This window comes from Opisthocomus hoazin, chromosome 1, assembly GCF_030867145.1.
Source record: "Opisthocomus hoazin isolate bOpiHoa1 chromosome 1, bOpiHoa1.hap1, whole genome shotgun sequence".
NCBI classification, from domain to species: domain Eukaryota; kingdom Metazoa; phylum Chordata; class Aves; order Opisthocomiformes; family Opisthocomidae; genus Opisthocomus; species Opisthocomus hoazin.
The window spans coordinates 36242602-36313648 of NC_134414.1; the positions used below are offsets into that span (position 1 = coordinate 36242602).

The window sequence follows — 71047 nt, forward strand, 5'->3', positions numbered from 1 at the left end:
GCCGCAAAACTCTGCAGTTGGCTGGTTCTTAGAGCCAGGCCACCAGGAGGACCGATGGGGAGAGCTGCAGCAGCTCTTCCAGGGCTCACACAAGTTAAGATGTTATCAAAAAGTATTTGTTGATGTACATCATGTGTTCTGTAGCAGCTCGGGTACTGGCAAATGTAGGGAGCGAGGCTCCTGGAGAGAGACAGCCAGGAAAGGACAGAGAGAAGATGTAATTTGCCGTGAGGTGGGAAGTCGTCAAGCTCCTGTTCAGGTGTACACATGCAAACACAAGTGGTTACAGCCCTAAGAAGTGAAGCAAGAGATGGCAATGGTAAGCAGCTGAGAGCCTGGGCCAGCCCCTCCCTGTAAAGCCTGCTCATGAGAGTTGCTTTTGAATATTTATGTTTGGATTGCTTATTTGGAAGAAGTTACAGCTGCAGCTGCTCCTGATGAAGTGACAAACAGTCTGTGCTGCTGTCTCCTAGAGACCTTAAGTTTCCACTCTAAAAGAAAGACTTTTTTTTTTAATAAGGCTTGATTTGCCGTGCTGATTCAAAATGGATATAATTTCAGAGAGCAATGGGATTTATTACAGAATCACAGAATGTTTGGGGTTGGAAGGGACCTCTGTGGGTCATCTAGTCCAACCACCCCTGCCACAGCAGAGTCACCTAGGGCAGGCTGCACAGGACCGCGTCCAGGCGGTTCTTGAATATCTCCAGAGAAGGAGAATCCACAACCTCCCTGGGCAGCCTGTTCCAGGGCTCCGTCACCCTCAGAGGGAAGAAGTTCTTCCTCATGTTCAGACGGAACTTCCTGTGCTTCAGTTTGTGCCCATTGCCCCTTGTCCTGTCTCTGGGCACCACTGAAAAGAGTTTGGCCCCATCCTCCTGACACCCACCCTTCAGATATTTATAAGCATTTATTAGGTCCCCTCTCAGCCTTTTCTTCTTCAGGCTAAACAAGCCCAGCTCCCTCAGTCTTTCTTCACAGAAGAGAGGTTCCAGTCCCCTCACCATCTTCGTACCCCTCCATGGGACTCTCTCCACTAGTTCCTCGTCTTTCTTGAACTGGGGAGCCCAGAACTGGACGTAGTCCTCCAGATGGGGCCTCACTAGGGCAGAGTAGAGGGGGAGGAGAACCTCCCTTGACCTGCTGGCCACATTCCTCTTGATGCATCCCAGGATGCCATTGGCCTTCTTGGCAGCCAGGGCACACTGCTGGCTCATGGTCAACTTGTCACCCACCAGGACACCCAGGTGCCTCTCCACAGAGCTGCTCTCCAGCAGGTCAGCCCAAGTGTAAAGACCAGTGTAAGAAAACAGACGATCGGAACCACAAGGAACAAAGAGAGGATGATGGAGAAAGGGCTTTTGCTTGTTGTGGCCATGGCTACTGCAGCAGAACCCAGAAGCTGCTGCTGTGAAAAGATCAGCCTGCACAGGCGTTACCTCAGTCTTCACATCAAGATTGAAAAGAACAGAAAAGCCACATTGGGGTGAGTCATTGTTGAGGGTCACCACTTCTCACTCAGCTGCCGGAGCTGGAAACATCAGGAAGATGTGTTTCACAGGTATGCAACAACTGCGACGTGCACTTGAGTTCCTCACCGACTTCAGGTAAGAACACACTATCTTCATTAGTGAGCACATGAGAAACATCTGAAGCTGTTGGCTGAAAAACATCGCGTAACTGTTTTTTCTCTCAGCATATAAAATGCTGCACACAATTCATAAGGACAGAAAATCACATGCATGTCTTTTATTTGAGAATTAGGTAAGCACGCAATTAGAAACTATACACACTGTATGCAGGTGGGGCGGCTGAAGTTCAAGGTGCACATGCAGGAAGTTTTCACAGATTCTGTTTTTTAAAAGCTAAATTATTCTTAAATCAATGTACAGGTTGTAATTGGTTGGACAGAAATAACAAAGTTTACATTTCAGAAACAGAACAAGTCCCCAAGCACGAGCAGCCCCGGACTCCTGGAACCCTCTGGGGCATTTTGAAACTTCTTTTATGCACGAAAAAACCTTTCCTGCTGAACAGAAACAATTCAATGTTTCATCTCAATGTTTCTTTCAAGAAGAAAGCTATTCCGACAATGCCATTTTTGTGCTATCAACGTGACACTATCAGAGCCCTAAACAAAATGCATTTCTATTGCTGTTTGTTATTTGGGAAATGCATTTCATCCTGAAAACTAAGCAGGCACAGTGCAGCCACTGACTGCAACAGCAGAAGCAAAAAATAACTCTCCGTAATAGGTGTTTAAATCAGAAGAGCGGGAATTTTTCTCAAGAACAGAGATTTTTCTCAGGTGACTGTATTCTTAAATCACATTCTACCAAAATTTAGATCAAACCTCATAGTAGCTCAATATTTTGTGCTGAAGATACGTACAAAGAAATCAGTAGGCTTTCTTGAAATGTCTTTATTGCTTTTAATTGTTCCTTGGTAACAGCAGACTCCACAGGGTTTTTTAATCTTTTTGTTATTAACCTGTAATGTTCCTTAAAATTCCCCATAAACATCCAATTTCTCATACGCCTACCACAAAAGCCTTCTTTTTATTGACCTCACTATGAATTCCACACCTATTTGACATTTCAGAAGGAGGCGACCCTACTCTTGAGCAGAAATTTTTAACATCAGTATTCATAAAGGATGTCTATGCCAGCACAAAACAAAGGCAAGCACTTTAAAATCTAGGCTGAAAGGCTTCTCACATCCAGGAAAACCTCCCTGGCATTTTTTTACCAGAGAGTTTCCTGATGTGCCTCGAGCTGATAGGCCGCGACGCAGGTTGGCAGCGCAGAATAGCAATAGAATCCATTAAATCCGCGTCGGGAGCCGGTCGCCAGAAACATTACATAGGAATTATAGTGAGGATTTTCTGTGAAACAAATTCTGGTTTTTCAAATGAGATTATGAAAAATCACCCGCTAACATTTCTGCAGAAATGCTTTGCAGCTTGTCCAAATTGTAGAGGACAGCTCATCTTTTCCCACAAAAGCTCACGGAGCTTGTGATTTTGTGAGTTACTGCTTGTTCTAACGACTGAGGGAACAGTCTGGCATCGGTAAGAAGAGATTAGTCTGTATATTAATGCAATTTAAAAATTCACTCAATTTACACAAAGTAACGAAAAAGCTTAATTTGAACCCTCAACAATTCCACTTTCCCCCTGTCTCACGTTCGTTAGCACAGATTTCATTGAGTCTCCAAGAGGCTGCTTCAGAGACGAATAAAAGAGATGAAGCCACGAGAGAAAACACATTTCCAACTCACATCGAGGCTTTACTAATTAGAACTGCGCGCCCTGCGTACGGAGGTGCAATGCGGGGCTGCTGGCGCTGCCACTACAAGAGGTCTCTTCTCGAGCGACCCAGTGGAGCCTCCGCTCAAGCACGTCCGTGGAGAGGGCAGGAGACCGACGTGGGGCCGGGGAGGCAGCGAGCAAATGGCGGCGATGCAGCCAGCCGGCAAGATCTGGCCATCTGCGATGGCTGAACGCCGGTCCTCGGTTTGGAGGAAGAGGGGCCAAAGAACAGAAGTGAAAACGAAGCACGGAACAACACAATAATCTTAATTCCAGCGGCCCTCATTTGTGCAGATGTCGCTGCTACAGAGTTGTCCGAATGAGCAAAGACTGCACAATGCGCTCCTTGGATCAGCTCCTTCACCGTAAGGCAACACCGGATCATAAATTGGTTTCTCAAGGCAGTAGGGTTTCCAAAAGTGGGCATGAGGATCACTTTTTGTCAACGATAAAGATTTAGTTAGTCACACAATGCTCACCCTGCCATTGCTTTAGTTGCCTAAAAACCCCCAAACCTTCCCAGTACTGCCTTTCCAATAGAGAAATCCCCATTTTCTGATTTGCTGGAGACGTTATTTAACCACCAGCTGCAGAGGAGCTCCCCAAAAAGTGGAATGAGACAACTCAGAAGGTAGAAACCTAGGGGGACATTGTCTGCTGAGGCAAAAAAGCATGAGGCACTACCAGAAGTCTGTTTGAGGGGAGGAAAAATAAACAGACCTTGTTTAAACCCTCCTCCTGCCTCAAAACGAAAAGGTTCAGAAACTCAAAACTGATTGAAGAAAAACCAAATACAACACAAAACCAGTCCCTCTTCCTCCTGAAGGGATCAGATTTTTCAGATGGCAAAATAAATTGTCTATTGAAAAAAAAAAAGAGCAGTATCTAAATATATTGCATGTAAGCATTCGTGACCTTGAAAATTCTCCAAGACTTCTCCGCACGTGGAGGCTGTGCCTTGGGCTCACGCACATGTGCAATAAAATAATACCAAGTTTTTTAGCCATCCGTTGCTGTGGCTTGTCTGGTCTCTGCTCTGTTGGCACGAACCAGCCCAGACACCGTCTGTCGCGGCAGCCTTTTTTCAAACGACAGCGAACCCCACGGTATTTAACACGCAAAAGGTGCCACACTTCCAAACAAGTTGACAGGGTCTCATGTATAAAATGAAGTTCACATTTAGATGCTTTCAGTAGCTCCTCAGAAAGGATCCCAAACATTACTTGAGAAAAAAAAGGACAGAATTGTAAGTCTAATTTTAAATAGGTAACACAACTCTCCCTTCAGCTGCGCCGCACACACAGAAGAGCTAAAGAACTCCAACCATGGATGTAGATTTTTTTAAAAGTCAGACTTACTTCCTTTTTGATACCAACGAGCTGTTCTGCTCTGCAAATTAACTGACAAAATAAGCTTTATTTTAGTTTGGCTTTCACATTGTGTTTGCTTAAAAAAGATGGATTTTCTGATGAGAAGCCCTGCAAATTGAAACTCAGATTTTCTCTGCTTGTATACGACCATTTTATAATTAAATCTGCAAATCTTGAGGTTTTATTATTTCTGCTACCACTAGCTCTTCTTGCAATAGTACAGAAATTATACTGCATACATATAAAACTGTATTTATGCACAGACACAGAATCATAGAAATAAAAGCGCCGGCGGACATAAAAGCTGCCGTTTGAGTTTATACTCCCCAGCAGGAACTCCAGTCAAGCAACGTCCTGCCCACGGGCCTGAAGGGGATTTATCCATCTCCTTCAGGTCAGGCTCAGCAAGAATACCTTAAGCATGGCAGGAGAAAGGTGGAAACTGCCAACTCCATTTCAAGATCAGATCTAGAGCTCCTTAAAATAATACCGATTTTAATTATATATCAATGTTTTAAAGTAGCAAATTTACCTCCTCTTTTTTACACCAGGACTTTCCTTTACCAGTTTAGTTTTAGTACAGATGATCCTCCCTAATAGAGTATTTACAGACAAGGAAAAATAGTTAAACATCAGGAAATTTATTTTGCATACAAATATTTACAGAAAAAATACTTACAAAATTAAGCATTCAAAGTTAAATTGACTTCAAAAAAGCTTCATGGTTTTACATTATAAAAACATGTTGCCTTTACTGTGCTCAAATTTAGTATTCAGATCTCTGGATTTTCTTATAAGAGCCTTCTTCTGCGCTTCGTCAAATCGATTGACTTTGAGATCCTGGTCTCGGTCAAATGGCCTTCTTTCCTGAGGTTTGTTCTTTTCTTCAGATGCTTTGCTCTTTAGCTTTTTCTGATGTATGTCCATGAGAGATTCTGACCTCTTTGACTCCTGGAAAAATGGGAAGAAGGAAGAGGAAATAAAGCGTCACAAAATATCAACAACATACAGAAAAACCAAATGGAAACACTGGAATCAGGAAAGCTAAAAATTCCAGAAAAAGAAGACAGCTTAGTAACTGGAGAACAGCACGATAAATTTAGCATATGTAGGAGCAGAAAGCGCATGTAATCTTGTCTACGCTGAGTAAAATACTAATAATTCACTGACGTTAAAGATACCCGTAATGTTGCTGAATCTCCGCAGACAGTGGAGATAAATTATAAAAATACTGCAAAGGAAATATAAAAGTTGCTCTGCCATTATTATCAGAGACAAATGAAGACAACAGGTCAGGAGAAACATCTCAAAGTACAGGCCCAGTTTCTTCTCCATTTCCCCTGTGCATCTGGCTTTGATCACTGCCAGGGGCAGGAACAAGTGAGACACCCTTTCGGTCTTACTCTCATGCAGTACTGTGTTTTTAATGTGTGCTCTTCACTTTTCAGGATTTGAGTCCTCTGCTGCAAGGCCACGGGACAGGCACAGGTTTGAGGTAGAGCATGTGTTCTGCCAAGTCAAGGACTTCAGTCACCTTCATTAAAAAGCATGATCCAGCCCAAATACCACATAGAACTTTTGCTGATTTCACACAGGAGCAGGATTAGTTCTCACAAGACTACGTGGCCCCTCCTTTACTCAGGTAAAGTGTATTTGTGTATCCCTAAGGAGTCAATTTCTCAGACTCTCAAATCATTACAAACCAGCCAAAAGACCAGTCCAAACCAATTCTCTCATGAGAAAGAACAAAACATGAGCAGCTCTTGTTTTCTCATGTCTAGCAATACGAGGTCTTTATTCCGAGGGTTCATTTCCCTTCACTCCCTGTGCAAACACTTACTTCATCGCACATATAAATAATAATTAATACATGACACAAGAAATGATTCTCATGGAAAACAGAAAATGGACAATACTTCTTCACGGTGTTACCGTGTCAATGTTGTCAGAATTGCACCAGAGAATGTATATGGCATCAGCACTGAAAGAATTAACTGTAAGAAACTATTTTAAGAATTAAAGCTGCTGTTCTATGAAAGTATCCTTGACAAAGGTCAGCGGGGAAAGAGACAGCAAGAATATAGGAAAAGATGTTAAAAGAAAAAAAAAAAAACCCACCACCTGAAAATCAGAAAAGAGCTCATTTAAAAAACACACAAACAACAAAACAACCCCAAAAACATTGTTCTTAAACATGATGCCCTCTTGGTATCCTGCTACACTGATTTAAATTTTGTTTTTTGAGAGAGATCTCCATTAACCTCAGGAACAATAAAGGCCTATTATGTTTTATTCTGGCAACTGTACAGAGCAAAACCCATAGTTTTACATGAAAATTATTCTAATATATATATATATTATAAAGACAGTAGAAACAGACAATACAGAAGAAAATTAAGAGAGTAAGCTAATAGCTCAGGATTTGCAAGCCTCTAAATCAAGAGGGACATGTGATTTAATGAACTACAAATAAATTATTCAAAGTGCCAGATAAACTTCAATTATGTAATATAAGCCAAGACTGCGATTCCCAAGTTAATTATAGTCTCAGGAGATCAGACTGCATTCCGTAAGAGCTCAGGAGATGAAGCAGGGCAGAGCTGGAAGGAACAGCTGTAAGGCAGGCAACAGTCCATACACTCCAGTGGACAGGGCTGGCAGATGGAGAAGTGAGAGGGAGTTTGACATAGAGTTCAGATTTCTAGTAATCAACATATGTCTGTGAAAATTATCTGCTTCTGCAGAGACTGAGCAAAACTTCACGTAACAATGCTGTTGTAATGAGCAGTTAATGTAATTAATTACATAGTGTAATTAATGCATTGATTTTCTTAGCCCATCAAGCTTCCTTTGGGTTAACGCATATTTTGTCCTAAAAGTTAAACCTTTACTACTGTTTTAGTCTTGGGATGTTGGCAATTTGGTGAAGCAAGCTAAAAATTTGAATTAAGGTTGTTTACTCTCAGCGGCCACGTCCTGATGTGAGGGTGATTTAAGAAAAACGCCATCTAAAACTGAGACAATTTACGCAAACCCCAATTCTGTCACACTGTTTTCAGCAGCAGCTTGAGGACCCAGTCCTGCTCCTGTTGGAAGTCAATGGCAAATGTTCTAATGACTTGCACAGCAGTAGGTTTGGGCACTAAAAGGGAAGACTGTAGTGGCATCACCATGGAAACCAGCAGCGCTAGAAATGAGAACCAGAAGAAAAGAGTGAAGAATTCAAGGAAATGCAGGAAGAGGAAGTATTTTGCTATCACACTTACGTTGTATGAAGCCACCTGCTCAACAAGTCTCTTGTCTCTCCCAGATAATACAATTTCTTCATTATCCTTACTGGTTGACTTTTTTGCCTCTTCTCTTTCCTGATGAGTAGAAGCAAATCACATGCTATAGTAATCAGAATGTCTGAACTAAAAAGCAAGGAAACTTGTATTTACTTTAATTAAATCTGAAGGGTAGAGGCCACGACAGAGGCCACCAGATATTTTTTGCTCAGCTTGATAAAGGGAGAAACTGGACACACTGTAATTGGAATTCAATGAGCTGATACAGAGTAGCTGACTGCTGCAGAAGGGAGCGGGAATAAATGAATATCAATGTTACTTAAAATCCTTATTTCCTTGCCTTTACCTTTAAGCCTGAATTAATAAGTTTTGATAACAAAGAAAAATGTGGAAAAAAATTTTCATTGAACAGCTCAGGGTATCTTTACTTTGTTTTCACAGAATATCAACAACATACATACTGCCTGCAAGTGTATATGAATGAATAAATAAATGCTCACCTTGGCTTTTCTCTCTCTGTCAGCTGGAGTATCTGTCCAAATAGATCTATCGCCTGATTTGTCATCAGCTCTTCTTTTGAATGTTCTTGGACCAAATCCAAAGCTTTTCAATTCAGGTGGAAGCTCTGTCATCCATGATTCCCTGGTAACTTGCTTGGGTTCATCCTTTACAAAAGAAACAGCAGCGGGGGGGATAGTGAAAAAAGCACAGTCAAAAATTGCTGTCTGAATCTCTTTGCTTCCAGCAGAAATCATAGATTTTTCTTTGTCTTAACAATTGCAAATACTTAGCATCTCATGCAGAACTGCAACTGGGTTCATACATAAATAGGCAAAGAAAAACACAAACACACTCCAGCAACAAAATATCAGAAATTAAGAAATCCAACTTACACTGTCTGCTGAAGTAAGTTTTTCCTTCATTCTCTGAGCTCTGCGTTCAAATTCTTTAGTCACATCAGACTCCACTGGTCCTTTTGCAGGCATTGGGCCTATGAGATTGTCTTCTTCCTCACTGCTATCTGTTGCCTTCCAAAAACAAAACATTTCTCTCAACCATAGTGCTAAGACCATCAAGAAACACTTCACAGGATTAGAATGACTTTGTCTGGAAGAGCATATAAACCTAACACAATGCATCTGCCAGTCAGACAACAAAAACCTGGATTACAGCTCCAGATGAGACCTGTTCTAGCACTTTAACATGGATCCTTAGTCTCCGTGTTTCCAAAAGCACCATCTCTTGTCTGAGGCAGAACGCAGCGCTGCTAAACACAGCGGCAATACACCAAGTCCTGCTACTTGACACTGCTCTGCACGCAGCCACGTAGCCTCTGTGGCCATAGGTAAATATGAAACACACAAGTACATCTTTGATATTCTAGGGTTTACCATCGCTAGCAACATTTGGATGCATCTCCATAATAAGGATTGCGATTTTGCACCGCAAGGAGAACCGTCTTGAGCTCAGATTCTGTATGGATGCTAGACAGATTAACACGCAAGCTGGGGTACAGTGGTACGCATGGCACTACACCCCGGGTGTACAGTATCTGCCAGTCTGTCATTCACTGCTGCTATCCCTTTTGACATTGCATTCTAAGCAATTATTTGCAGAACAGCTCAAAAAACTAAGTTTGAAAGGGACTAGATGTTAATAAGAATCTTTGTGGGTGCCAGGGGTTGTACAGAAAGCTCATAGGTCCCTCCAAGTTCAAACAGCACAGATGTGGACAGAGGCAGAACTAGACAGAGAGCGGTGAAGACACAGTGCCCCTGACGCAAAGCGAAGATGCCCAACATCTACAAAAATGAAACGATTTAGCTACAGCCTGAACGTGGGTGATAAAGCAAAAGGGGCAGGTCAAGGGAGGTGATTCTGCCCCTCTACTCTGCTCTCGTGAGACCCCACCTGGAGTTCTGCATCCAGCTCTGGAGCCCCCAACATAAGAATGACATGGATGTGTTGGAGCGGGTCCAGAGGAGGGCCATGAAGATGATCAGAAGGCTGGAGTACCTCTCCTACGAGGTGAGGGAGCTGGGGCTGTTCAGCCTGGAGAAGAGAAGGCTCCGGGGTGACCTTAGAGCAGCCTTCCAGTACCTGAAGGGGGCCTACAGGAAGGATGGAGATGGACTTTTCACAAGGGTGTGTAGTGATAGGACAAGGGGGAATGGCTGTAAACTAAAAGAGGGCAGATTTAGATTAGATATTAGGAAGAAATTCTTCACCCTGAGGGTGGTGAAACATTGGAATAGGTTGCCCAGAGAAGCTGTGGCTGCCCCCTCCCTGACAGTGTTCAAGGCCAGGTTGGCTGGAGCTCTGAGCACCCTGGTCTGGTGAGAGATGTCCCTGCTCATGGCAGAGGGGTTGGAACCAGATGATCTTCAAGGTCCCTTCCAACCCTTACCATTCTGTGATTCTATGATTCTGTGATGATGAGGCTGTACAATCAGGAAGCAGAGAGCTTTACATGAGAATGTAAGGTGGTGGCAAAGAAGTTTCAAATGAAAAATGAAGAAGGTGGGGTAGATGGCATGTTTTTGTCATATCAAACTTTGGTTACCAGATGGACATCCTAGAACCAACATATGACACCATCGGAGAAGAAAAGGGCTCAAGAGCGATGGACAGTGGAAAAACAGTGTCAGGAACCTTCTATGTAAAGTAAGGCGCCTGAGGCAGAGGTGACCCAGTGGAGAACACAAGAACAGAGTACAGAACCTCACTAGAAGAGTCACCTAATGGCAGTATGAGGAATGGAGGGCAAGTGAAACGTATCCTGCTGCACTGAGTTCAAGCCTAATACTTCAGGCTGCTCATAGCTGGCATCCCACTGCTGTAGATGGATTTGGGCTGAGAGAGACAGCAGGTGTGAAACAAGCCACTTTCACAAAATCATAGAATCATTAAGGTTGGAAAAGACCTCTAAGATCATCAAGTCCAACTGCGACCCCAGCACCACCATGCGTACAAAACCATGTCCCGAAGTGCCATATCTACACGTTTTTTGAACACCTCCAGGGATGGGGACTGCACCACTTCCCTGGGCAGCCTGTTCCAATGTCTGACCACTCTTGCAGTAAAGAAATTTTTCCTAATACCCAATCTAAACCTCCCCTGATGCAACCTGAGGCCATTTCCTCTTGTCTTACCACTTTACTCCTATGTGTGCGATTTGCTACAGAAACTGGCGTGCTTTAATGACGCTGCTCCAAGCTAGCCAAGCCTGCTGGCCCTGTCTGCCTTTAGGAGTCAAAGGTACGAGTAGTGGGGAGTGCAAGTTTCAGGTAGCACGAGACACAGCTACACATGGCTGCGAGCCATGAGGTGTGAGAAGAGGCTTAGCAAATTTAATGGCTGTATGATCAGTCGCATGAAATGGATCTGAAATACTGAGGAGGGTGAGAAATAGCTGGTCATTTACAAACACCATCACTGCAAGGTGGTAACACGCATTTCTCTCGTCATTTTTCTCAAAAACATATACACAGTCAAGCTTTCACTAATTATCTACCACTGTGATACTCCTTCCACTTTTAGAGAGTGGGGTGACTGAATTCTCTCTCTCTCAATTTTTTTTACAGGAGCTGGTGGGGAAGAGGAATAACCATCTTGGGACACCAAGCTACTAAAACACTTTCTTGTCTCTGTATACAAACAAATAGAAAATGCGAAGATGTAAGACTTTCATAATAAATTGTATTGTAAAGTAGTTGAGGATGAAAGACAAACTCCACACTGAGTTTTAATTGAAGAAGCCTGTCTCATTTCCTTTCTCATTAGTCTTAAGTTCAATTCACTCCATTACCACCTGCCTCAAACAAGATGAAATTAAACAAACATTACAAAATACTGCCTTCAAGTTTGAAGGGGAAATCAACATAAAGTGAAGAGTCAGCATGGAATAAGCTGCCTCTAAAGATGTACTAGAATAAAAAATAATTAAACAAATTGAAGCCAAATGTACACTCCCCCCCCTTCAAAGTTAAAGAAAAAAAAAGATAGTATTATTAGGAAGAGAAAAAAAGTTAAAGTTCTGTAACAGCTGTAACAAAGCTGATGCTAGAAGATCTATTTAGGAGAAAAGAGACTTTCTTGTTTGTGAAATATGTAAGCAGACCAGTTTTGACATCCCTGCCTCAAGAGATTTGTCACTATGATAAATTGCTTAATCGTTATTTGGAATTATAAGATGATGAGTATCTTAAAAATGTCAGACAATCATTCTTCATGAAGGATTATGACAACACTCACTGTAGGAGGCTGGAGAATGATGTATTTCGCAACTACTAATCAAAAAAGTGAAGTTCCAGAGCAGCCTTTGCCTCATTCCTTCCTAGCATGTCCCATAGTGTCTGCGAGTTAAACTTCAAAACGCAAGTGTTTCAGAAACAAACAGATAGCTGTTAATTCTCACAAGGAATTCATCTTCAGCTTACCGTAGCATGAGAGAGATTCAGGTGCCTAAACAGTGGTATCCAGCACCATCTCTGATGCCTTAGGGTATCCTGCCTGGCTTAAGAGGTGCTGCTCAAGAAGGATGCAAGCTTCTCTCAGGTGCTACTCCCTACCTGCCAGCCCAGCAGACGATCCAGATCCCTCGGAATTGTACCACAGGCCCATGTCTAGGGAGCTGAATCTTCCCCATACTTCTAGCTGTATTTTATCACACATCTTATTCCCGAATGTTCTTTAGTACTGCATGCATTATTTTGCAGCTAGGGCTTAGACTACAGGACTTCTACCCCGTTTTTACCTAACATGATGAGAACAGTCAGAAAACACCAACCAAAAAATTGTCAGTGTCACTGTCCTGCTCTGCCTTGCTCCCAGCTACAGGTATCATCTTGCTATTGACAAGAACAATCAGTGCCACTGTAGTGTCATTCTTGATTGCATTCTTTTGGATAAACTTTTTTAACATATCCACTCATAAATATTTTTAAGATATGTGAAATATTAATTCATTTTGCTCCCCCATCAGCAAAGAGTAAAAGCTTGAACTATAGGTAAATATCTTCATTCTAACAGATGGCATCGCTTCTCCAATGTCTTTAAAAATTTGAACTTTGGCAAGACGTTCGCTTGTGAAGGACGCCACATCAAAAGAAAGAATGGAAAAACATTAGGAAGAGTTACTGTGACTGCAGTTTAGGATGCCTAGATCTCTTGTGTTCAGCGAGCGCATCATCTGTCTAACAGCAAAATCACAACAAACCAGACCAGCCCTTTTCTTTTTTAAGGCTTATTTATGCTTCAGTATTTGACTCAGGCAAAAATACGCCAGACACTTTCTGGTCTAAAATTAAACTGTCATTCTGAAAAGTACATCTAGTAGACTTTTTCAGGCTCCTACTTGTTTAAGCATTTCAGATAGCTTGTACTAAAACAAAAAAGGCTTCTGTTTTCACAAACCTGAGTACGGAATTCTGATGAAACAGACGGTCCTATGGAACATCTGCTATTCCCGGTGTCCTGTGAAGGTTTCCTAAAGCCAGGTGGTAATGCAGGACCTATAATGGGCCTTGATGGGTGGGGAAAAAAACACTTTGTTTTCAGTTGAGGGGAATAAAAAAAGGAAGCACCATAACCAACATGGACAGTACATTCAATGACAGCTTTCCACTGCTTGCTGCAGGAAAAATAATGTAATAGATTAATATAAAAATAGAAATAGAATATTGATGCAAAGTGTGATTCTCCTTCCTCCCCACGCCAAAAGTACTCCCTATGTGCACACAACAGAAATAGCAGACTTTCTCTGTTTTTCAGGAGGACTTCTGCAGATAGTTGCCATGCAAGAAAACCAGGAAACCTGCAGCATGTAGTCAAGGAAATCCACTTTCTTCTTCCCTAGCTTTCTTCACCAGATTCAAGAGCAATGAAGTGGGTCAAATATATGCTACTCTTTCTCTAGCAGCAAAGCAAATTTTTTTCATTCTTGCCTTGCACCATAGTTTCACTGCCTTTCAATAAATAGAATCAGTGAACTGCTCTGATTTTATTTTCACTTAGAGTGGGGACAAGAGAAGAACAGTTTTGTGATCCCAGGTAACTTCAGCTCTGCAAGCAATATAATTCAATTGTCTCCAGGAACACAGAAAGGCAAGACTCTCTTTTCAATGGTGTTCAAAGCATACTACAAACTGTGCTTGCAGTACTGAGAAGACTTTTGTACATTAGTTCCTCTTAACAATCCACCATCACATCCTTTAAAGCTAATAAAAGCTAATTAAAACCCCAAACAATTATCACCTGAAGAAATATCCAACTGACAGTATCCTCACAATGTATCAGCAGAGACTTTGTTTATTATGATCTTCAGTTTCTGAGTTTTAGGGCCATCAAATGTAACACAATATGAATTGAATTATGCTAATTATGGTCTTCTACTAAATCCCGCATAATCTAATCAGTACTGCCCTGCTGTAGTGATATTATTGTCAGGATTTGAAGAGGGGAAATAAAAAGCAGAAAGTCTTGCCAGAAAGCCAACCACAGATAGACAGACACAAGCAATAAATGTGGGCTCAGGCCAGGACAAGGACACTGGTGAGGTTTCAAACCTAGGCAAGAGGTCTGGGTTAAATCGAAGTTCCACCCCCACCTGGCTGCTGCCAAAAAGAAACAGCTTTTATTTTCCTCTGTTCCTTTCCGACTGCTTTCTTGTTAAGATCGTATTTTAAATTCCCAATGTAATTTAATGAGATTTAATTTAAACCTATACAGATACAGCCAAAATAATATTTTATTTTAGTATGCAAGTACCTTTATTTTGCATGGAGAGACAGCTAAACCAAACTAGTAAAAAAGCTTTCGACTAAAATATATAAGAACATCTATCTGTGTTGTGGGCTGTATCTGTGCAACTTGTGAAAAAAAGCAGATCTCAAATACTCTGCCTTGCTTCTGTCACACAGAATCACAGAATCACAGAATAGTAGGGGTTGGAAGGGACCTCTGTGGGTCATCTAGTCCAACCCCCCCGCCGAAGCAGGGTCACCTACAGCAGGCTGCACAGGACCTTGTCCAGGCGGGTCTTGAATATCTCCAGAGAAGGAGACTCCACAACCTCCCTGGGCAGCCTGTTCCAGTGCTCCGTCACCCTCAGAGGGAAGAAGTTCCTCCTCATGTTCAGACGGAACTTCCTGTGCCTCAGTTTGTGCCCATTGCCCCTTGTCCTGTCACTGGGCACCACTGAAAAGAGCTTGGCCCCATCCTCCTGACACCCACCCTTCAGATATTTGTAGGCATTTATAAGGTCCCCTCGCAGCCTTCTCTTCTTCAGGCTGAACAAGCCCAGTTCCCTCAACCTCTCCTCGTAGGGGAGATGCTCCAGTCCCCTCACCATCCTTGTAGCCCTCCGCTGGACTCTCTCCAGTAGCTCTTCATCCTTCTTGAACTGGGGAGCCCAGAACTGGACACAGTACTCCAGATGAGGCCTCACCAGGGCAGTGTAGAGGGGAAGGAGAACCTCCCTTGTCCTGCTGGCCACACTCTTCTTGATGCACCCCAGGATCCCATTGGCCTTCTTGGCAGCCAGGGCACACTGCTGGCTCATAGTTAACCTGTCGTCCACCAGGACACCCAGGTCCCTCTCCGCAGAGCTGCTCTCCAGCAGGTCCACCCCAAGCCTGTACTGGTGCATGAGGTTGTTCCTCCCCAGGTGCAGGACCCTGCACTTGCCCTTGTTGTCACAGCTCAAAGGCTCTTCCAAGGAATAGAAAAATGGTTCCCATATTCATCCCTCCCACGCTTTCCATTTCTATGTTGTTTTGTTGTTTTTTTTCCCACATGAGTAACCCTGTTGCTCGAGTCTTTCCTCAGCAGCACACAGCCGACATGATTGACAGTTTCCTGGAGGTCCAAAGGCTCTCTGAACAGGTGAAGTGAATCTAAATAAAACTCTGTTAAACACATTTTGCTGCTGTTGGCAACTTCAGTACTTCTCTATACACATTCAGAAAAAAAAACCCCCACACTCATAATGAATTCACTTTCATTTAAGGAATATTCGATTTCATATATGGCAACGAATGCTTTCCTGTTGTTGGACTCGGAGTCCTTGGTAATGCATGTTTCAAGATGGGTGTTTCAGCATTCTTCTGATGTATAACAAATTTTTTTAAGCTACCCTTTGCTTTTTACCTTGATGTGTGAATACTTCGGGAATATTTATGAGTGCTGCACTTCTGTCTAACATTGCTAAACAGCAACATCCTTTCCAAAGTTGAAGACAATCTGTTCATATATATATTTTATGCTGGAATGATCCGAACAGTTTTTAGAAAGCTGCAGATTGCCACATGAACTGCTCCTAATCATGAACATATTGCTTTGACAATTCTGGAAAAGATGTAACAGAAGAAAAGCTTTTCTGAAAGAACGAGTATGTCACACAGAGCTAATAAACACTATGTCCATAAATTGAAACAAACAGCCCGAATTTGTTTCAATTATTCATGGCTAGGTTGTCAGCTGGCAATCTGCTTGATGCTAGGGGCAATGCAGCGGGGAGACAGTTAACAGCGTTGTGTCTACACCCTGCACAGCTTACGCGCCTCAGTGCATCAGCACAACCAGACTGCCAGGTGTACGGGGGTGGAAGACAGACAAGGCTCTTCCCACACATCGCACCTTTCCCACCTATTCAGGGAACTGGGCTGGGCGCAGAACGGCTCTGCTCAATCTGCTTTCTCAGTGTGTGCTAGGAGCAGTCGTATAGTGAGCTAGAACACACACAAAAAAAACCCCCAAAAAACCCCCAAAACACAAAAACCCTAGAAAATGCCTTTTATTGCTTTCATCTCTCATACTCACAGACACAGGGCAGACTCCTGGCCTCCGAATGCAAATGCAAGCTATCCATCATTTTGGAACTAAACTGCTAAGCAGAAATAAGAGTTGGGCGAACACACAAAAGACTAAGATTATATGATGGGTGACCACCTGTGTTACTGCTCGTTTCTCTAACCTTCAAGCTACAAGTTGCCTCTTCTTTGTCTCTTCCTTTGTACACTTTAGCATAGCATTTTACCACAGGAGTATTTATGTCAAAAATCAAGAAAGCAGGAACGCCACCTTTGTTGATACTAAAAGCTACAAGCATTTATTTGCTTTATTAGAAATCACATTATTTTAGTGACTTCCTAAATTTTATAATTAAAATAACACATTGTGCATATGAAACGTAAGAAAAAGAAAATATATTAGTTACTTTTGGGAAAATCAAAGCACCAAATAAGCCCACTGAGCACGATACTCACAATTACAAAAGAGTTTGTCGACTACAGTGAAGTGTAACCAAACAGATGAAGAGGACACTTCCAGATAACCTTAATTACATAAATTCTTCTTTTCCTAACTGCTGCCAAGAACTATAAAAATATATCCAAACTAAAAAAAAACTCAACTTAGAAATTTCCTTCTAGATCGTATACTACATACACAGCTTGACAATAAATTCAGTCACATTCCTAGAACTCAAAACTCATACCTGACAGGCAGGTATTGAATTATTTTATCTACCAGCTCCCTATTGCTCTAGGGAAGATAATAGTGATCAAGCGACTCTACTGTACCTTTCATCACTAAGTGTTCCCTTGGAAGTACCAATTTCACTATGGATTATGATATCAATTATAGTAGGAAGTGCACAGATTGATGTGAAGACTAGAAGTCTGTGAGATATGGTTAAGTTCTGCATAGAAAAATCCATAAACAGTTTTTTTGGGAAGTATTTTATAACCACGTGGAATCAAATGGAAAGCTTCCTGATAGAGGCTACAAATAATGCTTATTTGCTTAGACATGACAGCTGGCTTTCTAGAAACCTACACTGTTCAGATTAGTTTTCTACCTGGAGACACCTAAACAGCAATCCTTGGTGCATCAGCAAATGACAATGCCAATAATCTCTGCACCACACAAAAGCTAACTGCCCTGCTCCCTCACAGCCCAGAGAGAACTACAGAACTGTGGGTCCTTGTACCCTGTAATTTGTTTTTTTCTGCACTGAAACCTATCATAAGAAATGCGAGAAATCTGACATTCAAAATTTAACTTGGACAATTCACGTTTTTAATTTTTATCTCCAACCTTCCAGCCAGGACTAGGAGGGCTATGTGTTCTGTTTCAAGCAAATACTGTTCCTGTTCTCAGAATGTGGAGGAAGCAATTCTAATCATCTGAATCTGAAGTGCACAAGTGAAGTGTTCTGTAATAGTGCCACAAAATATTTCATCTAAAATAACTGTGTTTTAAGGAAAAGAGTCTGAATACAATTCCATTTAAATTACCTCTCTGGAGAATCGTCCTGTTTTTTAAATCCAGGAGGAAGAGCAGGCCCAAAAAAGCCATCATCATCATCATCTTCCTGAATTCTTTTTGGCTTTCTGCAAATAAAAAGATTTCACTTAATAATTACCTTGACATGCGTAGCAATTATCTACATTTTAAAAAGAAAAAAAATACATAAAATTATTTCAGTCTTATGTACTAAATATCCTGCTGTTACCAAGGAGACAGTGCAAAAGGATCCAAAATAATTTGAAGCAATTAAAAAATTGGGAGCATAAGCTTCACTCCAAAAATGCTCTAACATTTAAAAAAACCACGAAGAATGCTTTTGCTGTAGAAAGAAGAGTAGTATAATGTTGAAATACCATTTTCTAGCCACAGAGTAATTTTAAATTCAGCACTCTTCTTTCTCTGTTTTCATACACTGGCTGCATTTTGACTAGTATTTTTCCCAGTTCAGTTCTACTGAACTGAAAAATTGTTGAACAAGACAACAAGAGAAAAGTGCGTAATAACTACTCTAGCACTCACTAAGATGGCATAATGCCCTTCAAGTCCCTTATACAAGGCCTAGCACAAACACACACAAGTTCTCTACACAGCAATTGTGAGTAATCAACCCCACCAAATTAGAGTATGTGCAGACTCCTGTTCTTCGCTAAACAATCTGAGTTTTTTCATTAGAGTTGACTTAATTGAATGCACAAATTCATGCCTATAAATAGTTTTTACGACCTCTTGATGAGAGGTAGTACACCAGAAACAGGACAAAACTCCAGTACCAAATACTTACATACGTGATAAGTGGTGTCTGTCCTTAGTACAAACAAGCAAAACATCAAGGATTTTATTACTTTAATTGCAGAACTAAAATAAAACATGTAAATACAGAGATCTGATTGTCCTAAGTAACTTAATTCCACCATACGGTGTCAAACACGTCAGCTGAACATTCTTGACCACAAAGAACATGCAGAACACAGCATCAAGTTATACACAGGTATAGGGTTTACCTTTTGATTTAGATAACACTCTCCCTTTCTCATAACTTATGCAGACACATTTCATTTGCAATACAATGTAAATCTACAAATAACTGAAGAACATACTCACTTTGATGCTGGATCTCCTTCTGTCTCCTCTTCAGAATCTCTGTTTGCATCCCCAGATGGATGAAGAGATTCCGAGTCGTCGTCACTGTCAGGACTTTCTGAGCTACAGCTGCTTTTATAGCCTGGAGGCAGTGCTGGTCCTGCAACTGAACATCCAGAGTTATTTGGGATACTTATTAAACATTTCAAATGAGTATGATCTATTTTGGTATCCCAAAACACATATCTACCTGGAATTAAGTTTATTCAATCACTGCACTGTCTAGCATTTAGAAAAGCTAAATACACTTCTAGAAGTTACATTTTTCAGCACCATATTTCAATGAACAACCCCCCTGAAACTATAGTACATTACCAATCCATTACTACATGAGTGTCTTCTGGAACAGCACTAGAAAGCCCTATTTTATCTAACAATTGATTTACGATGCATATGATATAAACTGGTATATTTAAAAGAAACCACCGCCTTAATAAAGCGTTTGAAGCTTACTAGTGAAGAACTGCATCATTTGCACATACACAGAATGGGAGACCATAGATTAGAGGAACTGAATTGCCAGGCTGCTGTAGGAATGGCTTAGCCATTAAGGTTATTCCCAGTTCAGCTAAGCGTGAACAGCAGGCACAGACTTGAGTACTCTGCTGGAACAGGGATGATTTAGGCATTCAGGCTTTCAAAGAACCGTTGCTGTCGGAAGGCCGGGGCAGTGGATGGGGCTCTCGTGCTCCAGTCAATCCCGTGCTCTCTGGAGTAACGAGGAGGGGAGGATATCCCAGCAAAGGAAAAATTCAGACACTAACATTGCTAACAGGCCTGAGACGTTTCTGCCACTGTCTCCACCAGCAGGCACAGCCCTTTATAGACTTTATTTGAACACAGTGCCATGTACACTGGGTTCACACGTAGCTTAGCCACTGATCCTAACAGCAAGTTCACCCCAGACAAGACACTTCCCACCGACACCCTCACAGGCTGAACCAACACAGAGCCAGCTGGACTAGCAAAGACCAGCAACGGTCCCAGGATCCGGGGCAGCGCACGCAGGGCCAGCGCCAGTTTACACACAGAGCACAAATAGCCATCTGATGCAGTGGAGATCTGATCGCACCGATGATTTAGCATCCTGAAACACAGACACCATTCCTCCTTTTCACATTTCGAACACTGAGTCCAAGATTCACAGGACAGAAAGCCCTTTTGGTGGAGAAAAGACATTGTTAGCTTTATGAATAGTCAAAGGTTAGACGAAAAGATGAGGTGCAAGAAAACCACATAAATAAAGGGTACCAGGAAATTACATTTCCAGTTAAAGAATGATGACTTTTTGATGGTGCAAAATAAAACCTGATACAGATTATGGTTCCATTGTTAGCTGACAAAGGCTAGGCAGAAATTGAGTCCTTCAAGCTTTTACTTGTCTTTCACACAAGACACAGAACAAGGACAGTCTACTAGTTACAAAGCATCCAGACAGATCTGCCACTTATTTTGTTTTCAGTTTTAATGGGAAAGACTTTAACCAGGACATGCATCACTTCATTTCAGCACTAAGAAGGAAAAAACCCACAACACCCCAGCCTATAAAGTAAAGTAAGTTCCAGATGAGAGGGAACCAACCGATGAATGCTAAATAGGAATAAAGACTGCTATCAAGAAGTCTCCCACTTTGGTATGAGAAATACCACTAAGTAAAAAGCACTTAAAAAAACAGACAAAACCCGAACAGCTTTCTCCAGCCACCTGGTGCCCTGGTATGCTGAAAGCAGAGCTTCATTTGCTCTGAATGCAGACAGGTAAGAGACAGGACTTGGAGTGAAGGAGCAAACCGAGCTGCAGTCTGAGGAGTCTCATACTGCAGAGGAAGAGAGAAACTGGGAGCAGCTTTGTGACTGGAAAGAAGACGTAAACCCAAACCAGTTAAGGGAGAAGACTGGTCCCACTGACATGCTGTCCAGCATCAGGGCTAACACATGCTTTCTATCCCAATCCCTCTCCAGTATGCCAGCACAACTGTTTGTGTGGGCTATGGAATAAATCGGATCGGGGAACTTACGAGACATAAAAATAACACTGCAAAACCCAGCACTCCCCTGAAAGAACTGTTTGTTTGTGGAACTGCAGCCTAAGCAGGACAGCCAGAAACAAAGAGAGACAGAGACTGGTTCTGGGAGGGAAAATGGCATTTAAAGCCTGGGGAAGGAAGAGTCATCTGGACATGGTGAAAGAAGTGGAGGAGAAACAGACTTGAGAGAATGGGTTTAAAAATGAATACGGTCGTGGTACTGTCGGAGACTAATAATCAGCATGGGTGAGGATACAGCTATAGATCTAGGGAAAAAAGAAAAAGAGCACAGAGGAAGGAATAGGAATGGCTAAGCATAGATTCTTGCAGAAAAGACAGCAGGAGGTAAGGAAGGAGGCCAAGATCTAATGAGAAGTCTGTGAATGAAATTCTCTGGAAGCCATGGAAAAGTGGAAAGATACACATCAAAGGAAGAACAGAGGACAGCTCAAGAGTGCCAGGAAACTAAAATCAACGAGGTGAGGAAAAGAAATAGATGTAGTAATGCTAGAGCAACAGTGAAGTGAGCAAGTAACCAGAACCCAGACCAACTCAGAGCAGGAGAGTGGGATAAGAAACCGTGAGAAGAAAACTTTGGGGATGGAGGTAAGAGAAACAGAGCCAGGGACACTTCTCAGGTCAGAGCAAAGAGAATGTTTCACAGCTGCTGGAAGTGGCCATCCTACTATCGCTGCTCCGATTTGCCCCCTCCATTGAGCTGGCTCTGGTGACCGGCTGCCTGAAAATTAAGTCAATTCAATTCAGAAACCAAATGAAGAACTACTTTTTGCTCTGGCTTGTTTTTGCTAGGTTAATTTCTGCTGTATTTGGCGATTCTGAGCAATCTGCCACGCCATCAGGCAGGCACTGGGAACCTCTCAAGGACAGACAGGAGCAGGGCCTTTCACGTTCAGCAACAGTGACAGATCAGCTCAGACATATCACATCAGCACATCTGTACTTTTACGAATGTGGCCTCACTGCTGAAACAGACAATCCCCCCCTTCTGCATCTCAGGTTATTTTTAGCCATTCCCTGGCATTTCTTTCCTGGTGGTACAAGGACAGCACAGAGGCAGGGATGAACGGGCCAAAGGAAGAATGATTGATTCGTCCAGCAGGAGCACATTTAGGCCAGCTTCAAAGAATCATCATGGGATGAAGAATCGCAAGCTGAGTGTGTTCCATGGGTTGGACAGTGACAAGCCGAAGAAGGAAAGGTAAAGGAATTACCAGGGATGAGCTTCTGAGCCTGTCCAACTACTGATTGCTCCCCTCCTGGTCCTGATGAAAACTCCCAGGGTTTTAGGAGCGTCAGTTTTCCGATGCGACCAAAGGACACTGGTAGCTCCTGGTAAAGTCCATTTTGGGTCCCCCTGTGCTGACCTCCAGGCAGAGCAGCAACTGGCACTTTATCTTAGCTACTCCCTTATCTTCCGAGGCAGCAATGCACAAGGAAATGAACAACTGAGCTTTTAACTCTGCTCGTGATTCACAGCAAAACACCAAATGTTAACATCAGTGCAATCACACAAGCTACAATTACTACATTTTCTTTAAAAAACAAAAAAGGCAAGAATTTGCATGCTAAAATTTACAACTGTTAACAGAGCTGTTATGTCCGGGGTTGGAACCAGATTATGTTTAAAGGTCCCTTCCAACCCAAACCATTCTGTGAGTCTACATTATCCATATACAGATGAAAGAAATGCAAATTTAAGAATGGATCAACAGACATTTATTGTGTTCACTACATCCAGCATGGCAACATCACATCGTACAGATGGAACACAAACGCTTATCTGGCAGCCCAGAGGGCAAACCGCGTCCTGGGGTGCATCAAACACAGCATAATCAGCTGGTCAAAAGAGGCGATCGTCCGGCTGTATTCAGCGTTGGTGCAGCCTCACCTGGAGTACTGCAGTTCTGGGCCCCACAGTTTAAGAAGGATGTGAAGGTCCTTGAATCCGTCCAGAAGACGGGACACAAAACTTGTGACAGGGCTGGAAGGCATGTCCTGTGAGGAGTAGCTGAGGACTCTGGGCTTGTCTAGGTTGGAGGAAAGAAGGCTGAGGGGCGACACGGAGAAGGAGGTGCTGAGTTCTTCTCCCTGGGATCCAGAGATACGACGTGTAGGAATGGCTCAAAGCTGTGCCAGGGGAGGTTTAGACTGGACACTGGGAAGCATTTCTTTACCGAGAGGGTGGGTCAAACACTGGAACAGGCTGCTTAGAGAGGTGGCCAATGCCCCAAGCCTGTCAGTGTTTAAGAGGCTTTGGACAACGCCCTTAACAACACGCTTTAACTTGGTCAGCCCTGCGCTGGTCAGGCAGTTGGACTAGATGATCGTTGTAGGTCTCTTCCAACTGAAATCGTCTATTCTGTTCTTTTACATTACGGTTCTGAATGAAACCTTTTTTACAGAATTCTCAGAATGGCTGCCCAAAGTCCTACTTTGTTGCTGTTGGGAGGTGGAAACAATGAAAGAAGAATAAAAAAAACGAGTGGTCTTAAACAAAAGCAAAGAGCAGCTCAAATATCATTTGAGACCACAAGGAAAGAAAACATACCGGAAAAGCTGTTCAGCTTTAAAAGGTGAAGTATCTCTTAAAATTGCTAGAACACATGAGGAAATAGTTACAGAACAACTTCCAGGTGCATTCTGTCTCCAGACCCAGCAAGTGTCACAGCATGGAAGACACCTGTGGCAGCCCCACCACATGATTTTGCCACTTAGAAGCTGCAGGTGCAGGGCTCCAGCTTGAGCTGTACTTCTGTGCAGCAAAGTGTGTTACGCCACAGCACTTGCTCTCTCTTCCTCCTCTGCACAGCAGCAGTATGCCTCGTGTGTTGAGCAAGTACACCTACTTGTTATGCCAAACTGTGGTAAGTCAGGAAAAGTTTATAAAAGTTATAAAAACAAATAAACGACCCCTCAGTAGTTGCACTTTGGTGTGGTGGGGTTTTTTTTAAAGGCAAATAAATTCCTTCATTCTTTTCACATAGAAATCCCCAAGCAGCTCTGCCAGTATAACAAGTACCATGGAGCTGACGTATGTTGTAACAACAAGTGGACAAACCAGGCTGAATAACCTAAATCACATACTGTCAAAACGCTCGGTGCTACAAAGCCACGACCTAACAACAAGTTTAACTTACTTTGTTCAGTGTATTCATATACAATATAGATACTTGCAACATTTATCAGTATGTGGATTGAAACGCGTGTGATTAAATAAGCCACCAACACAAACAGGAATAGGAAAGGCTGCATCATCTCAAACAAGGGTGTAAGTCAAGACTCCAGCGGAAAGCCAAACTGCAGCCCTGGAGCTTGGTGTTGCTATGGCATCAGCTAAGGCAGCACTCTGCTCTCTCTTCCTACTGCTCCCTCTTCTGGATTTAAAAATGAGAAGAGCAGACAAGCACAACAAACCTTTCAGAATAACTCTGATCACTGAATATATAACCTGATCACTGAATATATAACCCGCTCACTGCAACGCTGCCAGAAATTGCATATATACACACTGGCGATCTGACCCTGGCTTAAGGACAGACAGCATTAACGCTCAGGTGGCTACTTCCAGAGATATTTTCCACACAGAAGAGGTGAGAGGTTAAGTGGGGTAAGCAAGCTCCGCTGCGGAGGGGCCCGCTGGTCTCAGGGAGGCCCCACCGCTGACAGGACCGCTCTTGACACCAGCGGGCACGGAGGGCGAGGCCCCCCCGCATCCTGAGGAAAGCTGACCGAAAAAACCAAGAGTTTCGTGGAGTGTTTTTGTTCCGACACAGGAAAGCATGCTGCAAAGACCCAACCACCGCCTTTTTCCCTTGCTATCTCACACCGTGCTTGGAGCTACTACAGAAGACAGGCCTAATGCCTGGGAGGTTCCGGCTGAACACGAGGAAGAATTTCTTCCCTCTGAGGGTGACGGAGCACTGGAACAGGCTGCCCAGGGAGGTTGTGGAGTCTCCTTCTCTGGAGATATTCAAGACCCGTCTGGACAAGGTCCGGTGCAGCCTGCTGTAGGTGACCCTGCTTCGGCAGGGGGGTTGGACTGGATGACCCACAGAGGTCCCTTCCAACCCCGAACATTCTGTGGGACCCGAGTAGGAAAAATAACAAACCAACCCACGCGGTATTTTTTTCAAACCAGCTTCCGGCCGCTCCACGCCTGTCAGCACCCCGCCGCAGGAGGGTTCATTTCCCTCACTCACACACACCGCCCCCCCCCGCCCAGGCCCGGCCCGGCCCGGCCGCCGGCGCGGAGCGGGGGTGAGGCGGCCACCGGCCACGCCCCTCGCGCCTCACCCTGGCCGAAGTCCTCATCCGGGTCCGCCTCGGCGCGGCGCGGGAAGCCGGGCGGCAGCGCGGGGCCGATCAGCTCGCGGGACATGACGTGAGCCGGGGGGGAGGCCTCGCCCTCGGCTTCGGGGGCGCAGCCCGGCCCCTCTCCTCCGTCCCCCTCCGCCGCCGCACTTCCGGCACTGACGGATGACGCAACCCCTCCGCACTAGTCTGGAGGGGCTGAGCCCCGGAAGTGACGCATTTTTCAGCGGCCGCCGGTGCAGCGCCACGTGGTGGTGGTGGGAGCGCGTCGCGGAGCGGGGGCCGCCATGAACCCCTTCGCCTGGTACCCGCCGCCCCCGCCCGGGCTCCCCCCGCCCTTCTGCCCGCCACCCCCCTGGGACCCCGGCTTCTGGGCCGCCCCTGGGGCCTACCCGCCGCCCGACGGCTGCCCGCCCGGCGACAACTACCCGCAGCCCGACAGCTACCCGCCCACCGAGAGCTTCTCTCAGCCCGCCGACAGCTACCCGCCGCCCGCCGCCCGTTACCCGCAGGCCTACGGCGAGCGACGGCAGGGCCCGCACGCTGGTGAGGGGCGCGGGGCGGGGCGTCTCTCGGGCCTGGGGACTCCTTCCGATCCCTCGCCGGTGGGGACTCTGGGGCTGTCCCTGTCCCCTGGGGGGCGGAGGACTCCCCCTCGCTCCAGGCGTGTGCCCCGGTGTCCGTGCTGGTCGCGCAGCCCTGGCTCGTTTCTACCCCGGGCACTTCCCTGCCGCAGCGGGCCCACCGAGGTCGCAGGGGGGGTGTTTTATCCGCAGTATGTCTAACTGGCTCTGCTTTTTTCTTTTTTTTTTTTTTTTTGAAGGTGGAAATGGCAATTTTTCCCAGAAATGGCAAGGCAAGCAAGCGCCTGGGTTTAGTAAACGTATTCCAGAAGAGAATAGCAAGCCGAAGGTATGGACTGGGGTCCCCAGCTCAAGAAAGATATGGAGCTGTTGGAGCGGGTCCAGAGGAGGCTGCAGAAATGATCAGAGGGCTGGAGCACCTCTGCTGTGGGGAAAGGCTGAGAGAGTTGGGCTTATTCAGTCTAGAGAAGAGAAGGGTCCAGGGAGACCTTATTGTGGCCTTTCAGCTCATAAAGGGGGCTCATAAGAAAGACGGAGAGAGTTTTTTTACCAGGGCCTGTAGTGACAGGACGCGGGGCGACAGTTTTAAACCACTGAAAGAGGGCAGGTTTAGATTGGACGTAAGGAAGAAATTCTTTACCCTGAGGGTGGTGAGGCACTGGCACAGGTTGCCCAGAGAAGCTGTGGCTGCCCCCTCCCTGGCAGTGTTCAAGGCCAGGTTGGAGGGGGCTTTGAGTAACCTGGTCTGGTGGAAGGTGTCCCTGCCTGTGGCAGGGGAGGGGTTGTAGTGGATGGCCTTTAAGGTCTCTTCCAACCCAAACCATTCTGTGATTCTGGGTCAGTGACAGTCTTGTGGAACTTGCTCTGTGGTACTAGAGACCCCATACTCATGTCTAGCATGCTTGCCTTTACAAGAAAGCAAACATATGATAATCAGTCTGCAGATTTTGAGGCTGTTGAAAGAAAGATACATTTCAACCAAATTTTAACACAAGTTTACTTCAGAAAAGCCCTTACCATGCCCGAGTGCCTAAATTACATTTGTGCTCTATTACATTATCAGGGCCAGGCAGCCAGATCACCCTGACGTGCACAGTGGGAGAAGGAAGGATCTCTGCTACCCTCTGAGCTCTTAACATGTAATATGAGAACAAGCATGATCTGACTTGATAGGGAAGAGACTGAGGGCTGTAGCCTAGCTTTCCTTCCAGCCCTCCATAAACCTGTGCCACCCTGGTGTGTATGGAGAAGCGATAATTGATGGAAAGGTGGTAGGGGAAAGAGCTGAGTGCAGGGTGCTTTATTTGGAAGATGAGTGATGTGAACTTCGCTTTCACGGTGTGTTAGCTTATCTTTGAAACCTGTTTTAGTTGATGGCTTTATCAACAAAAATACTCATGAAAGTATTTCACGCCTGATTAAAAATACAAATACCTTGTAATCTTGTAATTTCAGTCTTGAGATTATTTCTTCTTTTGTTTTTTTTCAGACCAAAAAGAAAAAAGAGCCAGTTTTCTCTCATTATTGTGATACCTGTGACCGTGGCTATAAAAACCAGGAGAATTATGATGAACATCTTTCACAACATGAACAGGTTGATGAGTTTGGCTTGTTTTATTTATGCCTTGATTTTTAAATGTGTGCATGATAAGTAGTTAGCTGCAGTCACTCTTTGAACGGAAGACTTAGCAAAGAGATTCCAGAGCAACAAAAAGTGTTAGCAGGGGATTTTTTTCTGAATGCTGTGTGTAGGGGTGCTCTCTGGTTTTATTGCTGAAGCCATTTTAACGTCTTTCTTGTGAAGTATTGCTAAGTCAACCCAGCGGTAGGAATTAATTTACTGACATCAGTATAGCATGTAAAATTTTTTGTGTGAAAAGGCTTTGTGTGGAAAACATATTTTAAAAATGCCCTCCTTTATTGCAGAGAAGTATAAAAAATTGAAATTGGAGAATCTTGCAAATCTTTCTCTTAGGTTAACTTCATGTTATCTCCAATTATCAGATACGGTGGCTTCACTGGTTATTCTAGAATCAGATTAAATTTAGAAGTACATTATCGCTTCTTACTGTATTTACCATCATGTTTGTTTTGAAACTGGGTAGCTTAAAAGTTCTGTGTAACTAACTGTACAGGCATCTGGCATCGAGTTTGTCTGAAGGGTACTCAAATGCTTGTTTATAATTTGTTTGTGTAACTTATTGTGTCTTCAGTTCACCCCCTTATCTTGCAGTGCACGGAAGAAGGTTGCAATTTCAGCGCGCATGAGAAGATAGTTCAGATACACTGGAAGAACGTAGGTATCCCCCTGGGCCCAAAACATGAATCTGTGCAATCCTTGCGGTAGTCCCTTTTCTCATCCTGCAGAGGCTTGCTTTCATCCATCTGGGAGGATCACCTCTGAGCAGAATCTGTTGCAAGACAATATTTTAGATGAAAATGTGTTGAACATTGTGTTGTTGTTTTTTTAATGGGTTCATTTTGTAATCACTGTGTGCAGTCTCACCGCTTCTGGAGGTGAAAACAGTGTGATGCTGCTGTAGTTGGCGGAATGATGCTTTTTTATTTTTTCTTTTTTTGTGGGTTTTTTCCTTCCCCTTTTTAACCAACTGTGAAATCCTTTTTCCTTAGGCACATGCACCTGGTGCTAAAAGAATAAAATTAGATAGTCCAGAAGAGATCGCTAGGTGGAGAGAAGAAAGAAAAAAGTGAGTAGAACTTGTGACCTATGAATTTGTTATGCTCTGTTTTCTGTGTGTGATTGTTGGGTGACAGCTGAAAGGCAGTAGCAGCACGTGCTTGCTGCTGCTGGTCCTTCGAGTCGGCAGAACTCCTGCGGCAGTGGTCTGTGTCAGAACGCCCAAGCCAGGGGTGTGTGAGCTGCAGAGCCTGTCATCGTTTGGATGATTGTAACAGAAGGCAGGGATATCAGCTGAGGAGGAGATCGCTTTCACCAATGTTTGATTTGGTACCCCAGGTTAGGTGAACGACTCATTCCTTTTAGCCTGATCAGTGAAACATTTTAGGTCAGAAATGTGTGTGTGTTTGCTTGGTGATTTTTTTAATAGCTAAGAAATACGGAATTGTTGTAGTGACTATAGCTGTAATACGTCTGGCTCTGTGCAAATTTCCACAGCTTTAGTTGTCCCAGTAGACCCCAACAGGGAGTTCTCATAATTTCTAAGAACTTTCTGCATTGCTTGGCACTTTTTTTTTTTACTGAAAGAGAACAGAATCCATGAGTGATGCTGTCTGAAGTAGTCTAACTCTCGTCGTATCAAGGGTACGAGATGAAGTTCACCTGTAAGCAGTATTGCTTATTTTTTGATGTGAGGTGATACAATTTTCCATTTACCAGGACTGAGGTGTTTAAAAATTCACGGTGAACTTCTGTAGATCTGATCCCACTGATGTTTTGGGGTTTTTTTTCCTCTTAAGTTGAACAGATTAAAATCTACCCTTTTCCAAAAGGTGGAAGATGCTATAGGCTTTCCTCACTTCTGTTCTAGACTTAGGATAGTCTTAGAATTGATCAGTACACAGGTTTTGTTCCATGAGCAAGAGTCTTATATGCAGAGTGAGAAATGATACAAATTTAAAGACCACTGGTGATGATCTTGGGCAGTGTACTAGTCACCTGTTCTGTTGTTTTGTTTTTTTTAATTACAATAAACCCAGTTGTCTGATGCAGTCTTACTTGATAAATCCAGCTTGCATTTATGTCAGAAAGCAGTATTAATGCATTCTTGTTTTGAACCTGTCTTCCCTTAAGAAGTTTTTATACAATGGGTTTGTATAACAAGGAAAAATGAGTCAAGGGTATAGTAGGAGGTTTTTTATTGCCTCTTTATTAATGCTGTATTGAGAAGCAAAATTTCTCCCCATGTAATGGGAAGGAGCAAATCCCTGCAAGTTTAACATTCATTTGGATGTGGTTTCATTTTTTTCTGCAAATTTCAGAACCACAAAGGGAAGTCTTTTACTATGTCAGCACATCATAGCAGTCAACTGTTGCACCTGCTGTTCACTTTTTACAAATGAAGGGAATCTGCAGGTCCTGAACAGCTTTTTGTGGTGGCAGGTGGAGAGTGTAGTGTTGTTTGGGGGAGGTGTGGGGGGGTGGAGTTAACAAAAACTTTATTTTGCCTAGTGTTTAAAATGCCGTAGTTAACCAGATGAAAATTGGTTGTGATCTGTGCCAGTACAGATTCGGTGTGAGATGAATTTTGGTTCCAAGGTTTCATTTTATTCAAAAGGTATGTGAGGGTTTGGTTTTTCACTTGCTTTCATGCTACATATTGCTGTCTTTTTCTTTTTTTTTTCCCAATAGTAATACTTACCAAGTCTTTAATACTTACAATACAAAGTGTTTGAACAGAGTTAGCAAAATCCAAAATGTCTTTAGATTTGTCTGTCTATCAATACTTGTGTGCGGAGCCTTTGCTATTCATTTGTAGCTTTGCATATACACTTTCCTGTTTTGGGAGGTGTTTGGGAGAGTTCCTATCTAGTAGCTGGTGCTGATGTTTAAGTGTTGAAGTGATGTTTAAGGTATGTGTGTTGGTACATGCTCTTCTGTTTAGAACATTCGGGAAGCAGGAATTGAATGTACAGTCATGTTTAGGTACTGTTTTCTTGGGGAGTGGGTGCTGCGAGTCAAAGCAATGTTTATCTGCAGTTAATTGTAAAGGTGATACTCTGCCTGAGATCATTCTTGTTGAGTTTCTAGAGAATCTCATGGCACATGCTATTGGTTTTTTACAGATGAATATAATTTGGCTGTGGTACAACATTGCTGAAAGGCTTTGTTCACTGTGGCACACTAAAATAAATGGAAATAAAGTCTAGTAGTCATGACCACCAACCAAAAAAGGCAAAATGGGATTAGGACTTTGTAAGCCAAGGCCACTAGATGGAGTACTGCTGTAGCTTATTTTGGTACTTCAGTCCTTGTGTGGGCATCTTGTTTAGCTGTAATGAATGGGTGTAGAATGACTACCTGGGTGGCTTTTGTTACTCTTTGTACAACAAGGAAGCTGTACCAACAGCCTTCTTTTTATAATTTAACAAACAAAAAAAAGAGGGGGGGAGGGGGAAGAAGAGAGAAACCCAGCTGAAACGTTTGTGAAGCATTAATTGGATCTCCAGCAAAGCATCAGTTTAGCACTGAAGGTCTCTTGTTGACTCACAGTAAACATTGTATTGTATACAAAATAAGGTCACCGGAGGGAGTCTGAGCTATTAGGCATTTGTGGTTTATGGTGACAAGAAAAAGCCTTTTTCTTTCTAGAAGCTCCAGTCAGAGGTAAGAATGAATCTTTTTAGGTCACTAGTAGTTTGTTTCTAATCAGGTTGCAATGATTTAGTGTGTGTGTTTCCGTGCTGCATCCCTAACATTCCTGTCTTGCTTGTTCTTCCAGATGTTATAAATAATTACTTAGAGTTGAGATTTTCTGCTTAATTAGCAGCTGTGTTGCTCAGTTGTGTATCCTGCTAAAATCTGTTAGAAAGAACCTGTGTTTGAAGCACAGCCTTCCTCACATAGAGGGAAGAGGAAGGGGAGAGCTAGTAAGGAGTGAGTATCTCTGGATGAAGTACGCTGGGTCAGAACGCTGTTTTCCTGTCTCGGATTCTGTACAATGCCCAGTTCATCACTGCAGCCTCCATGTCTCTGCTTACCTAAAAGACTCTTTACTGCTTTGTGGCCCGCTGAACCTGCTGGGCCAGGCGATCTGAAGGTAAGCGGACAGCAATAGACATGAAGTTCAGCAGGTTCTCAGGGTTTCCCTGGGTTTTGCAGGCAGATGGCTGTGCAGTCCGAGATCAACTTTGATGGTTACAATTACTTTTCTTGTTTTGATTTGTCCTGTCCCAAGTGTTGAGAAATGTGCTGTTTTCAGCATATTTTTTTCTTAAACACAAATTTAAAGCGAATTATCTACAGTGGATTTCCTTAATGTGTCAGAATGAGGTATGGCTGTATTCCCTTCTTTCCAAAGGAGATGTGGGTCCTGCTAGCCCATCAGTTTCGAACCAGCTCTTCTTGAGTCAACAGGAGGGTTGGACTAGATGACCCACAGAGGTCCCTTCCAACCCCTACCATTCTGTGATTGACCAGAAGTTGCTAGAAAGAATGTGACAAGGCTGCCCTGGTGTTCAGGTGAATCATTAAACTTACTTTTCCTTAGGTCCTAGTATAGCATTGGAGGATTCTCTTGATCTTGTGTGTTGCTTAAATTCTTCCCCTCCTCCCCTTGTTTCTTTGATCTGTTGTGTTTTTTTGGTGCAGTTAGAGATTGACTGCTGCATTTCCTTGCGATACATCTCATAGGCTGAGCATGTGCTTAATGAAAGAAGGCCAGTAACGTTGACCACACCGCTTCTAATTAATTTGTGGTTCTCTAGTTGCATAATGAGAATCCTACAGTAGCTTGGAATCCTCCCTGGTGTTGCATTCATAGTAGTTACATATGTAATAAGGAAAATAATTTCTTAGCACCTGGTAAAATTAGAGAAGACAAGCCAAAGCAGAAAGAATGTGTTGGTAGATCAAGGTAAACAGAGATACAATAAAGTTTACTCTGAACTGCAGGGACGGATTAGCAATAAAACTGCCTCAGCTAATGTATGGTAAAATCACACTAGAGGCACAGTGCGTGATAAAATGCCTGAGAGTCTTAAACCAAGATTTTATCAGCTCTCTGTTGGGCTATCTTTGTTCGCTTCAGGCTATCCCTGTCCCCTTTGCTGTTGGTTGTGCGAATGCAGTCAAGACCAGCTCAAGAACTTACTGAGGCAATTTGATCACAGTGCTGTTCCTGTAAAGATGATAAACTTGTATAGCTCTGGGCTCAGAAATTCATTGTGTACACTGCTATAGAAACAGGTCTCTTCTGTTAGACGTTAGTAAAGCTCTGTTTTTCCACTGCTTGCTAAGAGCTAGTTTACTCTGATGTTTATGTAAGCAAGATAGAGTTCACTGGCCTGTAAAACATGTATGACTTCAGCTAGTGCACTCATTTATTGAAAAAAAAATATATTCACCTACTCAAAGGCACACATGTTAGTGATTATGCTCAGTGTCACCATTCCCTGTCTCTGGAAGCTTTAGGTATCCTTTACCTTCATGTCAGTCTGTTGGTGTATATGTAATATACTCACCTTAACGCCAGAAAACTGGTTTTCAGGCTATCCTGACAATATATGCTGAAAAAGTTCCAGTTTGGATTATAGAAATGTCTTTTGCTGGAAACTGCAGCTGCCATGAAATGGGACCACCTTCTCGGCCACTGCTGGCTCCTGCATGAAATCTACTGTGCCAGACCATCACGTCCTGGTTCAACTCCCTCTTTTACAAGAAATTGCTTAGGTTTGTAAAGCCTTTGCGGTGACGGATGAAGCAGTCTGTAGTCAAGCTTTGACAAGTTGTTTACAGGACCTAGGTGCTGGGATATGTCGGTTTCAGTGGTGTTTGTAGGTAACATCTTAAGAACCTTGTTTTATTGGGGGAGGAGGGCATACCTTCTGAGAAGGATTCAAACCCAAGTCAGCTTGTCGTATTTTAACACGTGGCCTTTTATGTGGAAAGATTCAGTATAGGCTCTTCCTTTCTGCATCATCACACCTCTGGTCAGGAGCAGTCTTCCTAAATTTGACCTTTCTGAATAAGAATAATTAAAAAAAAAAAAATTAATTCCTCTCTTTGATTTTTGACCTCTCCGAAGTACTTTGTGGCTGTCCTTAGTTAGTGAAGTTTGCAAAGTCTGCTGTAAAGTTGTACCCTGAGACCATAATTTTTCCATTGTAGGCATTTGCGACCGCTTAGGGTCCAGCTGAATTTTGCTGCTGCCTCCATGGGCATTGGAACAGGTTTCCCAGGGAAGTGGTGGAGTCACCATCCCTAGAGGTGTTCAGAAAATGTGTAGATACAGCACTTCAGGACATGGTTTAGTAGGCATGGTGGTGTTGGGTTGATGATTGGACTTGATGATCTTGGGGGTCTTTTCCAACTGTATTGATTCTATGAATCTATGATCCAGCTGATGTTAGGAGGTGCACAGACCTTTTTGTGCTGGGGCTGTGGTAACTGATGAGTTGTAGAGTTGCACTGGGGCTGGTACATCGGGGTAGGTGGGTAGCTTTGGTCCATGCCTCTTTGGTCCACTTGCTCCTTGCAGGGAGAACTGAGGTTGACTTGGCCTGGTTCCACCAGGACCCACTGGTGGGCTTAGCCCAGCCTCATCGGAGGCTTTGACGGAGCACTGGAACAGGCTGCCCAGAGAGGTTGTGGATTCTCCTTCTCTGGAGATATTCAAGACCCACCTGGACAAGGTCCTCTGCAGACTGCTCTAGGTGACCCTGCTTTGGCAGGAGGGTTGGACTAAATGACCCACAGAGGTCCCTTCCAACCCCGAACATTCTGTGATTCATCCTCACAGAGCAGAACACCTGGGCAGGAGTGAACCCAGTCTACCTTGTACTGAGGCTGGTGACCCGTGGACTTGAACATCTAGAGCTTACTGCCCACCGAGTCCTTCGACGGAAGAATAAACTAGCAGATGCTCATTTGCTCATTGTGAATGAAATGAAACACTCTGTGCAAGTGTGCTGTCAAAATAGGTATGTTTTCTGCGCAAGGTAAAGGCAGCGAGTGAAATGCTATTTACCATTTGAGGAGAGCTGGAGAAAAGAAACACAGCCACTAGAGGTGCCTTCAGATGTGCTTCTGCAGGCATACTTGGGACTTAAGACTTGTGCTCTCTTTAGCTGTTAGTTACTGCATGTGTCAACTGGAAGGGTGGTTTAAGAGAAGTCTGTCTGTCTTGGCACTGAGTCGAACTGAAAGCAATTGTGGAGTCCATTACGGTGGCTCGGCGGAGGGAGTGGTAACTTGTAGGAATGAAAGTGGGAGGCAGTCATGTCTCAAATCATGTTGTGAGAGCGTGTCTGAATATGTCCTTAATCAGCATAACTACAGGAGCACTTTGAAGACTCCTTTGCCGCAGGATTAAGGGTCTTCCCTTATGTCTTCTAAAAGAAAAAAAAAAAATGGCTAAGACGAGCTTGGAGCTCTCTTGAGCATGACTGTTTATTTTGTGGCGCTCTCCCCTCCTGCGAGCCTTGCTCATGTGAAGGAAAGCATCTTATTCTAAAACTGTGGAGAGGTGCCAAGCACAGGGGTCTCTGTCAGTGTGAAGCTCTTGAGATTAAATAATTCATTGCATGCTTTCTGTGTACTGAAAGTGTTATAACATGGATGAACAAATGTAGCTAATGGGGAAGAGTGGAGATAAGACATCCCATCCCTATGCTCGCTTGAGCTGTAAGGCGGATTTCTGGGAGAAATCCAATGAAAATAGACGTTGACAGCTCATGTTCAAATCCTCTTAAAGGAGAGAAGTTCTGTAATGTGTTTAGGTGTGTCTCATAGGAAATGCTTCTCATCTTATTCCCTTGGTATGTGATTGAAGCTGTCCTGCATCACTGTGACACTTAACATTCATGTTGTAAATCAGGGAAGATGCATGTGATAAGATTAAATATTTAAAGAAAGATACATGTCCTTTTTGATAGCTATATATCTAACAGAACAGAGTAACTGTTCTAAGTTTCTTGTTACTCCGTTTTAATAAAGTTATCAAATATTTATACCTTGTGTTTCTGTCCAGAAGCTGGTGGGAGTGTGCATGTGTTTCCCATTTACCACCTTTATCTCAAAGCACTGGGATTTAGCTAACTAATGTTTACAGAGCAACCAACGTAGCCATTTTTAGGCTTTGACCGTAATTTGCAGCAGGACTTGCATGTTAGAACCAGCGTGGTGTTCATCCGCAGGGAGGGTTGGGAAGGGAGGAGGAGAATGGAAGAGAGGGATAGTTTGGGAGATGGTTACAACAGTAGATTTGTTTTGATCTGCATGACTTAGCAATTTTTCTTGGAAGCTGGAAGAGAAAAGGGGCAGTAATTTTGGTGAAGTAGAGGTCAGTGTGCAAGCACAATACTGAATATTGCTTGAGAGGAAACTTGTGTGCTTTTCTTTATCACATTAAATGGGCCTCATGCACCCAGAAGCTGTTCTTATAACGTGGTGGGTTTTTTTTTTATATATTACAAGAACTCAGCAGTTGGTTTGCTAAAGGCATGTTGTAGCTTTTAAGATCCTTCAAATACTCCAGCTGAAGCATAATAAAATTAAGACTGCAGAACTAAATTGTGCTGTTATGTGTAGGGACAGGCAGAGGGTCCATATGCGTGACTGAACTATTTCTGTGTAGCTTGTTTGATGGTTTGGTAAATCTAATCATGCCAATTTGACAGATTCATTTTTTTCATTTTTTTTTTTTTTTTTTTAAATCTGGGTATATAAGCATAAATGCATTCCCGTTTCTTGCCTTTTTAAGAAGGAAACAGTCTGTTAAACTTCCATGAAATGTTTTAAAAATCTTTTGTGTTTCTTAAAAATCTATTACAGTTATAGAAGATGCTGCTTTGGTAGAGGGTGAATTGACAAAGTATAGTGAATCATTTAAGAGCCAGTGAATTATTTTTGGTTTTTTTTCTTCTAGAAATTTTCCTACGCTGGCAAATATTGAAAGGAAGAAGGCAATGCAGATGCAGAAGGAAGAAAGGGGAGAAGTGCTGACTACCCAACAGTTTGGGTAAGTATTTTGAAACAAGCTTGTTGGTCTCTTCCCAATGAGTTCAGATATATGCTCTCTTACTGTGGTCTCCCAGCACTTACTGCCTCTGGCTTGTGTCAGGATTAGTGTGGCCAGCAGGAGTAGGGAGATGATCGTGCCCCTGTACTCGGCACTGGTGAGGCCGGACCTTGAGTACTGTGTTCAGTTTTGGGCCCCTCACTACAAGAAGGACATTGAGTTGCTGGAGCGTGTCCAGAGAAGGGCAGTGAGGCTGGTGAGGGGTCTGGAGAACAAGTCTTGTGAGGAGTGACTGAAGGAACTGGGGCTGTTTAGTCTGGAGAAGAGGAGGCTGAGGGTGGACCTTATTGCTCTCTACAACTGCCTGAAAGGAGGTTGTAGTGAGGCAGGTGTTGGTCTCTTCTCCCAGGTAACTAGCAATAGGACAAGAGGCAATGGCCTCAAGTTGCGTCAGGGGAGGTTTAGACTGGATATTAGGAAAAAATTCTTTACTGGAAGAGTGGTCAGACATTGGAACAGGCTGCCCAGGCAGGTGGTGGAGTCACCATCGCTGGAGGTGTTCATACACATGTAGATGTGGCACTTTGGGATATGGTTTAGCAGGCATGGTGGTGTTGAGTTGACGGTTGGACTTGATGATCTTGGAGGTCTTTTCCAACCTATGATTCTGTGATCTAGCTGCCCTTTAACAGAGGACAGGTCATTTGACAAACTGCAGATGTAATGTTCCTTTGTTTACAGTGCTTCATAGTCCACTTCAGTTAAATTAAACAATAATTGTGTTAGAAATCTGATGTCCGTGCTGAATTCTGCACTCTGGCTTTTTTGAGAAAACCACATTCCAGTGGCCATTCGTTAGATCAGCGTAACCTTGGTCTCTGAAAAAGAAATAATGGGGACAGAAGTCACGCAACATAATGAATGCACATGGTCTAATCCTTTAATGCTTGAAAGTGGTCAAGAGAGATTTTGTGAGCAGATTTGGCTGCTTACTTCTCCTTTCAGATGAGAAATCAATAATCAAGTGAAGAAAGGAGGAAGATTTAACTTTATTTTCATAGCTTAAGTAGTGCTACTTCTTTCTTCTACCTTCCATCGTCTTTATCTATCTGCTGCCTTTGTTCTGGGCCTAATACTTAATCCTGTTTGATTTTTAGCTGTTCTCTTCCCTTATATTGTGAATTACTTTCTAGTATGATCTTTGTTCTTTTCTCTTCCCCACAGTGTTAGTATTATGTGAAATCAGCTAACTTCGTTAGCTCTACTTTAGGGTGTGTGGGAAGACTTTTAAAAGATATTACAATGACCCATGCCCCCAGAATATCACTTGTTTAAATGAAAATGACTGAGCTGGAACACAGGAGCAGACCCAATTCTAAGGGGCTCTTGCTAAATCCCACTTGCTGTTGCATGGAAATGAAGCTGGAGCTTGTCTGGCTTTTTTTATTCATTTATTTTTTAATAGGGAATGACACCAGACAAACTAGAACTTGCACCGTGATAAAGTGGTTGAACTAGTGCAGAATAGGGTTCATGCCAGGCTAGTGTGATTTGTTAAATGGTGATAGTGCAAGTTACCTTGGTGCAGCGTGTGCTTCAGAAGACCCAACACTTACCCACCCTCTCCAGCCAGTTGACTTTTGTGACTTTGGAAGGAAGGGTTCAGAAAAGACTGAAGTGGGAACTTTGAAATATATAAAGTTGCAGAAGTGCTTTGGACCCAAACAACCAAACCTAGGCATTGAGACTAAAGTTGCAAATATGTGGAATTACGTTTGGAGGTTCTTGTGAACAAAGCTAAGTTTGCTTGTCAAAGTAACGAACTGTTTGGTGTCTACAGGCTTATTTGGTAACTGTTGTGGCTGTGAGTTGGGTGCGTTACATAGTGTTAAATGTCCATCAGCAATTTCATACTTAACTATTACATGCATTAGTAACTTCATAGCTGGAAAACTGTTTGGGAAAAACAAAGCCCTGAAAACTAAAGGTTTTATCCTATTCGATTTCACTTAGTGACTTTTAGCTCTTGTTGATTTTAGAAATTTGTTCTTTTTTTTTCCCCTTCCCTTCCCTGAACTGCTAGCACTATAGACCTGATGAACTGTCCAAAAAGCTGTCGTTTCTGCTTTGTGTATCAACAGTAAAGATTTTGGGATTGGTGCTTATCTGGCAAATTTACTGATGTGTGAGGAAAAAATAGAATACAGCTCGTTCTCTGCAAGCGATACTGTTAAAGCAAATAGCTAAGTAAGATTTAGAAGGAATTAGATGCTTAACACTTCTATGGCGCTTTCCATTTGTGGTTCTCTGAAGTGCTGTACAACTGCTAATTCTCAGCATCCCCATGTGTGAGATTAGAGATGCAGAAGGACCACTTTGGCAGTCTGTGTGGTGTCTTGCAGCAGCTGATTAGTAGCGCATGGCTCTTTATCCCCTCTGAACAGGAAGTGGAGATTATGTCTTTCACAAGAGGAAGGCAGAAGGCAGATGCCAGTCTCACATTTGTCGGGATGTGTTTGTGACCTTGGGGTTTCTTTCCAGGTGTTTGAGGCCCCAGGGAAATCAGAATGTTGTTTTTAACCCTTGGTCAAGGACAACACCTCTAACGGAGCCTATGTTTGCTCAATATCTTCTAGTTTATACAACAACATCCTAAATTTAGAGCCTGGTTGTCCAAATTCAGACATGCAGTTGTCTGTCTAGATGGAGTTGAATTATGAGAGCTAATATTCGCCTCCTTTTGTGGATGGGAGACTGAGGCACCCGGAGGTGGTGGCTTGCCTCTTATGCCACAGGAGCGCCGTGGTGGATGACGCTACCAGGGCTGAGCAATCAGTGTTAGACAATGCCATGAAATGACTGGAGAATGAAATGAAACGTTTTATTTTCAATATAAAGCCATTTTGAATGCTATGGCAGGCCCTGTTCTCTCAAGAAAGACTTCATTATGCTGAAAAGGTATGGAAGAGAGGAATGTTGGCAACAGGAATGTTTCTGTACAAGCAAAAAAGTGGGTGGCTTGGAAGTGCGGTATGATGGAGGTCTAGAAGAATTGCGTAGGTGGGAAGAGGTGGATAGAATGCAGTTATATACTGTTTCTTGTAACTCAGGAAGGGTGGGGGTACCAAATGACCATTTTGGACATCAGAATGAAGACAAACCAAATGAAGTCCTTTTTCCAAAATATTAACACCTTGCTGCAAGATTTCAGGGATGCCAGACATTCACACAGCACCCCACAGCTTGAGATGCAAAACCGTCAGTGTCTTGGGAGCACATCTGGTCAGAGAGGGTCTCTAAGTGGTACCCTGCTGAAAAGTAGGTGAGGAGAAGGGTGACCATTTGCCCTGCTTTTATGCTCTTTTTTCTTTCCTTGCATGTTCCACTGGCTGCTTGTCAGTTAACAAGGTACAAGGTTAGAAATATACCTATGGGACTCTGCCTGAAGATGGATGACTCTAGACCCAGGAAGAAGTTTCAGGAAGAAGCTCTTGGCCAAGTATGGTATTATACAGTTGACTAGGGGTAACAGGACCCCTGCCATGCTGTAGGTGAGGCCAAGGGAGAGAGTACAGAGCAAAACAAACCATGGAGCTTATTCAGCATGGTAGATCTTGTATGTCTTCTGTGGTTGTAATGCTCTGATGATTAGTTGCAGTGTTGTTTTGCTGAATTAAGTTTTTGTTGCTTGAAAATAAGTATTTTCAGGAAGCTTATGTTGTCACTTCTATATTTGCTTTTCTGTCAGGGTGACACCTATTCTTGTATCTATAGACTTTGATGAGGGTTTGTTAGGCTCTCCAAGTACCTTCCTATAAACATGTTTTGTGTTTATAGGATAACCAGGAAGATTAGCACAACCAGTGTGCTGTGCTCTTTCCATAATTTAGGACTCATTTTGGGTTTTTTATAATCAATTGTCCTGATAGAAGTTTATTTTCTTCCTTTTCCATCTGAGTGATAAAGATGAACGTCATGTTAGTTGGAGGCAGAAGCAGGCAGTTGTTACTGCAATTGATGATGTCAGATGGCTGAGTGGTTTTAGTGCAGCAAGATCCTGCTCTGAGTTGTAACTGGAAAAAGGACACTTCAGCAGTGGAAGTATGCTTATATCAGATGATTTCCTTTTAATTCCGTTTTCCCCCTGTTTGTGAATGTCTTATAGAATTATGGAATCATTAAGGCTGGAAAAGACCTTTAAGATCATGGAGTCCAACCGTCAACCCATTATCACCATGCCTACTAAATTCATTGCTTAAGTGAAGGGAATATTTGTAATGTGAAATGAAAACACTGTATCCTCACACTGTGAGGTAGCCAAGAAACTTGCTTAGCCCTCGTACCCTTTGCCTTGTCAAAAGATAAAACTGATGAACTTCAAACTCTGCGTTTAGATTCCAGGTTTTTCACATTGCCCTGATAATGAGATGAGCTGTGACTACCTGTCTGGTCTGTCACCACATGTTAGCTGAGCTGGAGTAAGTCCTGGCATCGTGCTGTGTTGCTGAAGCTTAAATATGGGCCTGAGCTGTTTGGTTATGTCAATTGATTTTTTTTTTTTTTTTTTTTATTCTCATAGTTCATCATTTGTGTGAGCTTTGTGTTTTTCTTCTCCAGCAAAATGAAGGGGATGTGGAAACCTCCAGAAAATGAAGAGAGGTTTGATCAGCAAGGAAAAGAGAGGAGGAGACAAAGACACCCATTCTGGAAGAAATTCGGGGAAAATAGTGGCGACTATAATGTACATAGAACTCAAAATGAAGCCAATGGACCAGAAAATGGCATGTGTGAAAAGGAACATGAAGAACAGCGTGCTGTGGCGGCTCAGCCGAGTGTGAAGGACATGGACCCTCTTAGTCTTCTGGCAAATAGTGATGATGGTAAGATGAGGGAACTTGAAAAATTTCTATTTTAATGAGTACTGTTGAAAATATTACTGAGCTTTTGTGTAACTAACAACTCCTAGAGAGAGATGGGGATTTAGAAAAACATGTAAACTCTGTCTTTGATTGAAAGAGGGCTAACTAGGTGTGTTTAAATAGAGATAACTCTCTCAAGAGAAGATTGATACATCGATGCAAGGCTTTACAGTATGCTTGGAGAAGAATACTGGGGAGCCTGTTGTCATACTTCTCATTGTTACTAACAAAAAAAAAGTGCGGGATTGCTGTATTGTGGCTACAGTAGGGCCAACAGGGTCATAAGCTTGAAGGTAGTCTGACATCCCTGTGCCTAAAACTTGCACTTAACTTCCTTTGGAAATTTTCATAGAGAGGTGTCCCAATTCAGGACATGGTCTTCTAAGAAAATTTCCAGTGTAGTTATTGTGAAATTTGGTTAGTGGTTTATCTAAAGGAAATGGGATAAATCTTGCATTTCAGGGAGCTTCTGTCCTAGTAAGCTTGACCTGTTACGGAGGAAACTATCTGAGTAGTCTATAGAAGTCTTTGAGATATGTGTGTCCATCTGAATTCATGTCTACATGTGCTGGTAGGAGGAGCTAAAACTAGGAGACTTGGCTGAGGTACCGTTTGTAAAGAAGCTGAAATGCAATGTCATAGAAGAGGAAGAAAAATTCTGTTTTGGAAAGGCTGACACAAGAATGTTTAAGATACTACCAGTATTAAGCACTTCTACATAAGTTTGCTTGCAAGCCAAGCTGGTCGTAGTATAAACCCATAGGGGAAAGCTAGCAGACTACTTTTATGATTTTTCTGTGAGAATTAGGAAGCATTAAATTTTATTCTGTATCATCAAAAAATTCTTAATCTGAAGAGGAGAAGACGTTGGGATGTGGGATGTAGGAGTGTCTTGGATTTGAAAAATATCCACGCTGGATACTTATTTGTCTTAGCTTTGTATGTTTTAAAATACAGTACTTGCTTTAAATCAATGTTTAGCTAACAAACTGAAGAGGGTTTCTTAATGGAGTACCTCTATTCTGTCTTTTTTTAACCAGTAATTTACCATAATAATATTATTTTACCTGTAATCTCCTGATTAGGAATGCTTTTTTATCCAAAACACGTGTCTGGGAAAGGCAGCAAAGGGAAAGTGGTTCGAGCCATAGGGAAGTCATGCTGTAATAAGTTTAGAAAGGAGAGGGTAAGAAATAGCATCTGGGTTGTTTTAAGTTTAGATGCTGAAACTTTTGCTTGCTAGTCAGGGCTTTGGAAGCACTGCCAAAAAGTTTGTGTGCAATATTACATGTTCTGCCATGAATACGGCACGATAGCCTAAAGGACATGCACCAGCTTAGGCTGCTGAAGTAACGTGTAAAAGAAGAAAATCCTCATAAAGCCAGAAGAATGAAGTACTTTGACAATCAAATTATTTTTTAAAGACTATTAAATATCCCTTTGTGGTTTTGAAATAACTGTATTTAGAATGTGGAAACAAATGGACTTCCTTGTATGAGTTAATTACTTAAAATGTCAGCATTTTTCTTTTAATTCTGGTTTTTGCTATATTATCTAATTTTCTCTTGACACTCTCCATATGTGCGTGTTTTCTGAAGTATTGCTGCTTAGTTTTTTTGGTGAGCATGTCTTGTTTCCACATGCTGGCAGCAATATAGACTCTACAGATATAACTATTTATAATATAGTCAGTGATGCAGTACTCTTAGAATATGGCATGTAAGCTGACTTTAGCTATTTTTAGCAACAAGGTTTGAATGCATCCCCTGGAAAGATGTCTGATGCTGAGTTTTTCCTCTTGAAAACATAATCTTCAATTAGTGGGAACAAGAACTCAGCACCCCTATGCAATTTGTTCATTCCGCTAATCTCTGTGTGAAGGGATACTTAAGTATGCTTAAATATAACTGTATTTTCCCACAGCATTCGAGTTTTACTTAATGATAAAAAGTCTAATTATACCAAAATAAAGCCAGTAACTTGTTATAATAGGTAGAAAAGGAATGTGGTGCTTGCTTGTTATACATTAGTAAAGTCAGTTGCAGTTTTTTATACTATGGAGAAATATAGTCATAACAAATAACAACAAACACAATATAACTAAACGGAATTTAAAAAAAAAACATACAAGTCCATAATTTTTCTGTATAGGTACATTTTTGTTGGAGTGTTCAAACCTTTCTAACAGCAGCAGCCCTTTCTCCAGAGAGAATGTATTTTTTCCATAATGTATTCACTTAAGTTCTGTTTAGCGGCTAGTTCCTTTAAAGCGAAGATACTGAATGAGAGATGAGAAAACAGAATTTTCTTATTCATTTATAAGCAGAAATAAGGAAAGACAATGAGCCTGTCGGGTGTAAAATTTTGAGGGATCTACTGACTAGAAACAGACAGGTGTATTCTCTAGTGCATAATGCTTCCTCCAAATTATTACTCTCAAAGAGAAAATGTATTCTGGTAAATGTTTTCCTAATTTGCTAAAAAGCAAATTAATTCTGTACAATTTAAAGACAGTAAAAAGAAAAGGCACTCAGCATTTTGGATGAGAGAGAAGAAAGCAGCAATGAATAAAGTAACTTGGAGTAAATGCGTAAGTATACGCAGATGCTATGCATTCTCCATTAGAAAAATGCACCACATTTAGCATGAGCTTCCAATGTAATTGCAAATTGGCGTGATTACTAAACCAGTGAGAATCAACCTTTCTCAAAAAGGGCTCAAAGGAAAGAGAGGCAGGTAAGTAGTTTAGATAAATACTTGCATATTTATCTAGAACTTCTGCTACCAAATGGCACGAGTTCCAGTGAATGAAATTGTCAATTGTTAATGATATATTAGAAAACAATAGAGAAACATTTGTGATTTCAAAATAAAGATCTCATAAGTGTTTATTTCAGTAAAATCTTCTTGAGAAGCGTGAGGCACCTTTCCTGTGGGGCAGGCTTAGACAGACAGGGGATGGGAGAAGACAAAATGCTCTTTCTTTGTGAAAATAAGACTGCAACAAGTCTTTTTCTAGACGTCTCAACAGGCTGCCAGTTTCTCAAAATGTTTTTAGTAGTGGGGGGTGTGTGTGTATATATATATATGAAATTTGTATGCAGATGTATTGCTGAAAAGCTTTTCCAAGTTTTCCTGCTAACTCTAGCACTATTCACCTGAGAGTCTTTCCAAGATTTTAATGCATATAGATCCTTTTTTTTCAAACTAAAGCCTCCACAATTTTGCATGTTTATTCTTAGGAATTTTTTCTGTTAGGGCTCTGTTTTGCTAGTGTCTTCAATTTTAGCATTTTTGGTCCACTTGCCTCCTATTTTCCCAGTATTCTCTTTTGGGGCAGTTTGAGACTGTAATGTGTCATGTACTTGTGCATGGCCATAGTGCTCTGCAGGGATTTAAGTATCAAGTGGTCGTAAGTACTGCTGAAAACGAATCGTCTGACTTGTAGCCTTGGTTCTCAATGTCCCTTATGAACTTTTTTTACTATCCAAAAATTTCTTTGCTCCTGAATTCTTGCTTTGAATAAGCTTAGTTCTCCATTCCCCTCCTCCCTGACTGGCTTTTGAATCCTTCCCCGCCTGCGCAGGACTAAATCCTTCAAAACACAGTATGAAATCCTCTCTCTCTCTTTACCTACACTTGATAGTAAAACCTATAATTCTGTCTGGTGTGTGAAGAAAGAACCAGAAAGCCCAAGCTCTTGTTCAGGAAACTTTTTTTTTTTTTTTTTTTTGCTTCTGTAGCTTTGCTGGCAGGACTGTAAGCCAGTGGTGAGATGACTTTGCCAGCGAATGTCTTTAAAGGGTAGGCAAGTGTGGGGTGGTTTTATCAGTCCACGGTGTTGAGCAGTGGTACTCAACATCGGTCTTGCGTCGTGGTGAGATGGGGAATTAGCAGCAAGGCTGGCTGTTGGCACGCAGGAGTATAGGGGGAAAAATACCTCTTGACTGTTCTCTCCCTGCAGAATCCGACAAGGACGAAGCAGCCACCAAAGACAGGATGGTGGGATCGACTGTTGTTCCCAAGCAGGTCACCCCCGCCCTGATCTCGTTATTGGCCAACTATGGCAGCGCGTCTGACAGCGAGCCTGAAGGTGCGTATGAGTGAGTGTGTCCTCTGCCCCTCTCCTCTCCTCTACGTCACTCTGCTGGTGCGGACTGTAAGCGGTGATAAGGTCTGATCACGAATGACCCTTTTTTGGGAAGAGTGGGGCACTTCACCACTGCTGTATCTGGTCCTTTGCCATCCAATTGTCCAGGTCCCGTTTATTTATAAAAGCAGCATTTGTGAGTTGCAATAGCCCAGTGGTAGCTCTTTATGGCTGCATCCCCTGCTGCGGAAAGCTACAGATTATCAGTGCCAGACAGAACCTACATAGTACTTACAATTTCTTGAGAAAAAAACTTTTAAGAGAAATCAAAGGTCTCGCAGAAGAAAATACAGCATGTAAGCTGTGGCTTGTGTTTAGCAAAGATGTTAATGTAATGCAGTTCAGTGGCCATATCTCCAAAACACTTGGCTACCGAAGTGCCTTTTGAGTTCTGGCCTGTGTGCCAGTGCTGTAATTCAGAGCTGTCTTGTACCTGTTGGTTTTTAGGCCTATACAAGTAAAGAGAGAAGCTTGTGAAAGGTTATGCACGGGGATGTTTTTGCGATCTGTGTACAGATCCTTTCCAGTTTGCTTTCAGTGACAGTGCATGCTAGTGCTGGTGTAAGCCATGCATAAAGACAGGCTGGGAGGAGTAAAAGGATATGCTGTTATTCTGCTTCTCTTGTTTCCACATTCATCCGACCTCCCAGTTTTGAGCACTAACTGGGTTTACTGGGTGAGCCATTATTTATTCCCAGTATGGTGATAGCTCCCGGTCTTGGAGAAGCACCTGGACAGAACGCAGAATTTGTGCAGACAGCCGGTGCAGGAGGATGGCCTGGTCCACTTGGCCTGTGCTGCCCCTAATGCCTTTTTTTTTTCTTCCCCTCCTCCCCACCTTAGCCTTACAGCATACAGCCTCAGAGTTTCCTGAAAGATTGAGTGGATTTTTTTTCTCCTTCTTTGCTTGTCTTTTTTCAGCCCCATGTCCTGGGTTGAAAGGTGGGGGAGAGGCATAAAATGTCTTTGGTTAGGGTGTGTGTTATCAAATGTTCCAAGCCTTTTTTCCCCTAGTTGGGGAAGAAAAAGCAGCCTGTCTTCAGCCTCACTTCGAATCATGTTGGAGTAGTGCCAGAAAAAAGCTGTTGCACTCACACTGTGAACTAATTTCCATGTCCTTACGGGCTTTTTCCATAGAAGGCTACTGGATGTTGCAGTAAGACTTGAACTCTGTAGTACTTGGGTTTTGTGCTTCTCTGAGTGTATGCATCAGTGCATGGTAGAGAACTGCTGCTGCTCCTTGTTTTTGCGGATAGTCACTATGTCTTATTTGCCCTAGACAGCGTACCCAGAGTTACAGAGAGCATCTAGCAGGCAGGGAAGTGAACTGGGGCATCCTCTGCCCTAACTGTATCATGATTTTCTCAGCAGCTGAATTTGCAGGAAGCTATATTGGAAGCAGATGCAATGTACTTTCTAAAAGTGATAACAAAGCAGAGATTTGAAAATCTCGTTAAATTCTCACTACTTCTGTTTTTTGTTTCATGTTGCAGCATTTAAATATCTTGTTTTCCTTTCTGTGACTGTTTAGAGATTATTTTTTGTGTTTTAGAAGAAACCCCAAACCAAACAAAACCCTCCCTTCTTCCAAGTAAACCTGGAACATCTTCACATCAGGTTGTGCGAGCAAGAATAGTACTAATGAACTGCCAGTGCATGGGGATGTAAGCACGCTAAAGAGGCTTTTAAGTTTGAGATGAAAGTGTGTTCTTTTTCTTTAAGAAATCCCTGTCAAGACTGCACCAAAAGATGAGAAAAACCAGGCTACGCTCAGAAATACGCCTCAAACTCCTTCTGTTCCTTGGAGTCAAAAGCCGAATCGAAAACGTCCAGAATATGCAGGCACAACGTTAAGACGCTCGAACTCAAATGCACATTCCCCCAGAGGGCCTGGTTACCGGGGCAAGAAAACATTGCGTCTCCTTCCGAAGCGCCGTCCAACTCTGCTGGAAATGGTAACAGTGCTAAAATAATGCCTTCTGTGCAAGAGTAGCATTGTTTGTGAGCCGTTCTCCTCTTCCCTGTGGGAAGTTAGAGCCGTCTGTTAGCAAAGGTCCTGTCTTAAAATAGCGAAGTGAGCATTTCTCTCAGAGAAAGTGTAGATGCTTAAATAGACAAATAGAAATACCCTGGTGCACATTCAGGTAATGACTGACTTTGGTGAGCAAGAGATGACAACTTAGTCGTGTCCCTAAAATGAGCTGTACAAAGGATAAAAGCTTTATTCCTCCCTTTGGTAGTATCCAGTAGGCTTTGTTTGTGTGTGATCCATCAGACTTACTCTGATCTTCCTCCCTTTGCTCCTGGCTTTGCTCTTCAGCTGCCTTCCCCTGATTGAGTAGCACACAATTTTTTAGGTGCAGTCAAAGAGATGTTGTTAATAAGGGTGTTGGTGACTTAAACCGTACAGTGGTGTTGAGCTGCAAGCTGCACATGCATGGGTTTGTTCTCTGTAGGCATGTGTAGACCAATCTGAGGAGGTGACAGCACTGGTACCTTGAAGAGCAAGTTCGTGTCTCAGAATGGTGAGAAGAGATTTGTAGGGGTGGGGTGACTCCAAGGTGTTACGATTCTCTTCTCTGTAACAATGCAGAGCATCCTATTTGGAAGCTTGGTGGCTTTCTTTAGTGTAAACAAAAACTTCAAGTTGCATTTAATACTCAAAAGCAGTGTCAGATAGGTAGACTACCCTTGTGACTCTGTAAATAGCCATCATAAAGCTCCCCCGTGCAAGGCGAGCTTGCTGTGGGCAGAGCACAGGAGAAAGCAGGGTGCCACTGACATAAGGGCTCTGAAACGAAACAGGATGTTTAGGCAAGAGATACCTGATAAGCCACACCTCGAGCTGCAGATGTGGGAGAAATCCCTTGATAGTCTTTTTAGCACATACTGCTATCGCTGCCAAGAGTTAAAACTCCTAGTGACTGCAAAGGAAGTGTTTGCCCTTTGTCTGGCTCCCTGAGCATGCAGTTGTCTCTATCTCTTGCTCTTCAAAGTTGTTGGTGATCAAAGCAGTGAGGACTCTGGAGAAAAGTCTTATGAAGTCCCACGTGCTGAGAGAAGCTGGCAGAACACTGGAAGCATGAATTGTAGCTTGCCAGTGTAGTCCATTTTTAAAGTTGCATTTTGGTAGGGTTTTTTGCCTTTTAATGTTGCTTAAAACTGTTGTTAAAGGATGTGTACTGTGGCTGTGAACAGAGAGGAGTGCCTGAGATTCACAGGTAGGCTTCCACTGTCAGAGGTATATGAAAACCTTGAGGAAGCAAAGTTGACATTTTAGTGAGTCACTGCTGAGAATTTATCCAAAAAGTAAGGAAGTGGGATTGCTAAGAAAAGGATGTTGTATCAGTGAAGGGATGCTTAAAAAAAAAAAATAAAAGGGGGGTGTAGGAGAATAGCTGCAGATGCCTGTTGGCACTCACTTGGCAGTGAGCTTGGGCACTACTAAAACGTATTTATTGTAGCCATGCAAGCAGAAATGTGTGTTTAGCCATTCTGTATGCTGACAAAGTCAAAAGCCTGTGTAGCATCACTCCACTGATACCCATCCCTGCATTAAAAAATATAGTACAAAGATACAGTCTTTGATAGGGTGGTGGTGCATCCTATCTGTGCCTTTTTTTGGCCATTTGGGAATTCAGCAGTTTCTTCTAGTCTGGCAAAGAGAACATCACTATGCTGTCCCTGCTCTGCCCTAACGGCATCTCGTAGTTCAGACGGGACATTTCCAAAGGCCCATTTCAGGTGTCAGCTGCTCGTAACACCTCTTAGTAACTAGTCGAAATAAAGTGTGCACACTTTGAAGTGGCTGGTTAAACCACTGTTGAAACTTAGAACAACAACAAAAAAGTTTCTTTGTGATATTACAAGCTGAATTTAGCTAGGCTGTGTAATACAGTCTGCAAATGATCAGGTAGTTACAGATTTAGCCACTTGCTTTAAACTTCTTGTTTGTTCAGAGTACTTGTTCTGCTGACATTCGCAGTGACAAAAGGTCCTTCAGCCTTCTGATTTTTTTTTTTTTTTAATCATAGAATAGTTTGAGTTGGAAGGGGTCTTTAAAGGTCATCTAGTCCAACCCCCCTGCCATGAGCAGGGCCAGCTACCACTGGATTAGGTTGCTCAGTGCCCCATCCAACCTGACCTTGAGTGTTTCCAGGGAGGGGGCATCCACAGCTTCTCTGGGCAACCTGTGCCAGTGCCTCACCACCCTCAGAGCAGAGAATTTATTTCTTATAGCTAGTCTAAATCTACCCTCTTTCACCTTGAAGCCGTTACCCCTTGTCCTATCACTACCTGCCCTTGTGAAAAGTCCCTCTCCAGCTTCCTTGTAGCCGCTTCAGGTACTGGAAGGCTGCTATGAGGTCTCCCTGGAGCCTTCTCTTCTCCAGGCTGAACAGACCCAACTTTCTCAGCCCTTCCTCACAGGAGAGGTGTTCTAGCCCTCTGATCATTTTTGTGGCCTCCTCTGTGCCCGCTCCAACAGGTCCAGGTCTCCTGTGCTGAAGGCTCCAGAGCTGGATGCAGGACTCCAGGTGGGGTCTCACCAGAGCAGAGCAGAGGGGCAGAATCCCCTCCCTCGCCCTGCTGCCCAGGCTGCTTCTGATGCAGCCCAGGATCTGGTTGGCCGCCTGGGCTGCAAGCGCACATATATACCAAATTTTAATTCATTTTAATGAATTTAGTGAATTTTAATGCCTAAATGAACTTTAGCGAGATTAAAGGAGATGAGGGAGACTTCCAGCACTTTAAGCTGGTAGACTTATGTTGGTGATTATAGCCCAAAGCAGTTATTGTTATTTAAATCCATATTCTGCTACCTGATGAAACCTGCCTTTCCCTTGTATTCGTAAGTATCTTTTATTCACAGAGGTTTTCTAATAAAAAATGCATGGGATATTAAATTACAGATACAGTATAACCTGGAAAGTGTGAAAGATGCTAATAGACTTGCTGTCCTGATGTACTGGAGTACGTGGCCTGGAATGCATTGTTTCAGATGTTAGTCTTATGATGTAAGACCATCATCATCTGGGTCCACAGTCAGATAATTGAAGTGAAAATTCCTGGTATTTAGATGTATTCTGTGACATTATCTAGTACTTGAGCAAACTGAGTCTGACAGCTTAATCCAAAAGACACCGTGAGGTTTGTCACTACTTCTGCTTTCCTCAGTGCGTTAATGGCGCTAAATGAGCAGTGCTTAAACGTGCCCACGACTCGTGTGAGAGCGCCAGCTGTTTACACTGAGATGTTCAAAACTACTGAGTAGAGCTGTACATCTTGCTAGGCTTGTATGAGCTACAGGGCAATAGAGGGAAATGTGTGTCATCTTCTCTTCTTTCTTTCCAGTTACTGGCCCAGGACATCCGACACGAGAGGAATGTGATTTTGCAGTGTGTTCGATACCTCATCCGAAACAACGTGTTTGGACTTAGTTTTAAAACCGAACCACAAGCTGGAACAGAGACTGAACAGTCCTCTGCAACTACAGCAGAGTCTTTGACAGACAAACTCCATGAATCTAATTGTTCTTGTAGCTCTGACCTTCAGTTAGCAGAAGAAGATGATGTATTATTAATAGCCCAGGGTGAGAAAACACCCATGGATCAGACTTCACAGATGGCTCACTTGGCAGATGAGGACGTGTGGGAAACCCCGTCAATTCAGTGTGAAGAAGCACTGTAGAAGATGTCTGTTGTGGACAATAAAGGAAAGACTCACCTTTTCAGCCTGGCTGATGCTTTTTGAGACATCAGTATAACAAAATAATCATTTAAGTACATACTGAAAGCTGTTAAAACCACTTTTCTGATGTGTTCTGCCCGAGGTGGCCATTTCCTTGTCAACACAGCATCCGTGCTGAGTAATTGCGTCTCCCCATGGCAGAAAGGCAGCAGTGGCACAGAGTGTGACCTTCCCTGGCGTAGATGCAGATCCCTGCGATCAAGCTTCAGAGCTCTGAATGTTTTACCTCAGTACGAAATGCATGTCCGTCCATCACCAGAGCCAAGTAACCTTGCGGTAGGGTGGATCTTCCTCGTGAAGTCATGGTCTGGTGTGTCTGGGAATATCTGAGTGTCCAGAATTATTTCAGTGTACTTTTGAAAACGGTAATTCAGTGCATATTTTTTTTCCCCAGCTGTTATTTGATATAATGTATCCAATATAAATGTAATATATCCAGTATAAAAAGAAGAAATGAAATGGAAGACATGACTGACTTGGCTCTAAACGTACTGCTTGCAGCAGGAGTCTCCTCCTCTCTGAACTAATTTGTGAGTTGAGCAGACAAATGGAAATGAGGGTGCAAACTGATGCAAGAATCTTTTTTTAAAAATAAGTAAGTAAAGATACAATAACTGCTAACTGCTCGCATCAGTGCTAGGTTGCTGGTCAACCTCAGGTACCCGATGTTGAGCCTTAGGCCTTAACTGCTGTTACAGTCATTGCCTGACAAATTTAATTCTCAAAGCAAACTCTTAGTATTGAGAACGTTATCAAAGTTTAGAAAGTTTACAAAGAGTTATTGGTTTGTCCCTTTTAATATGCATTGGGAATTTATTAGTTTGCTTTCTGGAAGAATGTCTTCCTTAGTACATTGTTATGATGCTCCTACAGCATCCGGTGATGCTTTTTTTCGTAGATTTGTGCGTACATCCATAGTGTTGTGAGCACTAAAAAAAGCATCAGCCAAGGTTTAGAATCAAGTTTAGTCTTTTGATTATATTGTGCATTTGTTTGTCAGAATCCTTCTTGTCAAGGACAGGTGTTGGTTTGTCACGTTGACACTGAAAACATGCGATGAAAATAATCTATTATCAAAACCTCTGCTTCAGAATCTGCTCTTTGTCTTTTAGTCATGGTTAAGCGTTGGAGTTAAATCTCAGGGACTGATTTTTTTTTTTTTTCCCCCGCTTTGGTAGAAGTCTAGCCTTCCATTCCACCATGTAAAATATGGAGATTCACATGGGGTTTTTTTGTTGCCTAATTGTATTTTCTTTCCTCTAGTTCCTTAACTTGTGCCATACATCTCATTTGTGGTGCATAGAAAATAAGAAATAGTTGAAAATTCTGTCCCACTGCTTTGCTATTTATAGTAACGACTGCATATTGTGTTTGTAATGCACTGTCTAAATTTGTGAAATTATATAAATATCAACACCCTTGTAGAAGTTGCGTGTCTCAAGAATATATGTGCAGAATAGAAGCACTGATCATAAACATTTATATTTCCAAGGCAGATGATTCATTCTTCCCATGATGGTCCACGAGCCATCTCAGTCTCACTGACTTGCTGATGGCTCTTACAGTTTTACTGTGATGAAAATACCAGCCAAGGACTCTAAGCCACGGAGATCTGGCACTTGGGCAGAACCTGATTTCAGAGTGGAGTGGTACCAGTGCTGTTGAAAGCATGGGTACCAGCTGCAGGAAAAGAAATAGAGGTCTTAGGATTGCTACTAAATTGCACTTTACTCAACCCTTAACAGGCTCCTGTCCCTATTGAGTTGATTGCAGAGCTTTCTTTGACTGTACACTCTGACCTTGTGTTTAAAAAAACAAACAAACAAAACCTTTAATCTGAATTCTTTATACTGTTGTCATTATGGACTTAAGACTATTAAACTTTCACACAAAACCAAAAGCTTTGTCAGAAGAAAATCTTTTCAACATGTATTTTATGTACATAGGAAGAGGTGGGTTTCTTGTGGGGGAGATCTGTACAAGGCCAGCATGGCATAAATCAGGAGTTCTGACCTCGGGCTTGTTGCACACGGGCAGAATTGCTGCTGCTGCTGTTCTCGTAGCGAACTCTTTCTGCCAGCTTGCAGAGTGGACACATGGAGACATACACTGCAGTCATGCTAAACTCCGAATTGCAGCCTTGGTCAACGAGTGGAAGGTCTCGGTCCCTTTCTCTCCCCCACTTTTCTATTCTTCCAGGCCGTGTTCAGACCTCATGAACCTGTTGCTAGACCCTCTTCAAGTTCCCCTATTCAAGAATGTGCTTTCTTAGTACTTTGGCTTCAGCCTTTGGGGAGGAACGCTGCCACAATGACCTTTTCTGGTACTGTCAAATGTATATAAGGTTCTCCAGTCCCTGCAACTTTCCTGTTCTGGGTTAAGAGGAGTGGGTTTTATTTACTCCTTTCTAATGAGATGCCTCTCAGTGTCTGTAAGAAGAACCTGCTGCTTCTGATGTGCTAGAGGAACCAGTGTCTTGATTGAGGTTTGTGTAGCTTTTCACTTTCTCGTTGTTTTGGTGTGGGGTGGTGGGTTTGTGTTGATTTTTTAAATTTTATTTTTAAGGTTTTCTTCAGTGTTATTAGGGGGAAAAAAAATCCTACTTCTCAGGCTTTGTGACTCACTAGGTAAAAATATTGCAATGACAACCTTCACACTTCTGAAATTTTATTTTTATCTTTCTTCTTTTATAACTTAGCTACTGAAAATGTAATTGTGGGTGTCTAATTTAAATTCAGTACCGTTGCACTGTGCTTGCTTTTTGTTTGTTTTAAATCCACCTCACCTACTGAGCTAGAACAGTTGGGGAGGGGGGGAGGGTTGGAAAACAAAATCAGACTTTCCTCAGTTGTGGTGGTGCGGCACAGCTGCTCCTGAGGGAAGGGTAAGGGAAATAAGTGGTGCATGTTTCTAATCCGTATGGCTGCTTGGTCAGCAGGGGCTCTTGCAACTGGTTTTATATGTTGATGCTGCAATCCTTGCGTCGAGAGCACGGGAGATGGGGTGGTTCGATTCGCCCTGCTCCGAAGGGAGATGCCGTCACTGCTGGAAGCACTCTGGTCCTCTGTCTTGGCTTCTTACAACTGGGTGTCCCTCTGCCTCCCCTTGTTCCTGTGACCGCAAGTCCAAGTCGTGCAGTGCAGTCGCTATTCAGGAATAGCAGTCATACAGCCCTAGCAGATCTTGGATGTTGAAAAAGTGTTGAGGAACAAGTACAAACTCTTTGGGCAGGTTGTTCAGTCAAAGGCAGGAGTCCGGGTGGAATGTTGCATTCCGATGTGACCATCTGTCATACTATGGACTGATGTCATCATGAGGCCCCCTTGAATAACTTTAAAAAGCATAAGACAATTGGAGAAAGTTCCTGACGACTGGACAGAAAGCAAGTATCACTTCAGGAGGATCTGGGAATTTACAGGCTCGTCAGCTTCACCTTGATCTCAGCAAAGGTGGTGGAGCTGATGAATCTGGAAACCATTTCCAGACATACTAAGGGCAAGAAGGTGTTTGGGTTTAGTCAGCATGGATTTATGAAGGAGAAATGCTTGATCAACTGGATGGTCTTCTACAATGAGATTACTTGCTTGGTGGCTGAGAGGAGGGCAGTGGATGTTGCCGCTTGTCACTTTAGCAAGACTTTTGACACTGCCTCCCGTAGAATCCCCATTGGTGAAGTATGACCCAGATAAGTGGATGAGGAGGTGGACTGAACACTAGCAGAAGTGCCAGGCTCAAAGGGTTGTGATCGATCACCAGTAGGTTGAGGGAGGTGGTCCTTTCTCTTGGTTCTGCACTGGTAAGATGCATTCAGAGTGCTGGGTCTAGTGCTGGGCTCCCAAGTGCAGGAGAGACATGGACATACTGGAGCAAGTCCAGTGCAGGGCCACAAAGATGACGCAGGGACTGGAGCATCTTCGATATGGGGAGAGGCTGAGAGAGCCTGGAGAAGAGAAGGCTCAGGGGGATATTATCCACGTGGGTAGATATCTGAGCGGGGAAGTAAAGAAGACTGAGCCAGGCTTTTCTCAGCAGTGCCCAGGGACAGGACTTGAGGCAAGGGACGCTAACAAAAATCCAGGACATTTCTTTCAAATACAAGAAGAAACCTTTTTACTGCAACACAGTTTGCCCAGAGAGGTGGTTGTGGCATCTCTGTCTTTGGGGATATTGAACCTGAGAGGATGCAGCCCTGAGCTGTTGCAGTGGCTGACCCCGCTGTGAGCGAGAGGTCAGGCTCGGTGATCCCCAGGGGTGCCCACCAGCCTCGGCAGTGCTGGGAGTCTGTGGGCTGAAGTGGATGTGTTGCTCACAATGACTTTTTGGGGTAAGCCAACTTCTTTGGAAGCTGTCCCTGCTGAAATGGCAGAGCAGGCCAGCAGCGCGGGCTGTCCGCACAAGGCTGATGGGCTGCTTGAAGGATTGACAAGAAGGTACCAGGGTCCAAACTCGGCATCCGTGACAACAGACAGGAATCCACAGCCTGCCCTTTTCCCTAGCACCTGCCTCTGCGTAGCCTCGGGCTGCAGCTCCGTGCATCAGTGTGCAGAGAGGGATGCTAAATGCGATGCTTTAACTCTCCTTGCAAGGCAGTTTGAGATGGGTGAATGAAAAATGCTACGTAAGTGTTGGGCTTTGCTGTTACTTGGTGAAGTGAAAAAGAGTAGTCGGTCTGGGTGTTCATTGATGCTGTCTGGGACTGCTCAATTCCTAAAAGAAACTCCCACTCTCCCTACTTTTCATTACTCTTCTGGCTTATGTTGTGTGACACTCTTCCTAAATTGTTCTCTAATTTCTAAATATACCCTTCAGGCAGCGGCCCTTCTTTGGTAAGACAGCTTTCTTGGCATGGTATAATTTTTCCATCTTTTTATTGTATATGTAAAAGAAGTTGTATAGACTCTGTATGGGCATGGGCTCTTGTATAAAAGCAGTACCAGCTCAGTAAAATAAAGCTTGCGTTGAGTAACACACTGAAACCCCAAAGCAGTCACAGGAGCACTTGTTTGGGGTGAGGGGAAATGCAGTACAGATTTCAGCTGAACACTTGCTTTCAACATCATCATGAAGACACTGATCTGGGTCTTTGTGGAAAATGAGACAAGAAATTGGAACAAATGCAGTACGTAGTTAGAAGAAAAGAGCAAATTTGTTTTCTATTTCTCACAGCAAACCATGTACCGAGTATGTTAAACCCGCTTCCCCCACTCCGGTCTCACCACATTACTTTCTGAACATGGGGTGGTCTGCCTGCATAGTGGAAGTGTGGCCCTGGGCTTTGGGGAGGATGAAAGCAAATTGCCACCATCAGTATTTGTGTTGACCTGCTGCTCTCGTGACCAACGGGCGCCTATGCAGATGTGGGTGCCTTTTAAACTCTGCTTCCTCAGCAAACAGGCAAAATAACGAGATTTCCTACTGGATTGACTTATGGATGGATCTGGGCAAACAGGATTTTTGTTCAGTTCTAGAGCTGGCCTGAAACATCCCAAAGTATGCTGGTGCGTAAAAATTTTGGAGATTTCTTTCTAATGTCTGACCAGAGTATAACATTTCTGGGACATTGGTTTTAGATTGGTGAAACCTCTCATTTCACTTGGGACAAAAGTGTTTCGTTTCCATTTTAACAGAAACGAGGAAGCCAGAGCAGATCCTCCTCGGAGTGGGAGGAGGAGACCCCCATCCCCAGGCTCCTGGGAGAAGGGGTGCTTGGAGTGGTGGCCTTCGGGCGTGTGGGGCCAGACAGCCCTGTCTCCTGCCTCTTCATGATGCCACTTGGCCCAAAGCTCTTCCCTCTTGGTGGAGGAAGAACGAGGTTGCTTTGCCGAAGGGCTGCGTCTCTCACCTGGGAGCCTGGACCTCTGCAAAGCGGGATTAAAAAAAGCCAGAGGATGGTGGAGGGAGGTAATGTGATGCTTGGAGTATTCCTGGGCAGGGAGATGTGTGGGTCTGCATCCTCGAGATGGTCCACTCCTGAGAAGTGCACCAGCTGTCTCGCCTGCTGGTTAAAGCTGTCTGCTTCCTCCTCCTCCTCCTCCTTTGCCTGGGTTGAGAAGTCTGGTCCATGGTCTCTTGTTTGCTGGAGCTATTAAGGAAATTCAACCTGAATTTGAAAATAGCAGTGGGATTACTTAAACCACATTTCTCAGAAAGTTCGTTGTTGCTAAAGCTCTTCATCCTGCTGTACTTAAAGCTAAACCCTCTTCTTTATTTTCATTTGGTCTCTTAGCCAAGAGATTTTGACTGTCGAGGGCAAGATGTCAGTATTGTACCAGGCAACGCTGGAGGGAAGGTGATTGCATCATACAGCACCAAAATGTTACTGCAGATTTCCAAAAGTGGAGGCTTTCCCACCCTTTCTATTAAAGATGATTCATTCTGAATTTTGGTGCCTGTATGGTCTTTTGTGCTATTAGGTGATACTGTTGATACATGTTTTCTCACAAGAGATAATGAAATTTGTCTACCCTTGCACCATGGAGAGAATACCAATAACATAGGAACAAGATTTTTTTTTTATCGCCCTTTGGTTTCATGGCCAGGAGCACGTTTTCTGTCTCGGTTTCAGATGAGCATTTCTGAGAACTTGGTGTCTGTCACACAAAACTCATAGCCGGTGTCCAAGCTCCTGTGACACCCTCTGAGAAAACCCCGAGATGACCAGAATCAACATGTCTGGTACTTTCCAAGGAACAAGGGTGGTATGGAGGGAGCAGCATTTCGCTTCGTGTGTGTATTTACTTTCCAAGTGGATTTAAAAAATGCTTGGGCAGTATCCTTGAACATAGATATTGGTAAAATAACATATATCTCCAGTATTTATGAAATTAATATCCTCATATTGGTGGTTCTGGGGCCATTCCAGGCAGGTATCCTATCCCCTTTGCCTGTGGGAGGGCTCACCACCTTCTGGCATGGAAAATAGCCGGGGGAACCCAGCACAAGCATCTTCCTGGAGCCTCTGCAGCGCAGTCAGACATGGCGTAAGAAAAGCAGTAATGTGAAAAGTGATTCTCCTTTTCTGGAAACAACTGAATCGTTGTCGTCATCGAAGTTAGAGGCGGCGTAGAGCACAGGCTGTACTTCATGGAGGGTTAGAAGACTCAGTTGGGATTTAGGGACAGAAATGCAAGCACGACTTCCTTTTAAAACCCCCGAGCTTAAGTAGCTGTTTTGTTCCTACACTAAACCCTAAAAATATTAGGCTGGTGGGCCGCTTTCTGAATTTTGGGGGCGTTTTGGCTCACCCTGCAGCCTGCCACCGGCAGTGCAATGTACTGGCATGCCATGGCAAGTGCTAGAACTGCGGGTCTGTAGTGGTTTCTTGCTGAGGGTGCTGCAATGTTCTCCTTAATTGAAATACTAGAGTATGCACGGATGAAAAGGCAGGGGCAAGTCACCTGTAGAGGATAATGCCTGGGTGTCAGTACCTGCCTTCTACCCTCTGGTCCAAGGGAAGGGGAGCACCGGCGAGGTGCCGGCAGCTAGGGTTTTCGGTGCGAGTGTGGATGAAGATGCTCCATCCCATTAAGACGCGGAGGCTAAGACATCAGCCCATCGACACGTCTGGGTTGCAAGGCCAAGGCAACATCCCTGTGACCCACTTTGAATTTACCACTTAATTCATCTTCTGCAGCGCTATAAATAATTCAGCCCGAGGCAGTTCAACGGTGATAAATAGGACAATAAACCTCGTACTGCAGCAAAGGCTACAAAGAGAGCAGCGTGTTTTAATTGACTGTTGTGTGGTGACTAGGAAAAGCAGAGAAAACTCAAAGCACTGCACACAAGCATCCCTGAGCACAAGCTCTTTGGTGGCTTTGAAGTTTCCTAGAGTAATTCACCTCTTATCAAAGGACCACGTTTTCACATAATGTTGGAGGTTTGAACCAGAAGATTACTTGTGATCCAAAAGTCTTTGCACAAGCTAACTTCATCTCATGGGACCACTGTGAAGGTCGTGTTTTATACCTGGCGAGGTCACTTCTCAACTTCATTCATTCTGCCTCCATGAAAGCCTGGTGAAAACTGAAGGCGTTAGGTGGGGAGGTCTGTAGCTCTTGGACCAAGCCTTGTGCCATGTCTCAATTAAAAGATGTTTTCTTTGCACTTGAGAGTCAGCAGTGTTATTCGGGTGTCCTTGCTGCCCAGGTGTGAGCCAAATGCAGGAGCAACGGCAGTGGTTTCGCAGGGTTGGACCAGGTGGTTGTCCCAGTGGCAGCAGCTGCTTAGAAGGTCCTCGTGACCAATTGCCACCAACACCCCTGGTCTCAAGGGAAATAAAACCTGCGCTGTCCTTTGGGCTGCCAAGCAAGCCCTGAACGCAGGAGCGAGCCGTGTGAGTCTGGAAAGGGTAGCACATCCCTGGGTTGCTGTGTGAGCTCACGCACGTTGGAGAGTGGAAAATAACCAGGCGTGCAGGAGGCTGGGTTTTTTGGCAGCAGAGCAGAGGCACAGCATTCCTCCCTGTGGTTCTGGGGAGATCTGGTTAAAGCTTTCTGGCTCACTAGAGCTGCCGTTGCATCGTCTGAAGAACATCCCGTGTGTTATGATTTTATGCTCCCTGATTAATTCAGCTCAGAGCTTTAGCATTGCTGTTTTTTTGGTGTGTGCCTATATTTAGCTTAACTTTTAATGGTCTGCTAGACTTCTCTGTAGTTCGCTAATGAGATCTGGTTCAATAGGTTACTGTGCTACATCCGTGTCCAGTTCGACTTGCAGCTATGAGAAAACTGGGGCCAGGGAATCTCAGAGCCCGCATTTGTACACTGCTTATTCTGCACTGCTCCAGGAGCAGACATGCCTCTGCTCTTTCCCCCTATCCCATCCAAGCATGGAGTCCCAGGGTGGCTCGTGGAAATGGCCCACTTAATTTTGTGAGCCCAGGATTTCTGCTTAGGGTCATGCATGGTAGGGATGTGAATGGAGAGGAGCTGGGATCTGGCAAAACCACTTCTTGGCTGCTGACAACTCCAAAGAGTCATGATAGAAAAGGCTTCTCCAGTCTGTGTCTCGTGCTCCCCTGAGAGCTGGGATTGCTGAGTAGCTTGAAATTTGGTCTGCTTCAGCAGGATCTTGGCCACCACTAAGGGAGGCATTATGGGGCATGAGGGGAGGGAGGAGAAGACAGTTCAGTCTCTGTAGCCAGCCCAGCTCTGGTAGATGGCTTTGGGAATGCATTGCAACCAAATGAGGGGGTGCTGACCTACAAATACCCACAATTTCTTGGGAAAGAAGAACCAAGAAACAGATGGGCAACCAGCCGTCAGTTTCTGGACTCAGGAAGATGCTGTTTATACCAACAGCTAATGACAGTATCTAAATATGCATCCCGATCTGTAAGTCCAGCAGTAAGCATCAAAAGGGTTAACCATAATAAAAACCTAGCTTGGAATCGTGTCTTTTCACTGGGAATCACTGAAGTAGAGATTTTCATTCTAACTTGTGTAGCTGAGCTCCAGTCACTTGAAGGTCTCTTTAAATTCAGGCCACCATGCCCTCGAGACTGCGCTGACTTTTTCTTATAGCTCTTTCAAATTTGTATTAAATGTGCTCTTCCTAAAGGCATTTTGATCAACTGATATTTGCTATGTTCCAAACGAGGGAGCAAGGTTGCATCCCACCAGATCTCAGTAAAGTGAGACAGTTTTGCTCACAGGCATTTTTTTTTTTAATGGCTTTAACTGCACCACCAGGAAAAAACTTCAGCATTGCCTTCAGCTTCATGTAACAATACATCAGAGGAGGAGCATAAATTCAGCAGGCGAACAGGGACAAAGGGTCACAGGAGTAGACCTTGGCAGACAAGCTGATGCACGGAGCCTGGTCAGTACCTGGGTGGGTAATACATCACCGCCGCTGCGGAGCAAGAGGCCACCCTCTATTGCAGCTGCAATGGAAACCCCTGCAGTAAGGGAGGTGGGGTTTCTCAGATGGATGGTGGTGAAGTGAGGTAGATACAGGAGGGGGAGCGGTGGGCGCTTGCAAGTGCATGGGTGGCGGAGGCAGTGCCTCTGGTGGTTTTTTTTCACTCGGGTGAGTCTAATCGCTAAAATCACCTCCTGATCTCAACTATAGATACTAAATTCAATATTAATCTTCAAACAATTTGCACTCCTCAGTCGATAAGCTTTGGCCTCCAGAAGTAGGACTTGTTCCTCTTTGGGACAGGAAGCCCCAGTACGAGGAGCGTTAAGAAACCATTACCCAGGTCTTTTCCCTGACAAAGCAAACATCTCGCCCTTTGTGTTCTCTGTGGGAGGTGTGCTCACCCTGGATACACCGTTGGGGGATAGTGTATGCCCCTTTGAGTACCTTGACCTCTAAGTCCTAATAGAGGCACCTTGGCTTTCAAAACAAGGGTCCATTCTTTCGCCTTCGAGGGTGATGACTGTATAGCTCTCGCCTTTATGGGTTCTCAGAAATGAAGCTGGCGGGTGCTCTGTCAGCACCACTGTAGGCAAGAAGGTCTGATGGGGTGGTGTTGATGTAATTTGTAATCAATCCCATCATTTGCAAGTGGCTGTGTAGCGTTAAGGCAGGTCATGCCACCAAAACACTGCTTTACAATTTTAGCCTTGGGTCTCTCTTGTGTTCCCTCTGCAGCCACGTTTGTCCGTCTGGCCACCTCCTACCCACCCTCAGCAGACCTTTAAGGCTAAAAGTGAGTGCTGGGTCTGGTTTGCAGGCAGCAGGATCCCAACAGCTTGGGAAATTGTCTTGGAGGCCTTAAGCAACCCCAGTGGGAGCTTTTTACCTCAACGGAGTGGAGGCTGGGGCATGGAGGTTGGAGAGCAGAGTAAATGCTAGCAGGCAGCCAGGTCTGGAGGGAAAGGAGATCCAGGTCAGGGTAGGACACTCCTGGGCTAAAATGCACTGGGTTAAAAAGCAGTCTTCTAGCTCCAGTGGGACCACAGCGAGCCATACCCTGTGCCAGTATCTTTCTCTAGCAGGTCCTGACAGCAGGGCTGGTTTGAGCTGTTGCTGAAAGCTCTGAAAAACTCACCACAGAGTGCCAAACTAGAAGATTACTCCTCACAGCCCAAATCAAAGATGGCTTTATAAGTGGGAAGGAGTCTTGGGAATACCCTAGAGAGGCTGTGGCTTCCTCCCTCCCCTCTGTTAACATGGCCCAGTGCGACGAGCGTTCATGCCAGAGCTGCCATGTGTGATCTTCCTCAGTCCTTCCCCCATCAGCACCGCAGCTGCATCCAGCATTGTATCTTCCCATAATAGCAGCTATAACCAACCCTGTAAATCAGGGTCTGTAATTATGGGACTCCACGTGGAACAACAGGATGAACGTATCAGTCAGCAACCACTTTGAGGGGAACATGCCAACACACCGAGGGGCCCCAGCAGTTGCTGAAAACACTCCGTACCAAAATTCTGATCATCCTAACAGTTTGCCTTATGGTGGTTTGTGCTTTTGCTGTCTCCGAATGTAGCTGAGAATCGGCTCCCTCCTTCTCACCCTCCTCTGTTACCTGCTCAAAGGGCAACCGCAACTACACAGTGAACCACACTTCTTTGCAAAAGAGTTTGAAATGAACACAGCGGGCAAGGTCTCGATTTCCCTCACCGCCCTCTATGATGTTACGTTTGCAAAAGCATCCCGATGGAAAGCCCAGTTATTCTGCAGAGCACTGGTGTTGCGCCCGAGATCTCAAACTTTGTGCTTTCAGGCTTTTAGTCATCGATAAACAGGGTGATTACACGATCTCTCTGGATGTGCTCTCTCTTCTGCAGTGAAACTGTTTGTTGCCATGGATATTGCTTTGTCTTGAGAGACACATAGCCAAAATGGATTTAAACAGGCCCTTGTGGGTCAATATTTCCATAGGAGAAAATGCACATATCGAGGCTTCCTAGAAGTATTTTACTCATCCCTGATGCAAGGAGCATGAAGCACCCAGACCTTCAGCTGGAGAGGTAATGGATGCCCCTTAACTGTAAGGAAAGATGGAATGATTTTTGTAAATTATTTTGCCCAAACCCAGAAAGGTAAAGGAACCTCTCTGATCTCAGGAGCCAGAAAGATCAGGTAGAAGTTTCTCTATTGTTTATTGACAATTTGAAACTACTTTTTCTTGCCAATTCTAATCATTTTTTTTCAGAAGTGCCTTTCAGCCTGAGTTTTCCAAGATGTGTCGTATTGCAGCTCATAAATGGACTTGTGTTCTGGGCAAACAATAGTTGTTACTGTTTAACACAGAGATTTGATAAAATTTGCTCATGACTGCTGAAGAAAATGGGCAGATCGAGTCGAGAGAAGTTTTCAGTTTCTACCCAGGAGCAAAACTCCCACTCCCTGGCTTATAAATTTCATTAGGTGGAACTAATTAAAGGGATGTTTCTTATTACCAAGATGAGAAGCAGTCCAAGAGGAGTCCAGGGAGGTTTGTACACTTCAGCGCAATTGCTCCGCTTTTAAACGCTGCAAAAGCGTTGTGTCCTATTTAATTTGACATTCCTTGTGTTTGTTTCTCTTCGTGACTCATAGCACAACACTGGCAGCAGGCCTAGGAAGTAGGTTATGGGATCTGGCGTGGGGACACTGGTGGATTGTGTTCCAAGTGTTGTGCTTACATTGCACCACCAGCCATGAGAGCATCCAGCAAACTGCGTTCATACTGCCCAGCAAGCTAACGGCTTCAAAAATCAGATTAACAGCTGCAGCAGCAGGCCAAGGTAGGCTTTAGCATTTAGTTTACCACATCTCTTAGCCTAGCTTGTTTAATATGAAACAATTTTAATATGTGAATAAAAAAGCTCTGCAAAACCTGCGCTTCTCCTCCTAGCTGTTGTATTCTGTTTTTAAGCAATAGGGTAATTCCTTCCAGCCTCTCACCCATCCCCTGACAGAGGTGCTGCACTGCAATCATCAGACCTGCACAAAAATAGGGTGATCAAGTAATTGTTGACAGCAATTGCACGAGGGCTCTGATTTCACCCACTGATGGGAAGGAAACACATTCATTTTCACACTGATGGGGACTTGATGGCTGGGGGGTTATGGCGAGTGGCAGCAGCTCTGCCTCAGCTCTTCAGCTCTCGGTCTCTCTGGTACAGCCCAAGAGCTCAGATCTTTGCTCCCACTGGCTTAAGCTAATTAAAAGGCAAGGGCATCGTGCTGCTTTTGTGAACTCTGAAGCTGAAAACGCTAGTGGTATGTCTTGGGAACGACTGGGTAGTTTACCTAGCATTGCCCTTAATTTGGTCTTCTGCAGAATAAAGAACTCACAGCAAAGCAGATAAAGTCTTTAGGAGGGTCCTTTGGCTTTTCGTGGACATTTCATGACCAATAAAGCCAGCAGGGTATAAAATACAGCTGGATGGTGGGCTGTGTCAAATCCCGCTTCCTTAGAATTATAGAATCATAGAATGCTTTGGGTTGGAAGGGACCTTTATAGGTCAGCCAGCCCACCCCCCTGCAGTGAGCAGGGACATCTTCCACTAGACCAGGTTGCTCAGAGCCCCGTCCAACCTGGCCTTAAATGCTTCCAGGGATGGGGCCTCCACTGCCTCTGTGGGCAACCCGTTCCTTAACACAACCCCTCTCTGTAGAAGGACCAGAGTCAGGATTTCGGTCATCTGTCTTCCTTTGTTGATTTCTTCTGAAAGAAACACAAGTACAGGCTGGACGGAGAGTGGCTTGAGAGCAGCACTGAGGAGAAGGACTCGGGGGTACTGGTGGATGAGAAGCTCAACATGAGCCGGCAATGTGCGCTCGCAGCCCAGAAAGCAAACCATATCCTGGCCTGCATCAGGAGAAGTATGGCCAGCAGGTCAAGGGAGGTGATTCTGCCCCATTACTCTGCTCTCGTGAAGATGATCAGAGGGCTGGAGTACCTGTCCTATAAGGACAGGCTGAGGGAGTTGGGGCTGTTCAGCCTGGAGAAGAGAAGGCTCTGGGGTGACCTTCTAGCAGCCTTCCAGTACCTGAAGGAGGCCTACAGGAACGATGGAGAGGGACTTTTCACAAGGGTGTGTAGTGATAGGTCAAAGGGGAATGGCTGTAAACTATAAACTAAAAGAGGGCAGATTTAGATCAGATATTAGGAAGAAATTCTTCCCCCTGAGGGTGGTGAAACACTGGCACAGGTTGCTCAGAGAAGCTGTGGCTGCCCCCTCCCTGGCAGTGTTCAAGGCCAGGTTGGACGGGGCTCTGAGCAACTTGGTCTGGTGGAAGGTGTCCCTGCTCATGACAGGGGGGTTGGAACCACATGATCTTTAAGGTCCCTTCCAACCCTTACCATTCTATGATTCTATGATTCTAAGACAGAAGATTACTTGCAGCTCGGTGACAGAAAATGAGTAATACTGGGGGAAAGCATCAGACAAGGTGATCATTTGCAAGCAGAGGAAATAAAAGCATCATTAAAAGATATTGTCTACAGTGTCTATTAGTGGCTTCTTGTGTCACTTACAATAGTGTGTGCATTTTACCGAAACGGTGTGTGCATGCTTGTATGTGTTCTGCTGGATACCGAGCTAAGACCTCAACTGAATTAAATTTAGTTTAGTGTTGTAAATTTATGAGGAATTTACAAAGTGACATGTCAAGGGCAAGATGCAATATTTGTGCTAGCTTATGAAGATCTGAACAGCAACATTAATTCTGAGTGATTCGGGATTGATTTTTTTAAATATTAACCAGAATTCAGCTAAGCAATGAAGCAAAACAAAACTATTTCTTCTTGCCTTTCTTGGCGCTTGTTTGCTTAAGAGAAGAGTTTCTAAAAAGCAGGCCTCACCTTCAGGGTGACCATCCCCGGGTCAGCAGGAGCAGCACGAACACAGCTCCTCTGCCACGGCGCAGCATCCAGTGCCGCAAAGGAATGGGAGTTTCCTTGGGAATCCAAGGCAGCGTGTACCCGCCTTCTCAGGTGTTCCTGGAAATGTTTCTCTGCATTTTATCACGCTCTCAGGCGCTCAGGGAAAATTTCAGAGAGCACTTTACTCTCCCTGAACTGAAACATCTCCTTTTTTGTTTGGTTTTTTTTTTGCAAGCTGTAGGTGTGAAACAGCAGAGTGTTATTTACTGTTGGTGAACTCACACCAGCTCTTCTGTCTTCTTCCACAGTTAGAGACTCCTTTATTTCTAGTTACACGGTGAAACACCTCTGGGGGCTGCATGACTATCGGAATATAAAGAAAAAGTGAAATTAAGCAAGCCATTAATACATTACTTAGGTTTTTGTTTTTATGGTTATTTTGCAGCTTGGAAGCAAAGAAGAAAGCCAGCGCCATACCGTCAGCCAGCTGGAGATGGGCCAAAACCTGGAGACACACACACACACGCTCTCACACTGTCTCTCTCTTCTTTTAAATTCTTGACAAGATTTTTTTCAAAGCTTCCCAAGCAGCTGTCTGGCTTCCCTTCTGGAGAAGAGGAAATGGAAGATGGGAGCCATGACCGAGGCTGTCGGAAGCAGTTGCAGCCCGGCTGCTCCAAGTGCTTGCTGTCACAGTGGCCTTTCTGCCCAGGGGATGCTAGGAAACAGGTCCCAGAATGGCTTCATCTGGTGACAGAGCAGCAGACCCTTCTTCTCTGGGTGGGGAAAATGATGGAAAACATATGATCATTGGAGGCTTCCTCCAAGTTTGTGTGTTTAAATGTATTACACATTTTGATGGTAAGTGCAGCAAAAGGGCAATCTTGCAGCTCTTTGGGTCATAGAACAGATTAAGCTCCATAGGTATTGTTACTTTGATTATCATATGGTCCAAATCAGTTTAGCACTGGTAAAACATTGCGTTACCTGCGAAAAGCAAACTCTGTCTCCAGCCAGGGCTGTTAGCTCTTCAGTGCTCACTCTGACTTCATCTGAAATAATGTGTTCTTCTCCAAGGCTGTAATTTTCTGTGAAGAGAAACATTAGATAGGGGTCTGATTTACCAATTATCCTGATAAAAATTATGTGGCTTCCCTTGTTAAGTTGACATTATTTTTAGAAATTATGTTTTGCCACACACTGAAATAATAAATACCATACAATAATGACTTCCTTTGTTTTTAATCTTGTGCACATGAAATCAATGAGTTTATCCCACTGAGAGGAATTACGTATTTTCTTTCTTACTATTCCCTCTTCAAGCACTGCTTCTCCCACAGGGAAAGGTGGTGTGTCAGCAGGATGCACATTAAATATGTAAGCGCGCTTTCTTCTTGAAATTTTAGCACAAGGTCAGAAATATTCAAATGGAATAACCTGACTGCGGGGTTGACAACTGCAGCCTGTCAAAACATCAATCCAAAACCAGCGTTGGTCACTTGACTCTAAGAAATGCATCTTGATAATAACATCTTCTCCCCTGCTGAACAGTGTGTTTTAAAACTATATCTGAAAGATCAGATAATGCCCCGTACATCATTTTCCCCACCTTGGCATTGGATGGCTACACAGGAAGAACAATAATTAGTATTCCTGCTTTCCTGAGCTGGAAGATCCATCCCTCTGCAGTCTTGCTGCTCGGTCTTAAATAATGCACACATCCGTATGTGCGTGTAATTTCTGCATGTGAACAGGATCTGTAATAGCTAAGCAGTAAGCTCATAAGAAGCTCTGCCTCACCTGAAGGTATAATTCTTTGTTTGTGACATCCCAGCTAGTTACCACTGGAAAGGATTATGTGAGAAAAGAACAGGACCAGTGGAACATAAGAGGCGAAGAAGTGGGGGTTTTCCCCCACATGAAAATGTCTCTAAGACATATTTATTAAGAAGAAAAGGAGGCGCTTGGGTGAAGCTTCGCTCACAGGAATGCTCCTGAGTAAGTTTGGTCCTGGTATGTCTTGCTAATGTCTGCCTCTGTCTTACCTGGACCTTATTGCCAAGGAGGAATGGATAAGCTATACAAATTTTAACATAAGGAAAAATCTGAAATAGCAAAAGGCACCCATGCTTTGTATAGAAGTAACAATGACGAATGTTATGTGATGTGCTTCTACCAGTACAACAAAACAAGGGTCTTTCCACTAAAAGTCAAGCCAGGTGATACAGCAGAGACTCAGGATTTGACCTGAATTTAGCAGTTTTGCCCATCCCCTGCCGAGCCGTCCCGAGAGGCATGGACTTGCTCAGGGAAGGAGGTGTGCTCAGTGGCAGCGAGGCAAGGCGTCTCCGCGTCCAGCTCTTCTGCGTGGTGCAAACCTGCACACCCAGCCCCGCAGGACTGTACTCCTAATCCCTGATCATTCCAGGGAGCCTGAGAAGATCTTTTAGTTGTTCAGGGAAGTGCAGCCGGCTCCAGTGACCTGGCCCCGCTCACGTCTCGTATTATAAATACAGGCTTGACCTCGTGGCCTCCCTCTGTCCTCAAATGTTCATGCCTGAAGAGCTGGAGTGTAATGCTATACCTCCCTCACAGAAACAGGATAGGGAGAGATTTCTTGGAAACTGCTGGGACAGGCACCAAAAATAAAAGGCATCTGAGCAACAAGTGGAACCACATGGACACAGCACTGCTCTTCTCTGTTTGCTTTTCTGGTTGATGCTTTTATGTTATCTTTTCCTCTTCAGGACATTTGTGGGAGGCTATAAATATACAGAGTCTGCGCAATTGTTACTGTGGAAATGAATCTCTCTGGTGTCCAGGCACTTGGGACTGAGCACCAGGATGTGCACATGGTGTCGGTGCTGTGATGGGGGGCTCTGTTGACAGGCTGCGCTGGGAAGCCTCTCCCAGCACTTTGGGGAAGGGAAAAGAGAAGCTTGGCATTTTGAGGTTGCTACTGCTTATGTGGCACAAGCGACTTATGTGGCCTCAAGGCCAGGTTGGATGGGGCTTTGAGCAACCTGGTCTAATGGAAGGTGTCCTGCCAATAGCAGGGGGCTGGAATGAAATGACCTTTAAAGTCCATTCCAACCCAAACCATTCTATGATTCTATGATTCTATGATTCTATGATTCTATGATTCTATGATTCTATGATTCTATGATTCTATGAAGTGAAGGCACTATATAAGGCCTGGGGATGTTTGTCCTAATTCAGGATTGTAGCATACAGCTATTCTGTCTCTTTTCATCCCTGTCCCATTATGGCTTGCATGGAAATCCCAGCACACCCATGGTGATGAGTGGCTGGGCAGACACTTGACTTGTTCTAAAGTGTGCAGTGAAATATCATTACGAGGCCTGAACTACCCGAAAATACTTAAGCCTGGGAAGGGTTCTGCCTAGAGACCCTCACACACAGCTGCATGCAGAGTACACATAAATTCGCCTGCGCCTGTTTTACTGGGATCGCTACTTGTAGCTGTGAGCAAAACCACAAGAATGGTGAGCTCTGCTTGTGCCCTCAGCAAGTTTGCTGATGACACCAAACTGGGAGGCCAGAAGGCTGTGCTGCCATTCAGCGAGACCTGGACAGGCTGGAAAGTTGGGCAGAGAGGAACCTGATGAAATTCAACAAGGGCAAGTGCAGGGTCCTGCACCTGGGGAGGAACAACCCCATGCACCAGTACAGGCTTGGGGCGGACCTGCTGGAGAGCAGCTCTGCGGAGAGGGACCTGGGTGTCCTGGTAGATAACAGGTTAATCATGAGCCAGCAGTGTGCCCTGGTTGCCAAGAAGGCCAATGGCATCCTGGGGTGCATCAAGAAGAGTGTGGCCAGCAGGTCGAGGGAGGTTCTCCTTCCCCTCTACTCTGCCCTAGTGAGGCCCCATCTGGTGTACTCTGTCCTGGGCTCCCCAGTCCAAGAAAGATGAGGAGCTACTGGAGAGAGTCCAGCGGAGGGCTACAAAGATGGTGAGGGGACTGGAGCATCTCTCCTGTGAGGAGAGGCTGAGAGAGCTGGGCTTGTTCAGCCTGAAGAAGAGAAGGCTGCGAGGGGACCTAATAAATGCTTATAAATATCTGAAGGGTGGGTGTCAGCAGGATGGGGCCAGACTCTTTTCAGTGGTGCCCAGTGACAGGACAAGGGGCAACGGGCACAAACTAAAGCACAGGAAGTTCCGTCTGAACATGAGGAAGAACTTCTTCCCTCTGAGGGTGACGGAGCACTGGAACAGGCTGCCCAGAGGAGTTGTGGATTCTCCTTCTCTGGAGATATTCAAGACCCACCTAGATGTGGTCCTGTGCAGCCTGCTGTAGGTGACCCTGCTTCGGCAGGGGGTTGGACTAGATGATCCCCAGAGGTCCCTTCCAACCTCTGCCATTCTGTGATTCTTCTGTTTTTCGTGGCAGGGCGCTGCAGCATTGGATGGTTTCAG

At 43.9% G+C, this 71047-nt stretch overlaps 2 protein-coding genes across 2 annotated transcripts; one reads left to right on the top strand and one right to left on the bottom strand.

Moving 5' to 3' along the window:
• Positions 1-5305: 5305 nt before the first annotated feature.
• On the bottom strand, positions 5306-25924 carry GPALPP1 (GPALPP motifs containing 1). The gene is made up of 8 exons (XM_075422203.1): positions 25759-25924; positions 19380-19524; positions 18266-18361; positions 13383-13491; positions 8861-8995; positions 8468-8632; positions 7947-8045; positions 5306-5631 (listed from the first exon to the last, which is right to left on the bottom strand). Exons 1-8 carry the CDS (start codon positions 25841-25843, stop codon positions 5413-5415), a joined length of 1053 nt encoding a protein of 350 aa, XP_075278318.1. The 5' UTR covers positions 25844-25924; the 3' UTR covers positions 5306-5412.
• Positions 25925-26015: 91 nt separating this feature from the next.
• On the top strand, positions 26016-53725 carry NUFIP1 (nuclear FMR1 interacting protein 1). Its single transcript, XM_075422209.1, has 10 exons — positions 26016-26322; positions 26600-26688; positions 27850-27954; positions 28594-28656; positions 28992-29068; positions 36926-37018; positions 41636-41898; positions 45902-46030; positions 47810-48042; positions 51440-53725. The coding sequence occupies exons 1-10, from the start codon at positions 26064-26066 to the stop codon at positions 51773-51775; spliced, it is 1647 nt and encodes a 548-aa protein (XP_075278324.1). The 5' UTR covers positions 26016-26063; the 3' UTR covers positions 51776-53725.
• The last annotated feature ends 17322 nt before the right edge of the window (positions 53726-71047 follow it).

What these genes read in the sequence shown, in the direction of transcription:
- GPALPP1 (XM_075422203.1), bottom strand. Translation starts at nt 25,843, where the DNA reads ATGTCCCGCGAGCTGATCGGCCCCGCGCTGCCGCCCGGCTTCCCGCGC. An exon ending in GAAGGAGATCCAGCATCAAA is followed by an intron (nt 18,362 to 19,379) that starts GTGAGTATGTTC and finishes TTTTATTTGCAG; the next exon opens with AAAGCCAAAAAGAATTCAGG. An exon ending in AGCAGGTGGCTTCATACAAC is followed by an intron (nt 5,632 to 7,946) that starts GTAAGTGTGATA and finishes CCATTTTTCCAG; the next exon opens with GAGTCAAAGAGGTCAGAATC.
- NUFIP1 (XM_075422209.1), top strand. Translation starts at nt 26,064, where the DNA reads ATGAACCCCTTCGCCTGGTACCCGCCGCCCCCGCCCGGGCTCCCCCCG. An exon ending in ACGGCAGGGCCCGCACGCTG is followed by an intron (nt 26,323 to 26,599) that starts GTGAGGGGCGCG and finishes TTTTTTTTGAAG; the next exon opens with GTGGAAATGGCAATTTTTCC. An exon ending in ATCTTTCACAACATGAACAG is followed by an intron (nt 27,955 to 28,593) that starts GTTGATGAGTTT and finishes CTTATCTTGCAG; the next exon opens with TGCACGGAAGAAGGTTGCAA.